The 72,089-nt window shown below is 41.4% G+C and overlaps 1 long non-coding RNA gene across 1 annotated transcript; it reads left to right on the top strand.

Annotated features, from left to right (window-relative positions):
- The first annotated feature begins 44,405 nt into the window (after positions 1-44,405).
- Positions 44,406-52,690, top strand: LOC117513265. Its single transcript, XR_004561524.1, has 3 exons — positions 44,406-44,646; positions 46,249-46,250; positions 52,677-52,690. It is a non-coding gene; the product is annotated as an uncharacterized LOC117513265 (long non-coding RNA).
- The last annotated feature ends 19,399 nt before the right edge of the window (positions 52,691-72,089 follow it).

Genomic DNA, 72,089 nt, shown 5'->3' on the forward strand with positions numbered 1-72,089 from the left:
ATCTTCTCCAACTCCAGCACACACGGACAGAAACTGACTCATTTGACTGCACAAATGGACAGAGCTTGAAAGCATGCTCCCACCTCCCCCCTACCCCCTCCTGTCCTAATCCACCACCCCATCCCGGCCCCGCTCACGCCCCCCCCAGGGTGCTGCGCAGTTTTAGCTGCTGTAGGTCCCTGTTCCCCCCAAGCTGGCGGCGGCACAACTAAATGTTGCTGCGGCTCCCCCACACTCACATCGCCTCAATTCAGAAAACGGACTGTTTCAAGTTTAGTGCACATAAACAATGTCAAATGTATATGTGTTGTCTTAATTCTGATGTGTGCCATTATTACGGTAAACAAGTAATAATTGTGGATTAATTGCTGTATCTTGTCTGTGGTAATTTGTGGACGTAATCTCATTGTTGTTGCACTCGTGTAATGACAATGACAATAAATCTCATCCATCCATAATGAGGATTTCTGGTCATTACTTCACCCCATCTCCCCATATAAAGTATTATGAAGCCTCTCCCACCTGAACAATTTATGCTACCAGTCAAAAGTTTGGACAAACTTTCCTATTCATTTGAATATATCCAAACATTTGACTATTTGTGTGCAATAACAATTGTTGTTGAATGAAATGAAGGCTACTATCCAATTAGTAATAATAGTAAGTCTCTTCACCTTCTACGCTTTTCCTCTTGGGATCACCACAGCAGATCAGATATGGATCTACATGTCGATTGGGCACAAGCTTCATGCAGGTTGCATTCCTGATGCAACTGCACATTACATGGAGAATGAGCAGTCTTGAATGTGGAACTTTCTACTCTGGAAGCAAGTGCACTAATTGCTTGGGCACCATGCTGCCAACTTTGCAAAAGTTCATATATATATATATATATATATATATATATATATATATATATATATATATATGTATACACTGACTGGTCCCCCCCCCCCCCCCCCCCCCCAATAAAACAAAACTGCACCTTTCAGAGTGGCCTTTTATTGTGGACAGTCTAAGGCACACCTGTGCACTAATCATAGTGTCTAATTAGCATCTTGGTATGGCACACCTGTGAGGTGGGATGGATTATCTCAGCAAAGGAGAAGTGCTCACTATCACAGATTTAGACTGGTTTGTGAACAATATTTGAGGGAAATGGTGATATTGTGTATGTGGAATAAGTTTTAGATTTTTGAGTTCATCTCATACAAAATGGGAGCAAAACCAAAAGTGTTGCGTTTATATTTTTGTTGAGTATATATATATATATATGTAAATATATATATATATATATATATATATATATATATATATATATATATATATATATATATATATATATATATATATATATATATATATATATGTATGGTGCAGGGCTTAAATCCCCTATTGCTCCCGGTGTGTAGTGAGCGCCTTGTATGGCAGCACCCTGACATCGGGGTGAAAGTGAGGCACTATTTGTAAAGTGCTTTGAGCGTCTGATGCAGATGGAAAAGCGCTATGTAAATGCAGTCCATTTACCATTTTATTTACCATATATATATATACAGTGAGGAAAATAAGTATTTGAACACCCTGCGATTTTGCAAGTTCTCCCACTTAGAAATCATGGAGGGGTCTGAAATTTTCATCTTAGGTGCATGTCCACTGTGAAAGACATAATCGAAAAAAGAAAAAAAATCCGGAAATCACAATGTATGATTTTTTACTAATTTATTTGCATGTTATTGCTTCAAATAAGTATTTCAACACCTGCCAATCAGCAAAAATTCTGGGCCTCAAAGACCTGTCCGTCTGCCTCTAAAAAGTCCACCTCCACTCCACTTATTATTCCAAGTTAGAAGCACCTATTTGAGGTCTTTAGCTGCATAAAGACACCTGTCCACCCCACACAATCAGTAAGACTCCAACTACTAACATGGCTAAGACTAAAGAGCTGTCCAGAGACACCAGAGACAAAATTGTAGACCTCCATAAGGCTGGAAAGGGCTACGGGGCAATTGCCAAGCAGCTTGGTGAAAAAAGATCAACTGTTGGAGCAATTATTAGAAAATGAAGAAGCTAAACTTGACTGTCACTCTCCCTCAGACTGGGGCTTCATGCAAGATCCCACCTCGTGGTGTATCAGCCCAGAACTGCACGGGAGGAGCTGGTCAATGACCTGAAGAGAGCTGACACCACTGTTTCCAAGGTTACTGTGGGTAATACACTAAGACGTCTGTCCCTGCTGTGAAGCATGGGGATGGAAGCATCATACTTTTGGGTGTTTTTCTGCACATGGGACAGGACGACTGCACTGTATTAAGGAGAGGATGACCGGGGCCATGTATTGTGAGATTTTGGGGAACAACCTCCTTCCCTCAGTTAGAGCATTGAGGATGGGTTGTGGATGGGTCTTCCAACATGACAAGGACCCGAAGCACACAGCCAGGATAACCAAGGAGTGGCTCCGTAAGAAGCACATCAAGGTTCTGGAGTGGCCTAGCCAGTCTCCATGTTGTGTGTTGGGGGGTTTGGCTGGACATTTGGGTGTTCTTTTCTTTTCTCTCCAGGTGGTATGCAAACTGATTTATTGTCTGTGGAGAAGGTGCTGGCAGAAGAGTCCTTCACCCTCATCAACGTGATATGCAGCACCTGTGGATGGTGCTCACGTGCAACCTTAAAGACTTTCAGCTGAAGCAGATAATGAGATGGCGTTCTGCATTTAAGCCATGTGTGATTCAAGCAGAATTGCCGGGAACTCGACCTTGTGATGTTCGTTTGTGAGACGCTGAGGACCGCGCCTGGGTTTGACACATCATGCCTGTGAAGGAGGACGGGTGAGGGACACATGCTGTTAGCACACATCAGAGGTGATTAATTGTCTGAATAAGTGTTAACAGTAATTTGGTATTTTGTTACGCAGTATATGTGAATATTGATGAGAGTTGTGCAGCTCGCTTCTCACTGCCGTGGCGTGCGGACTGATGATCCTCCACCTGTTGTGAGAAGCTGCACCTTTTTATTTTTTTAAAAAAACTATATGGATTTGAATCACGTGTGATTACATCAGACAAGCTTGAACCCTCGTGGGCATGCGAGAGTTTTTTCACGCCTGTCCGTTACGTCATTCGCTTGTGTGCAGGCTTTGAGTGAGGAGTGGTCCACCCCCCTTGTCAGAATTCCTTTGTCTGACTTCTTCCTGAGAGACTGGCGCTTTGCTTTATCAAAATTTTTTCAGAACCTGTGAGGCAGATCGAAGTGGACACCATTCGAGAAATTCAGCTGGTTTTCGGTGAAAATTTTAATGGCTGATGAGAGATTATGGAGTGTTACTGTCGCTTTTAGGACTTCCCACGGAGCGGGATGTTGCGCCGCGCTCTGAGGCGCCATTGTCAGCCTGTTTCGAGCTGAAACCCTCCAAATTTAAGCCTCTGTTGACCCAGGACATCGTGAGAGAACAGAGAAGTTTCAGAAGAGCTCAGGATCAGCATTTTATCCGGACATTCCACTGTTAAAGGAGATTTTGTAATGAAAGACGTGCGGACGGATTGGCGCGTCGGCAGGCAGCCGCTCATGGCCCGGTGCCACAGGAAAAACACCTCCGTTGGAAGCCTTAAGGACAAGTTGGAACATGTCCAGCTGTTAAACAATTTCTCAGATACTCACTCTACTGAAGCCATCAAAAGCCGCCTGGTTTTTACAAGTGGTTATCAACACGGAGGTGTTTTTCCTGTGGCGCCGGGCCATGAGCGGCTGCCTGCCGACGCGCCAATCTGTCCGCACGTCTTTCATTACAAAATCTCCTTTAACAGTGGAATTTCTGGATAAACTGCTGATCCCGAGCTCTTCTGAAACTTCTCTGTTCTCTCACGATGTCCTGGGTCAACAGAGGCTTAAATTTGGAGGTTTTCAGCTCGAAACAGGCTGACGACGGCGCTTCAGAGCGCAGTGCGACATCCTGCTCCGTGGGAAGTCCTAAAAGCGACAGTAAGACTCCATAATCTCTCATCAGCCGTTAAAATTTTCACCGAAAACCAGCTGAATTGCTCGAATGGTGTCCACTTCGATCTGCCTCACAGGTTCTGAAAAAATTTTGATAAAGCAAAGCACTGTTGTGAAAGTGTAGTGACACGGACCCACACAACAGGGGGTGGTAATGAACGGACAATGGATTAAGCCAAACAGTAACAATTTAATGTTGTGAATTGCATAACGGAATACAGACAATTGCAGTTGAGGAGTACAGTCAATCATACACAAGGTGACGTGTGGGCAGGCTCGAGGATAGAAGACGTCTGTCCAGAGAAGAGCCGGATCCCACACGGCTTCCACCGCCAACGGATTTGAAGAACACCGGAGCCGCCAAGTCCTGGGTCCCAGGTGGCCACTGTCTCCAGCTGTCAGACCTGGTACTGCTGGCAGAAACAGAAATAGTTAATGGTGGGTGTGTGGATACACACCCAGTAATCTCTCCGTACTCAGTTCCTCCGGGAGGGAGAACCTCCACCTCCAGAAACAATGTCACCCGTGCAGCTCCTGTTGGTCTCTTTCCTGGATGGAGTGAGAGGCAAAGAACGTTGCCCTCTCACTGTCCGCCAATCCAGCCTCCGACAGAGCCCGCAGGAACACGGCTGCACACAGAACAATATTTTAATCTCAATAATCGCAGAGAAGGTTACCTGAGTGGTAGCTGATTTCTCGGCGGGGAGGTGGAGTTGCAATCCGGCTTTTATGGTGATGATAGAATGAGTGACAGCTGGTGCTGTTGACGAGTGACAGCTGTCACTCTCTGTTGCTCCGACGCCCTCTTGTGCTTGAAGCCCGCACTTCAAGCAGGGCGCCCTCTGGTGGTAGTGGGCCAGCAGTACCTCCTCTTCAGCGGCCCACACAACAAGCACCAGTCTCTCAGGAAGAAGTCAGACAAAGGAATTCCAACGAGGGGGGGTGGACCACTCCTCACTCAAAGCCTGCCCACAGGCGAATGACATAACCGACAGGCGTGAAAAAACTCACGCATGCGCAAGGTTGGCTGATGTAATCGCACGTGATTCAAATCCATATAGTCTTTGAAAAAAATAAAAAGGTGTTATTTTTCTCGCAGACCTCGTGTGTGTGTATATATAAGTAAATTCACTGTGCTTTCAGTCTCAACAGTTCATATATAAATGTTAGTAATTTGGACTGACACTATGAAGGACTGGAGAAATTTCAACTGACACCCTCAGTGAACATAAACACAGCCTGAGCTTCATAAGTGTTGGTAATTATTAAATTCCATGACTGTAGTAAGGCAGCATTTGTTTTCAACAGTGAGGATATACGAGGTCTGTCCGTAAAGTATAGGTCCTTTTTATTTTTTTCAAAAACTATATGGATTTCATTCATATGTTCTTACGTCAGACATGCTTGAACCCTCGTGCGCATGCGTGAGTTTTTCCACGCCTGTCGGTGACGTCATTCGCCTGTGAGCACTCCTTGTGGGAGGAGTCGTCCAGCCCCTCGTCGGAATTCCTTTGTCTGAGAAGTTGCTGAGAGACTGGCGCTTTGTTTGATCAAAATTTTTTCTAAACCTGTGAGACACATCGAAGTGGACATGGTTCGAAAAATTAAGCTGGTTTTCAGTGAAAATTTTAACAGCTGATGAGAGATTTTGAGGTGATTCTGTCGCTTTAAGGACTTTTCACGGTGCGAGACGTCGCGCAGCGCTCTCAGGCAGTGTCATCAGCCTGTTTCAAGCTTAAAACCTCCACATTTCAGGCTCTGTTGATCCAGAACGTCGTGAGAGAACAGAGAAGTTTCAGAAGAAGTTGGTTTCAGCATTTTATCCGGATATTCCACTGTTAAAGGAGATTTTTTTAATGAAAGACGTGCGGGCGGATTGCAGCGTCGGCTTGCAGCCGCCGCGACGCTCCGTCACAGGAAAACACCTCTGCTGGAAGCCTTAAGGACAAGTTGGAACATCTCCAGCTGATAAACAATTTCTCATATACTCACTCCACTGAAAGCCATCAAAAGCCAACTGGATTTTAACAAATGGTTATCAACACAGAGGTGTTTTTCCTGTGCCGCCGCGCCGCGTCGGCTGCGTCCCGACGCGCGGACCCGTCCGCACGTCTTTCATTAAAAAAATCTCCTTTAACAGTGGAATATCCGGATAAAATGCTGAAACCGACTTCTTCTGAAACGTCTCTGTTCTCTCACGACGTCCTGGATCAATAGAGCCTGAAATGTGGAGGTTTTAAGCTTGAAACAGGCTGATGACGCTGCCTGAGAGCGCAGCGCGACGTCTCGCACCGTGAAAAGTCCTTAAAGCGACAGAATCACCTCAAAATCTCTCATCAGCTGTTAAAATTTTCACTGAAAACCAGCTTAATTTTTCAAACCATGTCCACTTCGATGTGTCTCACAGGTTTAGAAAAAAGTTTGATCAAACAATGCGCCAGTCTCTCAGCAACTTCTCAGACAAAGGAATTCCGACGAGGGGCTGGACGACTCCTCCCACAAGGAGTGCTCACAGGCGAATGACGTCACCGACAGGCATGGAAAAACTCACGCATGCGCACGAGGGTTCAAGCATGTCTGACGTAAAAACATATGAATGAAATCCATATAGTTTTTGAAAAAAATAAAAAGGACCTATACTTTACGGACAGCCCTCGTATATGGCAATGTTTAGACCTAACAAGTAAATTATGTGTAAAAATCCTCGACTGATGCTTTTGGCCACAAAGCTTCCCTTGAATGAGCTCTGAGCGGAAACACTTAACTGACCTTTTGTCTCACTACGCCTGCTCTGCAGCTCATATGTCGATTTCACTTATTGGAGGAAATATGATCTTGGAGTCTCTTTGGCCTCTGTGGAAGCTCTTGGTTTTCAAATTAACTGTTCCGTAAGAGCCGACAGAAATGTATATCTTCCAAATACTTTGACATCAAAGTTAAGATCCAGAGGGTATCCTGAAATACTGCTCGGAACAGTTCTCACAACTGAGTGTGGCTCGGGCTTTTCCACAGGGGCAACTCTGTATGTGCTTTGGGGGGCGGGGGCAGGGGGGCTTGGCATAAATAAGGAAAGGTCGGTTCAACATTTTTATAGCTTGGGAGATAAACTCCTGGCTGCCTCAGCTTGACTCATGCTTACCTCATGTGGTTCTGTGTAGGATCTGCACATCTCCAACTTTCTCAGTTTGACATAGTTAAGGGAAAATTTACTTTCCCGACTTGTGCCATGTAGTGTTCCTGTTTCAGCTAACTCAACACCAAACACGGCCATGTGAAAACCACTTGGGGAAATTAGCCGAGGTGCACCGAGTTGTGTCAAATTCAGACAAGTGTGAGTGCATCATAACATCCACGGAAGAATGAACAGGTGGTTGAACTATACTACTGTATATTCAATTGCGTTTTTATTTCAATGTTTCCTTATATGGAATTCTTGGTATGGGGGGACTAATTTCTGCAGATTTACATGCTGTATGTATTTCTATTATTTCACAAATGAAATACTCAAAATTAAACAAGATACTGCCATGTGTTTGCGGTGATTTCATCAGACAAATACCAGGCACTTTTCCACTTGCGATAAGTCTCTTTTGCCTCAGTCTGGATGGGTATGATTTTCTAAATTCATTGTGGTAGATGCAGATTTAAGTATGCAATTGGTTATAAAATTACCTCCTTTGGCAACAAATAGCACTGAGAGAAAGCCAAAGTAGGAAGCAAGCAGTTGGATCTCGGTGCTGTGTTCTGGAATTTATTTGTCAAAAGACAGTGATTTACTTTTTAATCGAATTTGCACAGTTTTGAACATGAGGGGAAATATTTATAAAAAAAAATATGATTTGTAAATTGATCCACAAGCATTTCAAGATACTCTAGTTGAACTTGGAATTGAAAGTTTGCCTGCTGCCTGTAAAACACAATACCTTTGTTTCAACTCTGAAATGAAAATTGAAATGGTCTTTTTTGCTTCCTGCATAATGTCTAGATTTTAGTTGGAAGTCCTACATATGACCTATCTGTGGTGCATAACTATTTGACTATGTCCATGATTCAACAATGGCTTAAAGAAGACTTACCAAATATTTAAACCAAAGGCAATAATTTTTTTTTCTTCATCTCCCCAGTACCTCCTTCTTTCTTTTTTCACTTGATAGCTTCCAAACCCATGCATGTACAATCAAGTATAAGTCTCAGTCAACAAAATGAAGTTTATCTTTCCAAAATGTATATATATATATATATATATATATATATATATATATATATATATATATATATATATATATGTGTGTGTGTATATACAGTGCTGTGAAAAAGTGTTTGCCCCCTTGACCCTTTACATGCTAGATTTCAAAAAACAAAACAAAAATTCAGGCCTTGTATATTAGAATTTCCAAAATCATGGTCTTTAAACTCACAGTGAAAGTAAATCTCTACAGTTTGATTTAAATTAATTAAAAATCTAAAAGCCAAAATGATGGTGTGAATAAACCATCACTTTTATATACAGTTTTCTTTGGACAAGTCGGGATGGATACATGAACATTCCTAAGACACTGACTATATCTTGGACATTATTTACATGAATTATGAAGAAATATAAACAGTATAGCACTCTATGGTAAATCTGTGTGGAGTAGATAGTTCTCAAAATCTGAGTGACTGTATAAGAAGGTGAAGAGTGAGGAAAGCCACCAAGACACCAGGACAACCCTGACGAAGTTATAGATTTCTGTGGCTGATTGAAGAAATTGTGCAAAGTGCAGGTTTTGAGTGTTGCATCACCAGTTAGTCAGTTTCATGATGAAGTGGTATACAGGAGGTTTGTATAAAAAAAGAAAGGAAAAAAAAATAAAACACTTGAAAGTTCAGCTACAATTTGCCAGAAGGCACATTGGAAATTCAAGCAAAGATCTGATGTTTTATTGAAAGACAATTATTCTCTGTGCGACTCCACTATGAAGGCAGGAGTGGTGATACAAAATGCAAAACTTGCACTATGCAAAATCTCTTCAATCACAGCCACAGAAGTCTATAACTTCTTCAGGGTTGTCCTGGTGTTTTGGTGGCTTTCCTCACTCTTCACCTTCTTATACAGTCACTCAGTTTTTGAGAACTATCTTCTCCACACAGATTTACCATAGAGTGCTATACTGTTTGTATTTCTTCATAATTCATGTAAATAAACATAGTCAGTGTCTTGGGAATTCCCAGCTGTCATAGAGCGAGAGGCGAGGTACACCCTGAACAGGACACCAGTCTGTCACAGGACCACAAACAAATGCATTCACACCCGCACACACACCTATGGCCAATTTAAAGTTTCAAATCCACATAACCTGTGTGTCTTTGGATGTGGGAGGAAGTCGGAGCACCCGGAGAAAACCCACACAAACACAGGGAGAACATGCAAACGTCACACAGAAATGCCACAGGCGGGAATCAAGCCCATGATCTTCTGGCTGTGAGGAGAGGATGTGGTTTATATTAAAATATAATTGTAAATACACTCAACAAAAATATAAACGCAACACTTTTAGTTTTGCTCCCATTTTGTATGAGATGAACTCAAAGATCTAAAACTTTTTCCACATACACAATATCACCATTTCCCTCAAATATTGTTCACAAACCAGTCTAAATCTGTGATAGTGAGCACTTCTCCTTTGCTGAGATAATCCATCCCACCTCACAGGTGTGCCATATCAAGATGCTGATTAGACACCATGATTAGTGCACAGGTGTGCCTTAGACTGCCCACAATAAAAGGCCACTCTGAAAGGTGCAGTTTTATCACACAGCACAATGCCACAGATGTTGCAAGATTTGAGGGAGCGTGCAATTGGCATGCTGACAGCAGGAATGTCAACCAGAGCTGTTGCTCGTGTATTGAATGTTCATTTCTCTACCATAAGCCGTCTCCAAAGGCGTTTCAGAGAATCTGGCAGTACATCCAACCAGCCTCACAACCGCAGACCACGTGTAACCACACCAGCCCAGGACCTCCACATCCAGCATGTTCACCTCCAAGAGCTGCTGAAACAATCGGTTTCCATAACCAAAGAATTTCTGCACAAACTGTCAGAAACCGTCTCAAGGAAGCTCATCTGCATGCTCGTCGTCCTCATCAGTGTCTCGACCTGACTCCAGTTCGTCGTCGTAACCGACTTGAGTGGGCAAATGCTCACATTCGCTGGCGTTTGGCACGTTGGAGAGGTATTCTCTTCACGGATGAATCCCGGTTCACACTGTCCAGGGCAGATGGCAGACAGCGTGTGTGGCGTCTTGTGGGTGAGCGGTTTTCTGATGTCAATGTTGTGGATCGAGTGGCCCATGGTGGCGGTGGGGTTATGGTATGGGCAGGCGTCTGTTATGGACGAAGAACACAGGTGCAGTTTATTGATGGCATTTTGAATGCACAGAGATACCGTGACGAGATCCTGAGGCCCATTGTTGTGCCATACATCCAAGAACATCACCTCATGTTGCAGCAGGATAATGCACGGCCCCATGTTGCAAGGATCTGTACACAATTCTTGGAAACTGAAAATGTCCCAGTTCTTGCATGGCCGGCATACTCCCCGGACATGTCACCCATTGAGCATGTTTGGGATGCTCTGGACCGGCGTATACGACAGCGTGTACCAGTTCCTGCCAATATCCAGCAACTTCGCACAGCCATTGAAGAGGAGTGGACCAACATTCCACAGGCCACAATTGACAACCTGATCAACTCTATGCAAAGGAGATGTGTTGCACTGCATGAGGCAAATGGTGGTCACACCAGATACTGACTGGTATCCCCCCCCCCCCCCCAATAAAACAAAACTGCACCTTTCAGAGTGGCCTTTTATTGTGGGCAGTCTAAGGCACACCTGTGCACTAATCATGGTGACTTAGACTGGTTTGTGAACAATATTTGAGGGAAATGGTGATATTGTGTACGTGGAAAAAGTTTTAGATCTTTGAGTTCATCTAGCACAAAATGGGAGCAAAACCAAAAGTGCGTTTATATTTTTGTTGAGTATATATATATATATATATATATATATATATATATATATATATATATATATATATATATATAGATATATGCAGTGCTTAATTTGTAAAGTGGGAGGTCCCGGAGCGCAGAGGATGGGTGGCTCCGGTGCAGAAAAAAAAGAAGGGGGGGGGGGGGCTTGCGAACAACGCTGTGTGCCACACCGAAAATAAACTAGGCATATATTGTAGGCCTAATAACACTAGTCACACCAAATCCGGATAGAGTACAAATTCCTGTTTAATGATGTACAGTAGTCCCTCGTTTATCGCAGGAGTAACGTTCTAAAAATAACCCGCGATAAATGACATCCGTGTAGTCAGCGCTATTTTTCACACTTATTATAGATGTTTTAAGGCTGTAAAACCCCTCACTACACACTTTTCTCAAACAGGCATTAACATTTTGTCACTTTTCTTTCTTGTGTAAACACTCTTTTTTCTTCTGTGCGAGAAGATTATAAACAGACACACGCAGAACACAATGCGCGGCTCTCCCTTCACTCACTGCCTCCGGGGGTACGGATGCGGGACCCGCAAAGAATCCAAGTCCTCTCTCGGTGGCCACGGAGCTCTGCGGCTACGGTCAACATCCGGATCAAAACAGCAAGCGTAGCCTCTGGACCTGTTGCCAGATTTGGCACAATTCCGCACAGCAGACAGGAGGGCGGCGGTCTGATTGGCAGTGAGAGCAATCGCGGTGATTTTTTTTTTTTTAATATATTTTGTTAGTCAAGAGAGGTGGCGGATTACGGATCCAGTATAAATAGCTGGTGGAGCCAACGTCAGAGGTTCCGGAGCGCGCGTCCGAGGTTCCGGAGCGCGCTCCGGCTTGCTCCCCCTCAAATTAAGCCCTGTATATATACGAGGGCTGTCAATAAAGTTACGGTCCTTTTATTTTTTTCAAAACTATATGGATTTCATTCATATGTTTTTACGTCAGACATGCTTGAACCCTCGTGCGCATGCGTGAGTTTTTCCACGCCTGTCGGTGACGTCATTCGCCTGTGAGCACTCCTTGTGGGAGGAGTCGTCCAGCCCCTCGTCGGAATTCCTTTGTCTGAGAGGTTGCTGAGAGACTGGCGCGTTGCTTGATCAAATTTTTTCTAAACCTGTGAGACACATCGAAGTGGACACGGTTCGAAAAATTAAGCTGGTTTTCAGTGAAAATTTTAACGGCTGATGAGAGATTCTGAGGTGATTCTGTCGCTTTAAGGACTTTTCACGGTGCGAGACATCGCTCAGCGCTCTCAGGCAGCGTCGTCAGCCTGTTCAAGCTGAAAACCTCCACATTTCAGGCTCTATTGATCCAGGACGTCGTGAGAGAACAGAGAAGTTTCAGAAGAAGTCGGTTTCAGCATTTTATCCGGATATTCCACTGTTAAAGGAGATTTTTTTAATGAAAGACGTGCGGACGGGTCCGCGCGTTGGGACGCAGCCGCCGCGACGCTCCGCCACAGGAAAAACACCTCTGTTGAAAGCCTTAAGGACAAGTTGGAACATGTCCTGCCTGGTAAACAATTTCTCATATACTCACTCCACTGAAAGCCATCAAAAGCCGCCTGGATTTTACAAATGGTTATCAACACGGAGGTGTTTTTCCTGTGCCGCCGCACCGCGTCGGCTGCGTCCCGACGCGCGGACCCGTCCGCACGTCTTCATTAAAAAAATCTCCTTTAACAGTGGAATATCCGGATAAAATGCTGAAACCGACTTCTTCTGAAACTTATCGATTCTCTCACGACGTCCTGGATCAATAGAGCCTGAAATGTGGAGGTTTTCAGCTTGAACAGTCTGATGACGCCGCCTGAGAGCGCTGAGCGACGTCTCGCACCGTGAAAAGTCCTTAAAGCGACAGAATCACCTCAAAATCTCTCATCAGCTGTTAAAATTTTCACTGAAAACCAGCTTAATTTTTCGAACCCTGTCCACTTCGATGTATCTCACAGGTTTAGAAAAAATTTTGATCAAACAATGCGCCAGTCTCTCAGCAACTTCTCAGACAAAGGAATTCCGACGAGGGGCTGGACGACTCCTCCCACAAGGAGTGCTCACAGGCGAATGACGTCACTGACAGGCGTGGAAAAACTCACGCATGCGCACGAGGGTTCAAGCATGTCTGACGTAAAAACATATGAATGAAATCCATATAGTTTTTGAAAAAAAATAAAAAGGACCGTTACTTTATTGACAGCCCTCGTATATATATATATATATATATATATATAATATATATATATATATATATATATATATATATATATATATATGTGTGTGTGTGTGTGTGTGTGTGTGTGTGTGTGTGTGTGTGTGTGTTTATTGCAAATGATAAAAGGGATGGGAGTTAATAAGGTTTTGCTTCTGCCTGCACCCGTTCAGCTGCACAAATTGTTTTGATTTTTTTTTTTTTTTTTTTGATTCACAAGGCTTTTTTATTAAGTATGTGTGTGTGTACCAAATAAATTCATTCATTCATTCATTCATTCAAGGTAAGGGCCCGTTCACACATAGTGCAATGTTGGTCAAATTGTGCATTAAGTGCGCATGAAGCAGGAGTCATATGCAAAATGTGTAAAATTGTAGCTGACCTTGTACACCTGTTGCTACAACTATTTGTGCACACCAGTGGCTAAAAGATAGAGTGTGCGCTGTGAGAGCCCATCGAACCTTCTTGCAGCAGATGTCAGCCAAATTCCAGCTGACACACATGAACATCTAACACCTGTCATTTGGCACTTAGAAAACGTGTGGCCATTCGCACTATTAACATGAGTTACTATTAACATTACTACCATTAACATGAGTGTGACTTTGCAAACAAACACAGTGACACGTTGGTGTGTGCACTGTACTGACAGGGGTGTGGCCACCCACAAAAGCGGCTGTGGAGATCTGTGGATCTGGACGTCATGGCTGGAGAACATGTACTGTGTTTGGATGGACATGGACTAACAGCTGGCCACTGTGAAGCATGTGTGTCTGCTTGCTGTCCTCACATGGACATAAATAAAAACATATATCGCTGTGGTGACGGGGTGCTGCAAGTGGGCGCACACCCGGTGTGCACATTGACAGGCTGCCCCCAGGTTGAAACAGACCGTCAGATCATAACATGCAGCGGGCGATCTGAATGTCATGTCACCCATGTGAACTCTGTTCCACATGACGTGGTGTCAGTCCTGCGGCCCGCCATCCACAAGACACCCGTGTCGGGCAGGACATGCACGCGGGGCTGGCTGGACACACTAGATGAGTAGATGTGGACATGATAAGAGCACCCTGCTTCTCATTCATGCCATTTCATGACTGTACGTCTGTGACCATGGGTCATCTACAGATGAACAGATGGACCATATTTGTATTGTCCGCTTGATAAGAGGGATTCAATACAATGCAGTGTTTTTATATGGTGTGTGGTTTTATTTATTTTTTGAAATTTGTCCATGTCCTTCCTGATATCAAGCAGTTCCCCGCACCTTTTGCAGGACAGCAGTGGTAGCTCAGTGGTAAAGTTTCTGACTAGTAATCAGTGCTTTTGGAAAGTGTGGGTTCAATTCCCGTTGGTGGCATGTAATTTTTTTTTTCACAGTATACACATTGCCCAGCTGCTGGCAGTGTGTTCCCGTGTGCATGAACCATCGCAGCGGCATCGTGCACGCCTGCCCATCGGCCCGATGTTTGCGTAGTTCGCTCATACGAGCTGTTCCAACGGGAGTCACCCTGGGTTCTACATATTCGGACTGTCTGTGATGGGGCCCTAATCCCTGCCTGTTTGTTGGTCGAATCCTGCCAGGTATTTTTGCAGATTTCTACCAAACATGGTATGTTTTTGAACGTTGGCCCCAAAATTGATGTTGGTCCCATAAAATAATGAATTTGAGCAAAGTTCATACAATTTTCAACCTGATTTGGACCAAACGTGTCACACACTTTGGTGGATATCAGAATTGTTCTGGCCATTCATTTATTTTTCTCTCGACCCATCAGCTTCTCTCATCTGTCTCTCTGTGCTCAATGCATCATCCTCACACTGTGATATCTGAACCAGGCCTCAGAAAGCTGACTGGCTGCCTGAATTGCCCGATTGCTGATTTGGTGACGAACTAGCCGGTTGACTGAGTGAGAGGAGGAATTTCAGCTGTCAGACCTCCTGTCCGGCTGAAGCTCAAGTAAAAAACTGAAGCAGGCTAGATGAGCCAGAGATAAGCTGACTGACTGGCTACATGGGCAGAAAACTCCTGGATGTCTGATTAAATGTCCGACTGCCTGGCTGACAGGAGTTAGAGAAAAGAGACTGATGGGGAGTGAAGCAGAGGACTGAACCAGAGTTCATTTCAGTAAACGTATAGAGGAAACAATGACTGGGTGATGCGGTGATGGGAAGAAATTGAGACTGACAGGAAAATTCCAAGTTTTCATTCAAATAGATACAGTTGCTGAGATGATTTGCTGCTTATACAGACACAATAAGCTAGAAACACATGCAGAATATGTGCATACGCACACAAACCATGGACAGTAGTAGATGGATGCAAATACAGAAGATGCACATATGCAAAATACAGATTTTAAACATTAGTTTTATTTTTCTCTGGACCCATCAGTGCAAGTTTTATGCTTGATGCCTTTCCTGAAACAACTCCAGTTCTACTTGGAAAAACTTACACACAGCCAGTGTTGCCACAGTTACTTTGAAAAAGTAATCCAATTACTGATTACTGATTACTCCTTGAAAAAGTAACTTAGTTACTTTACTGATTACTCCTTGAAAAAGTAACTTAGTTACTTTACTGATTACTCAATTGTATAAGTAACTAAGTTAGATTACTAGTTACTTTTTAGTTACTTCCCCAGCTGCCGACAACAACCCATGTCAACATGACAATGATACCTGTTTTGCCAAAACTCACTTTATAGTCACCCTTTCTTGACTTCAATGAAAACAAATACTTGTTTTATAAAAAGTAAAATAAAGACCTCTTTCTTGACCTCATAATTAACTGTTGACAGCACTGTAACAGTAAAACTTGCAATTTCAAACCTACATTGTTTATAAATGTAACTATTAAATTCTAACATTTTTCTAACATTTAAATTCTCTAAACATTTTACTTGTCGAAATTATTATTATTTTAAGCAGTATTAGTAGTTGTAGTACAAAACGGCTTCAAAACTGGACCTTTAATCTAGGGGTGTTGTGGGGGAGGGGGGCACATCCTTGCCCCACGCCCCCATTCCATCTGGATTCGCCCCTGCTTTGGCGTTTGAGCACAAAGAATGGATAACATTTATTTATGCAGAAAACATGACCAGATTTACAGGTAAGAAAGTTTTATTGCGTTTTCACATCATGTGGTCCTCAGAAAGAGAGTTTAGGTGCATTTGAGTGGAAAACAGTGTTAGTTGTTGACGCGTCGCGGAGGATCAGCTGTTTTTAACGAGACGATACGGAGCGGCTCAGCTCAGAATTCTAAATAAAGGAGGGGGAAAAGTATAAAAATGTCTTTGTAAAGCTCAGTGCAGGTGTGCTGATCACCGCGTTTTAAGAGGTGAGGACGAGTCGAGCAGCTGCAAAAAACCGTGGATGAAAAGCTCACAGCTCACTTAAAGTGGGCAGTTCAGTCGAACCCCGACCTCCTGCCCACGGACCAAGTTTAATGCTGCTATCGACCCACAATGCAAAATAATAGTAACGCACAGTGACATGGAGAAGTAACTTTAATCTGATTACTGATTTGGAAAGATTAACGCGTTAGATTACTCGTTACTAAAAAAAGTGGTCAGATTAGAGTAACGCATCACTGCACACAGCTCATGGTGTTTGCAAGTGTTCTCCCAGTCAAGTACTAACCAAGACCTACTCTGCTTCATTTCTACGATTATTCATGACCAGGTGGCCTTTTCCTTAATAATAGTAAAATATAACGCAATGCTAAAATATTCTCGGCCGTATGAACATTGTGTTCTTTATAATTTGCAGTTGTTTAATTAATTATTACAATCCTATTGTCTTACGTACAATTTGTACATGTTCAATAAAGCCCCTCTATCAATCAATCAATCGACAACATTACATTTTAATGGCGTCTGCAGGAGGCCTTCCTTACCGTGCACAGGAGCTTTTGACAAGAGCAGAAGTTGTGCAAATCAAGTAATATTTGTAGATCGCCCTCTGTGCATTTGCTGGTATTAATGAGACAAATTTAACTCCAAAGAAAGTTAGCTTTGCGTTAGCGGAAGTTAGCATGCACGCTGACGCTGCAAAATTGTAAATGACTCCAGAGGTGTTATCATTAGAAGAAGAAGAAGAATGTCTTTATTTGTCATTGTGTATGCAAACACAACAAAATTAAAAGTGCAGTCTCACCTCAGGATGCATGTACACATAATAAATAAAGACTAAAATGATACTAAAATAACTAAAATACTACTAATACTGAAAACACTCATGAATCATTCTCAGGTTACAAAAACACTGCTTTCAGTTTTCGAAGTGTTTATTTCTTGCTATCATTTACATAATATATGACAAAGAAGATATATTTACACACAAACAAAACAGAATTTTACAGCTAGCTACCAGCCTGTGACGTCACCATGCTAATGTTCACGAAATGTCTTGTTTTAGAAATGTATATTGCTTGCTCGCTTTTACATAATATATGAGAAACGTATATAAACACAAAAACAAAGTGATTTTAGAGACACCAGCCACTGATGTCATGGTGCAGCTCTACTCTGATTGGCTGTTACACCCGCCACTCAAAAACAAAACGGAACAGAATGAAACAGAATGTGACTTTTTAACCTCTTAAAATACCTCTTAAATAGGTCAGGGTTAGCCATCTTTGAACTTGTCCAAGGTCTGTATCCCAGCAATGTTCCCTGTGAATTTGGAGAGTCTGGCAGTAATAAGACTGGACTTATGCTGAGTAAAGACAGACAGACAGATGAAAGCAAAGCCTTCACAATACCCGATGACCATATTTGATGGCATTGGGTAAACACAGATTTATTTTAGATTTACTGTCTATGTCAGACTTTCAGTGGATCAATAGCTTATTGTTAGGTGTTTTGCTTGTAACCTTTGTTGAATTTATTTATTTATTTTTCGGGGTTGGGGTGGAGGGGGTAGAGAAATTATATATTTTTGAAAAGTTTATTGTGTAAGCATTCAGAAAACCATTTGCCTGGATACCTCTATGCTCACCATCTTGGATTTTCAAAATGGTGACCATAAAATTGGATTTGCCAAATATCTCAAGCAACCTAGAGCTTTGAATTAAACAGCTAAACATACATTTTCAGGGCCAAGGACTACTGTGGTACCAAACTGGTACTGGGGTAAACATTGTGGCCAGTATGAATATATATAACACCTTTTGCATCTTAGGCCAATCACAATGAAGAAAAATCCAGAACATCAGTGATGCAGCTGCTCATCCTGGCCTATGAGCTCTTGAACAGTCATACAAATAAATCCATTTACATTGCTGCCATATTAAAGAAATCACACTAGATGACAACCAAGTGTGGAAATGAGAACTGAGGGAGGAGATATAGTGTTGCTGAAAATAAACCAAGTTGTAAACAACTTTTTTTACAATGTGAAAATGAACAAGCAACAATGTTTTGATCCTAAAGGGGAGGTCTACCTAAAACTTTAATCAGAATTGAAATCAGGAGACAACTGAGGGAGGAAACAAAGTTCTCATGTCAGTTATCAAAAACCTGAAATCTGTTTAATTACAAGCTCTTTTGTGGATATTTCACAAAACACTGACCACATTTTGTGCACAGCGGTTAGTTCTTCCAAACAAAACAATCACATCTTAAATCCGTTGAAAATTGTGAGAGGAGATATAACCTTTCTGAATTGTGAGTGGACGAAGGGAAAAAAAGATGATGGATGATGGACACCTCATGACGGCAACAGCTCATTTGATCTTCAAGCCAGGATGAGCTGAAAACTGTTTTAATGCAAAAAGAAACATTGGTTTTCTGAAGGCACACACAATAAACTTTCCAAAAATGTATAGTTGTATGTACTATGGTCTTACAGTGGCTGAAATTACAAGTTTAATTTTTTTTTTATTTCCATTTTGACTTTTGCCATACTTTGGTCATCCCTTGGAGCCAGTAACTTTGTCATAATATTATCTGGATGTTTTCCAAAACACTGAGATTGTGCTGAAGTTATATTGTGTATGTGCCTCAGTGTCCACAGTTATCTGACAGTCAGGCTTGGGGAGTAACGGAATACATGTAACGGCGTTACGTAATTAGGATACAAAAAAAAGGTAACTGTATTCCGCTACAGTTACAGAAAAAAAAAGACGTCGTTAGATTACAGGTATATTTAGTAAAAATGGGGATTACTTCGCAGGATTACAATTTTAATGCATTTTATGATATTATCTGTATATAATTTTTTTTTTCTTTGAAATGAAAACGTCCCTTCATGAACAGCAACATGACGTCTCCTAACCGGGAAAAATATTGATGAAGTACCTGGATGTTAATGCATTTTCAATGGAGATCCGCGACTGGACACACTCAGAAAAATGCTCGCAAAATACGTGTTAAAAAACGCCATTTTGACCTGGATATTGAGCCAGTAAAATTAAATTACATTAAATTATGCCAGGAAAGTATTAAACTTACTCGGACACACACACATTCCCAAATATTAGTGTTGAAAGTTACACGGATCTGCGCTGTTCCAGCTGCTGAGCTGAGGCGTCGATGCAGCTGCTGTTCAGCGCAGCGCGGCTCCTCAAACCATTACAATACATTTATATACATATTATATTTTTACACAATTATCCTTTATTGACCGAGTTTCATTCATGAAGTCAGTGGTGTGGGTACACATCTCTATGTGTGGGTGTGACTGTGAGCGGCACAGCACGGGTCATTATAATCTCATTATTTTAAGGTGCAAATTTAAAAAAAAAACAGTCTTGTCGAACAATTTTAATCACTAACGACAAGTATTTAACTAGACATTGGTCTAGCAGTGGAAAATATCAACTAGACATAAGTAAAGAGTTAATGATCCGTGTCATCAGGCGACACAGGTACGGCAGGAAACATACAGCTGTTTATCATCCAAATATCATGGACAAAGTGACAAAAGAACCAAAACCACTTACTTATGGAAGGAAATATTGTCTCCCTTGTTCCTCCGTTTGTGGCTTTGCTAACATGCGCAGCTTTCCGGCATATTCCACCTGTTTGTTGAACTTCTATGCCCGCAAATCACTAACTTGCCTGGAATTAAAATGGTGACCACGCCTCCTTACTGACAGTATTTACTTAATGGTTTTCATTACGCTGTTGTTCTTATTTTGAAAGTTCAATAAGTGGACTGATATGTTAAACATGGTGCGAATTTACTGAACAAGTAGTAGACTTTTTTTTTGTTTTGTATATTGTTCTGCAAGCCACTTTTAATTACAAATTCATCCGCACACATTTTCATTATCCTTCATTTGTTTGGCATTTTTTGTTGAAAATTTAGCAGGTGAACACTGGGTGTGTTTAAAACAATATTGTGGTGCTCTTAATTCATAATGTGAAGTAAAACAGAGCATGCCATGTAAAAGAAACAGTTTTATTTTTGCTTAATAAACTGTACTATGTAGTCAAGACTATTTATATTTAGTTTATTTTGTCTGTATTAGCACATTTGATATTGGAGTAATCCAGAAGTAATTGAAAGTAATCAAATTACTTTAATATTTTGGTACTTGGATTACATTACTGATTACATTTTTCAACAGGTAACTAGTAACTGTATCGGAATACATTTTTAAAGTAACCCTCCCAACCCTGCCGACAGTACAGCACAGTACAAGCTCACCAGGTGACATCATCACACTATGCAGTAGACTGCACATTATATTGTGAAACTGGTCAGTTAACACCCAGAGATTAAACCTTTGTCTTTTGTCACAACAGAACCGCAGGATCACAACTAAGGAAGTGATGAAAAAGTTGAAGGGATAGAAATGTGTCATCTTCTACCTTGGCAATTATTCCAGAGTACTATTGCCTATGGAAGCCATGAATCCAAAATTACATTAAACAAGCAATGTAAAAGTCATAACATAAAGTCATACATGACAGAAAAAAGAAAATGAGTAAATGAAGAAAAAACTTTACTTGACTTTGTGTGGTCCATTGAAGCGCACTGTAGCTAAGTATTCATAATACAGTACAAACTTAAATCTTTGTTTGCAGACCACTAAGATATGCATGAGCTCTCTGATGCCTTTCATTATGTCAATTTTAGTTTGGTTAACTTTGTCACACCAAATGAACAGAAAGAGAGTTTGTTTTGCTTATTCTGCTCCCACTGGCCACAATGCCAGTCTGTGACCGTCTGTGTGTGCGTCACTCCATCTGTGCACGCGTACGTGAGTCACACTTTCTTTTGCGCATGATAACCTGAACAGAATTCAGCATTTTCATCAAATATGAACCGAATATCATAAATAAGTGTCTTTGAAAACTTCAAATTTGAGTATGATCAGGTTTCACAAAGAGCTTTTTCATTTTACTGAGCAGAGTATTGTTTGTTACTATAAATTATTATATGGCAGTTGTAGTTGTATTTATTTATTTATTTAGATTTTTAAAAATTATTACATACATTTGTAGCGCACATGCACGCGCACACAAAAGAACGTATCACCCCCAGGCCAATGGACTGTGTGAGTGCTTCCATTGCGTCATGAAAGCTGCTCTACATGATGGATTAACCGACAGCGGTTGGTTAGACAGGCTCCCATGGGTCATGCTGGGCCTGTGGACTGTCCCCAAGGAGGACCTCCAGTCTTCATCAGCAGAGCTAGTTTATGGTCAACCACTACGGGTCCCTGAGCATTTCATCCCTGACATCACAGCCCTTGGTCAACGATCCGTCAAAAGGGTGACCTTCAGGACAAACTTCGACTTTTTGCACCGGTGCTGACTACACAACACGGCACTCCATTTTCCTACATGCCCCCACACCTGTAGTAAGCGGATTACATTTTTATTTGTCATGACGCGCACAGAGGACCACTACAGCCCCCTTACGGCAGCCCCTTTCGTGTCCTTAAAACAGGTAACAAAACCTTTATAGTGGATGTCGGTGGCAAAGGCAAATGTGTTTCAGTGGACTGCCTCAAACCATCCCACCTGGATCTGGACAGACCCACGGAGCTGGCACACCCACCTACACGAGGCCGTCCACCAAGCCGGCCGAGCCGACCTACACGCATGTCTAAAGCTCATACACACAGCGCCACTGACACCCCGCTGCAATGGAGCCACTGTGGCCAGATTATATGCCCCTGTGTCGTTGACTTTTCTTTTAAATTTTTCCATTTTTGGTTCTTCCCTATGGTGAATTCTGGGAGGGCCTGTGTAGTGCACATGCACATGCACGTTCACACAAAGGAACTGTCACAAAAGGACTGTCCCATACAGAATTCACAGACTCAAACGTTGTTCAGAAGGAAATGCAATAACTTTCAATAACGCTGGTTTTCCTGTTTTACTCAAGGACATAGTCACACCTCTGTGGATCATCATGCTCAAAGTCACATGCTTCTGTAGGCACCCTGATACTTGCACAGCTTTGATTCGCGCACTTACACACTTTGTTGTGACAATCCCACCCGCTCTTTTCCCAGCTGGACGTCGTGCTTTGTTCCGCTGGATGCCCCGCGTTGTGGACGCTGTGTCTATAAAATAATTATTTCACAGCAGATTAATCATTTTGTCTCCGAGGTGGCTGTTGAAAATGCCTCTAATCGCTTTCAGAATCACAGAAGACTGTTCCAGCTACCACTTTTCTCTCTCTTACTCTTGCACACTTAATGAGGTGGAGAACATATTTGGAACAGTCTAAAAAGGTAATTATTTGTAATTATATTGTAATAGCTTGGTAAAACAGTTGCATGTTAATTCCTTCTTGTGAGCACCTGCAAAAGTACATTTATAATAGATTTAAGACATTGTAATCTTTCAGACGAGCTGCGCTTTGATGCAATCACTCAGACTCACATCCAGTGTTTGTGACTTGTTTGCGCAATGTTCAATTGAAGTTCACGTTATCAATGCGTGATGGACATTCTCAACATTTCAATATTTTCTTTGCACATGTGCACGAAGCCACCCACAGTTTACAGTGGTTTAGAATGAGTTTGAGAACAGTTCACTCTCCTGCACGGCAGAATGCATGCAAGTGCACAGATCAAAGTCGTGCAGTGTTAGGGCACCTTGTAAATAAGCAAAGTGTGCATCTCAGGCCATGTGGTGCATTATGGGCAGGCTAAAGTTTTCAGCTACCAACCCACAAGCTATGGCAGCGGAAAGCAGCGAGGAGTACTGTGATTTGGATCATTTCAACCGCTGGAAAGTTGATGATTTAAAGCGTTTTTGTAAGCTCCACGGATTGCCTGTTACAACCAGGACTACGTACTGCAGTGAACAGAAATGGAAAGAAGAGCTGGTTGTGCTTGCGTGTGCTGCATCTGTACAGAAAGTACCGTTAGTGCCGACGGAGGAGGAAGAGGGCGCTGCTGTCGAAAATGACCCGTGCTTGTTGATAGTTGGAGAAAAACAAATTTCTGAACCCTTGATAGCAAATCACAGATGGTTAGACGAAGTCCAGAGACTGAAACTGTGGATATTGCAGAATATTTGCTAAGCAGAGATGAGAAATCGCTACTCCGTCGGCTTCATAATGACGACAGTGACGGTTAGTCTCACATATAACCTCTTTGGTGTCACATTTGTTTTGATAAGTTGACAGACATACAATGATATGTGCATGCATGCAGTTTGTTTATAGAACATGTCAATTTTACAATATTACGCGTGCGCCACGTCATTCATGGCGTGACATTACAGTCATAAGCCGATGCACAAAAACGGTGGCACAGTTTCAGGATATTGACAAAATAAATGTGTGCAAGAAACTTACAATTTTAGTCCGTCTTTTACGTCCGTCTGGATCTTTCTTTTCTGTGAGGAAATTGTGTAGAATAAACGGAGGTTTACGACCACATTTTTTCTTCTTTCCGTCTTTGTGTGGACTCGGCAGAGCTTTGCAATCGTGTGTTTTCAGCCAACCTTCAAGCCTATAAATTCCGTTCGAGCATTTGAAAACAGCACAATGCGCCCCTGTCATTATTGTATGTGTCGCTTAAGGCTTAAAGCCTTTGAAACAATCCCTGTAAGCCTTAACTTTTACAGTCTGCTAATGCTACTGTATACAAAATTCAATGGGAGCAGTGTGAGTGTGGTAGCTGAGATTTTTGCCCCCGTTTGACCCATGAATGCGCAGATGCGATGCGCACTTCACTTATTGCCATACAAAGGGTTTTCAAGTGCCACTTGGAAAGCTTTGACTTTCTTTGCTTTGTTCCAGCTGCAGGTAAGAATGTGTATTTGATATGTCCGGCCTTTTGTCATCCACTGACACACTCCCACAAAGTTCATAGCCAGGCCAGGAGTATTTAAGATGGTGCCTGAAAGTGATGCTTCAATATTTTACTTTTCTGTGCACATGTGCTGCCTATTTGAATGTAGTACTCATCTCCTTTTATTGTTTCCGACTCAGTTTCTACACATTATTATTCTTATATACAAATTCCTGGCTGAACTAATGTGGTTCTAAAATGAATAGTGTGTACCATCTGTTATGTGTATTTATCAAGTTATGAGGTAGCATATGTCATAGAAGCCAAAGAGCATTGACCTTTTTTGACTTTATTTTGGAGACCAGGCTTTCAACATGGTCAAAGCTACTCCATTTATTAACCTTGTTACCTCTAGTAACTCTTCATTGTCCTCTACCTGACTATAGCTGTCAATCTCAGATGACCTCCATACATGTTTGTCTCAGCCATGGTATACCTCGGCAGGATTGTAAGCATTATTTAGTCTGCTTAAGTGGTACCAATTAGGTCAAAATTGGCTTGAGGTGCAAGGACTCATGTTTCAGTGAATATCTCCTAATTGATCTACCAAAGTGCTCATGCCAACACCAACCCAGGAGAGGCAAGGCAGCTCAGAGAGCAAAAGAAAAAGAAAAAAAAGATTAGACAGGAGCAAGAAGCGAAGGGTCAGTAGTATATCACCCAGTTCTTTCATAGGGAAGGTGGGTCTGTGATGGAAAGTTCCAGAATGTTAGCCTGTTGTCTATTCCTAACTTTGTCCATAAGTTATCTCACTTTTCTCCCCATGTTACCTCATATTATTGGATAAAACTCTGGATTTATACATTTTACTGTTGTTTTGGTTAAAAAATCAATGCAGGCAAATGTTTAGCAAGCTGCCCAGCTCCAAAATGACTCATGTTCTGCACAGACACATCGGGAGCAGCAGCAGATTTGTCAGTCCCCCCAGCCCCACCTGAACAAGCCCAGGAACCCTTGAGGTGTGTGTTGAATTAAACGATTATTATGGAGAAAAAACATTAAAGAATAAAAAAATTGTTCTGAAATCAAAAGCTTATAGTCTGTATTTATTTCAGAATGTACAGAATTGTCAGTAGTGTGGCACTGTCAACCCCCTGCTTTGCAGTAGGAACAGAGAACATTTCTGTTGCATGCAGACTGGGTGACTACTCTCAATCCAATCAGAGAAATGTTCACATTTTCTGGAAATCAGAAGATTAAACCACAACAACCAGCCTCATATATGTATTTTAGTCAGTCTAGAGTATCAGTCTTCCAGCAAATCACTGAATCTAAATGAATTTCATTGTATTTTCAGTGCTTTCCCTACCAAGTAACTGTCAAATCATGTTTTCTTTTCACAAATATGGGAATGATAGTCAAAAATGTCATTGAAATTCATTGTTTATCCCAGTAAGATTTCTTTTCATGGGGCTCAAAATCTCTGACAGCGCCCCTGGCAGCCACACAGACAAACTTTGTGATACACAACTGCAGACACCCTTAACAACAGCATAACAAAAACTTTTCTTGGCGTGAAGGTTACCAAGAGCCCAAAGGACAAAACGGACACGGTCAGTGGAAACACTAGAAGAAAAAGAAGACGATAACTATAGGACGGCGGCATGGGCAGAGAGAGAAATGGGACTGTGTGTCCTTCACTGCTGGGCTGTGAGGGGCTGAAGTCTGTGCAAAGTCACTCTCTGCACAAACCTAAAGTAGGCGGGGTCAAGCATGACACCCAGTGCCAGCCTGCAGCAAACAGACACTGTAGATGAGATATAATACCACCAAAAATCAGGAAGTTATCACTGTGTTTGGAACAACAAGTCTCACTTTAGTGGCCAGAGACCGCAAGGGAGGTGGAAGACAAAAACTAAATGAGAAAAGGAATGTAAGAGCGGGAGTAAAGTGAGAGAGAGAGAGAAACGGAGCACAAGAGAGGTGTCGCCTCTCCTCACTGATCCCTTATGCTAAGAGGGATTTGCATACATTTTTAATCAAAGCAAATTAGATCATAACCAAATTAAATCAAGCTTTCCAGCCGCCCCTGTCTCTCTGTCTGCCTCCTGTTCCATCCACCCACCTATTCCTCATCATTTAATTATGCTCACTAATAGGTATGGTTAAAAAAAAAGTCCTCTGCACACATATGAAGGTAATTGAGAATAAAGATATATGTGGAATGTTACTATGTGGCTGTTAGGTGGAATACATCACCCGTCAGTCTGTCCGCACACAGCCGGCGAAACCGGCAAACTGGATTGAACAAAACTATTTTTACAACGGCAGCAGTCGGCGGCATCACTATTGTAACTGCCAGACATGTACAGACACATGCACAGGAATAAATCAAATTAAAACACGTGTTGTGCACATACACACCCACACACACACACGTATGTATAAACACGCACTTTGGCGAACAGGCAAGTCACCCACCACAGAAACTAGACACCTCCTCCTACATTCCTCTCCACACCCTATGCTGCTAAACAGATTGGTATCAGCCCCCACTGGTGCTATTGGCCATTGCACAAAGACACCCCGCTGTCATCCATTAGCTCAATCATAGCTGATTATAAGCAGTTATCATGAGGTCCACCTCCTCTTTGGCCCAAACCCGCATTGTCCCAAATATAACGTGTCACCATGTCAATCCCGACAGAAAATGAATCTTGCTTGCCACAGCACACAAACATGCACACGCACACACATGCAAGAGTATGTTTACGTATTTTTCTCTCATGCACACACACACACACACACACACACACACACACACACACACACACACACACACACACACACACACACACACACACACACACACACATAGGTGCCTGCAGGCCTATTTGAGATGCAGACTTCTATGTCCCAGTAAATGATATTAAAAGTCATATCATGAATAAATCAGCAAGCGGGGCCCTCATGTCCCCTGTATGACACATTCATATACACAGCGAGAGAGAGAGAGAGTGAGAGAGTGAGAGAGAGAGAGAGAGAGAATGCCACTACATAAACAAATACACATGCACCTATAGATGTGCTTTTGACATGCAGCATGCAAAGTGTTCATAGTGTTTGCATGAAGTTACAATCAACTCTTCCTGTTGACGTTACTCCATAGCATCTTTTGCCATTTTGGAAGACAAACAAAGCCAATCTTCTGCTGTTATCATGGCATAGAGCACCTATTCTGAGAATGTATCCACCACAAACAGCATGCCATATGAACATAAATTAACTGGACTGAGTCACAGCCTGTATGTTCCACTATTATTACCATGTATCACATAGCTACAGAAAACTGATGGCTACTTTCAGAAAGTGTGAATGGACTGGTTGTATTCCTGGGTGGTTGCCTTTCAGCACCCAGCCCATTTTGTGGTGTGGTGGATGTGGTGGCAGACCTGACCTAAACTAAAGTAAGACTATATTACTTGAGCTAAGCACACAACATTTTGACACAACCTGCATCTGACTCTAACACACTTGCTAGGTTTTAATTTAATTTAATTTTAATTAGCTTATAATGTGCCAAATCACAGCAAAAGCCGTCTCAAGGCGCCTTACATAAAACAAGTCAACATAAAATTGAATAAATAATTAAAAATTAATAAAAATGTTGTGTGGGCCGCTGAAGAGGAGGTACTGCTGGCCCACCACCACCAGAGGGCGCCCTGCTTGGAGTGCGGGCTCCAAGCACGAAAGGGCGCCAGACCCAGAAGAAGTGACAGCTGTCACTCATCCTCTGCACCAGCTGTCACTCGTTCATCATCACCACCATAAAAGCTGGACTGCAACTCCACCTCCCCGCCGAGAAATCGACTACCATTACCAAGGTAATTTCTCTGTGAACTTAAGACTGTGTATCTGTCTAAACTCTTCTTTGCAGCCGTTTTCCTGTCGGTGAGACTCGTCTGTGGAGGTGGCGTTTGAGGTGTTCAGCGACGGCTTCGCAACACCTCCCACCCAGATAAGTGCTCAAACAGGAGCTGCACGAGTGTGTGCTTGGAGGTGGAGGCGCTTCCTCCCTCGTTAACTGTGGATTTACTGAGTGTGCGGACTCACGCTCACTCATCATATTTCTGCTTTCTGCCAGCAGTACCAGGGTCGACAGCCGAAGACAGAGGCCACCTGGGGACTCGGGACTTGGCGGCTCCGGTGTTCTTCAGACCGTTGGTGGTGGAAGCCGTGTGGGACGCGGCTTCTCTCTCGTCGGGGGTCTTCTATCTTCGAGCCTGCCCACACGTCACCTGGTGTTAAATTGACTGTGCAGATTACAGTACGTTTCATTGTGTATTATCGCAACATTAAATTGTTACCTTTTTGGCTTATTCATTGTCCGTTCATTTGCGCCCCCTGTTGTGGGTCCGTGCTACGACACCTTCCCAACAAAAAAATTCAAATACATAAATAAAACAGAAGTAAAAGAATAAACAAATAAAAATAAAAGCTATCCATAAGAAAAGAGAATAAAAATAGGTTTTGAGTCTTGACTTAAAAATGTCCACAGACTCAGACTGTCTCACGGTCGCAGGAAGACTGTTCCACAGGGTGGGTGCACAATACGAAAAGGCTCTTTGACCTGCTGACTTCTTCTTCACCCTGGGAACACAGCAGAGAAGTCCTGCATCCTGCGACCACAAAGCCCGGGCCGGCACGTAGAGTTCCACCAGATCACCCAGATAAGACGGCGCCAGTCCATGAACAACCTTATAAGTCAATAACAAAACCTTAAAATCTGCTCTCACAGAGACAGGGAGCCAGTGCAAAGACGCCAAAATGGGTGTGATATGTTCAGACCTTCTGTTACGTGTCAGAAGTCTGGCGGCAGCGTTCTGAACCAGCTGAAGACCCCCTAATGCTGGACTGTGGTAACGCTGAAAATAGAACATTACAATAATCTAGTCTAGAAGAAACAAAAGCATGAATCAGGGTCTCAGCATCAGCCATGGACAGGATGGGGAGGATCCTCGCTATATTTCTCAGATGGAAAAAAGCAGTCCTAGTAACATCCCTGATGTGGAGGTCAAAAGACAACGTGGGATAAAAAATTACCCCAAGGTTCCTCATTTTGTCTGTATGATGTATGACACAGGAACCCAGGCTGAGCGCCAGCTGGTCAAACTGATGCCGATGTCTTGCTGGACCAAGAACCATCATTTCAGTCTTATCAAAGTTTAAAAGTAGGAAGTTACTAGACATCCAACTTCTCACTGATAGAAGACAGTCCTCTAGGGATTTTATGGGAGTGAGATTTCCCGCAGTTATCGGCATGTACAAATGAGTATCATCAGCATAACAATGAAAGGCAATCCCAAAACTCCGCAGTATACGCCCAAGGGGTGCCACATACAGGGAGAAAAGCAAGGGGCCTAAAACAGATCCCTGTGTAACCCCAAAAGGTTTCAGATGAACATGTACAACCAGGTGACCATTTCACATGGATCATGTCAAATGGATCATGACGTCTTTGTGGCCATGACTACAGTGAGGTATGAACACCAGATCGCTTGTATGGGAGACGAGAGCTCTATCAGGTCAGCCAAAGTGAAATCCCAGACTAACCAAGCTGGAAGGAACATCTGTTTTTTACCTCATCCCAAGGTCACTGGTGTATTTAAGTATATTCTGTCACTACCAAGTCAACTGCCACATCCTGCAAACAACAGCAGTTTGTAACCACATGACATGTCTTTGTGGCCACAGCCCTAGTGGGGTTTGCAAACCAGATTGCTTGTACCTGAGACCAAGACCCTACCAGGTCAGCCATTTTATTTGGTTTATTTGATATTTGTTATTGTTAATATGGCCAAAGCATTTCGTCTCTCCTCTCAGTCTGTTGTGTGTTGGGGGTTTGGCTGGATGTTTTTGTGTTTTCTTTTCTTTGCTCTCCAGGTGGTATGCAAACTGTTTTTTGTCTGTGGAGAAGGTGCTGGCAGAAGAGTCCTTCACCCTCATCAGCATTATTAGCTGCACCTGTGGAGGATGTTCACGTGCAGGCCTACTGACTCGCAGCACCTGTGGATGATGCTCACGTGCAAACTTAAAGACTTTCAGCTGAAGCAGATAATGAGATGGCGTTCTGCATTTAAGCCATGAGTGGTTCAAGCAGAATTGCCGGGAACTCGACCTTGTGACGTTCGTTTGTGAGACGCTGAGGACCGCGCCAGGGTTTGACACATCGTGCCTGTGAAGGAGGACGGGTGAGGGACACATGCTGTCAGCACACATCAGAGGTGATTATTGTCTGAATGATCGTTAATAGTAATTTGGCATTCTGTTACGCAGTATATTTGAACATTGATGAGAATTGTGCAGTTTGCTTCTCACTGCAGTGGCGTACGGACTGATGATCCTCCACCTGTTGTGAGAAGCTGCTCATTACATAAAGCTTAAATTCAGACCTGAATGTGTTGCTGATAGTGTGTGCCTATGAAGGATATTTGCTGTAGCTCTGTTGACTTACCTCACCTTTTCCATCCTTCACAGAGTCAGGTTGTCGTGTCCACCTGGGGGGTGTTTGGCAGTGAATGTGAGTCCAGAAGCGCCGAGGCTTCGATCCTTTTGGGCGCCGGAGAGCGCGCCGTCCTTCACTCCGCCAGACAAACCAATTATTTATGTTGTACACTAATTATTGCACTGGAGGGGAAATAAAATCCTTTTGTTTGTGGAACCGCTTTCTGGTTATTTAGTGCTGGGTTTGGTCAGACGTTGGTCCGCTCCTCTACCTGCGTCTGCACATAACACAGTCTGGTCTGCTTGAGGTTTCTTCCTCAAGAAACAACTGAGGATGTTTTTCCTTCCCACACTTACTGAAGTGTTTCTTCTGGGGGTACGTTTAGATTTGTACCTTGTGAAGCAAGTCACCTTAGGCTGACTTATGTTGTGATTTGGCACTATATAAATAATTCGAATTGAATAGAAGAGCAGTGATTATGCAAGAAACAGCAGGGGCACACACCTAATATGTGTGACAGAGAAATAATGCCGAGAAAAGTTCACTTTATAAGTGATAATCAAACCCACAACTTCCCGCAACTGCACGAAAGGCTAAAATGCTGTTTTAGTTCAGGAAAAGTTTTGACTGTCCAGATGACAGTCACTCTGCTATAGCAACCAGTATAGTTTTATTTTTCCTGCAGTTATCATTTGAATCCAGCAAAAAGGTGACTTTTCCCCTTCAAAACTGGAATGATTGTGTCCAAACTCAGCTGAGCTCACTCAGTCTGTACAATGTTTCCAAAGATCCTCTGTCATTCCTCCTTGATTTATAACATCTGCCAGAGAGCACAAGGATTATTTCCACAACTCAAAGCTGTATGAAAATTGGTCATGTTGAACAGTGTGAAATTGCACAAACATGGAACGAAACTAAAGCTTCTGGTGTATGATAGCCATTTATCATACAATATAGATGTGGTATTTGATTGTGACATCATAGACGAGGGGTCTATGGCAGAATCTGTATGTACAGTATATTAGCTAATCTCCAACACTATTAACTATAAATACTGTTATTTGTTAGATTAAACGAGCTGATTATTGATTTAGAGACAGAAATGAAAACCATCTTCACCAGCAAAACTATTACTTCTCACCTATCATGGATTCTATTGAACTAGAAGGGTGCAAGTAGCTGCCTCAAGAAGAGACAGCTGCTATTACTAGTACTACCACTACGACTACTACTATGTTGCTGCTACTGTTACTTCTCTTCTTTTCAGCTGTCGGTGGTTTTTCCATCGAGTGATTATCCGAGAAATTGTGGATGTGCCTGGACATGCCAGAACATGTCTCGTGAGGCTTCATCACAGTGTTGCTTTGCGCCATGCAACACCGCCGCGACGCGCGAAGCCTCCGCTCCTCTTTCCATGACAAAAACTCCTGTAACAGTGGAATGTGCCGTTCATTTCCAAACTGGATGCTGTGTTTTATCCGGGACGTCGTCTGACTAGCACAGGAATTGTGAAAAGACATGGACATCAGCACTTTTTCGGCACATTGAGACAGACGTGCGGAGGAATTTCGTGCATTGCGGCGGTGCCACATGGCGCACAGCAACGCCGTGATGAAGCGTCACGGGACATGTTCTGGCATGTCCAGGCACATCCACAATTTCTTGGATAATCACTCGATGGAAAAACTACCGACAGCTGTCTGAACGCCATCTCAAAGCCGTCCTGTGAGACCAGAACGGAGGTGGTTTTGTCTCGCTCCAGTAGCGAATCCATCATGACACGCGAAGCCTCCGCTCGGCTTTCCATGACAAAATCTCTTGTTAAAAGTGAATTCTGCCGGAAAATGGTTGATGTCCAGCTCTTGTGATAAACAGAGAAATGGCACACGATGGTCACGGATCCAGACAGCCATCCGTTTAGAAATGAAATGGTCGTTCAGCCTGTCGATGGCGGCTTCGGAGCACGGCACGCCCCACAGCCGCTGGGGGCCGTCCTTAAAGCGACAGTAACACTCCTTATTCTCTACCAAGCCCGTAACATTTTCACCGAAAGCCAGATAATTTTTCTAATGGTTTCCAGCTGCCAGTCTCTAACAGTTTCTGAAAAAATTCTGATGGAAAAAAAGCCCAAATCATTCCGCCATTTCCTGGCAATGAAACAACGACGAGGGGGCTGGACCACTCCTCACTCAAAGCCTGCTCACAGGCGAATCACGCAACCGACAGGCGTGGAAAAACTCACGCATGCGCACGAGGGTTCAAGCTTGTCTGATGCAATCACACGATTCAAATCCATATGGTTTTTGAAAAAATTATAAGGTCGGATACTTTCCTAATAGACCTCGTATATCCCTACGTCAATAAAACAGTCAGATTCTGTGGAGGCTTTCCAGACTTAAGACGCACTTATTTTCCCTTTCCTATGGCTAACATACTGGCATAGTATAGTTCTACACTTTTCACTCTTTTAATTCATTTTATTAGGAAACGGAGCGTGCCACAGCCGTGATCACCTTAGGATTTCCTGTTATTCTTGTTGTTTAATGCTGACAAATTATACGGTATTTCTGATGCTTGTAACATTTACAAGGTTTTCACAAAATCTACAAGAATTTCTTAAACAGAAGAAATGGAAAAACCCAAAAAGAAAAAAACAGAAAAGCAAGCAAACAGAGTCCTTAATTGAAACTAAAAAAACAGTCCAGCATTTTCTCAGTAAATATAGTTCTAAATGTGCTATTGACATGAAATTTTCACCAGATGTCATTAACAACCCATGTAATGCACACATACAAAGAAACCAAAACAAATAAGTACTGAAATTAAGTTATGTGCAGGGGCGTCGGCCTGGGGGAGTAAAGGGTACTATGTACCTGGGGCCCAGAGCATGGGGGGCCCACAAAAACTGGCATTAAATACATTTTTGTGTTTCATGTCATTAATGTCCATACAATTCATGTTGTAAAAGAATATAATTAGAATGAATGTATAAATGTTGTGAAACATAATTCTGCTCTAATAATAATACTGAAAGATCTCTGAGGGCCCTTCCCACCCCTGCACAGGTGTACAATGGTTTAGCCCAGTCCCACAGGCAGCACGCTGACACACACACACACACACACACACACACACACACACACACACACACACACACACACACACACACACACACACACACACACACACACACACACACACACACACATCCCAAACGGGATCTGACAGAAAGAGGAGGTGTTTCTTAGAGCTGAAACAACTAAGGATTTAATCGATTATTAAAATAGTTGTCAACTATTTTAGTCATCGATTCGTTGCTAAATAACTTTGTTTTACTGCAAATGTTTCGTTTCTTCCATATAAATCACCCATTTCTACAGTGCGGCTTTGCTTTGAACCTTGAACCAATCGAAGCAATGATTCGCAGATTGAAGCAGTGATTTTTTATTCATTCATTTTTTATTCCACTTTATCTTAATTTTTCCCCACTAAATCCCAAAGAGCATATCTCTGTGAGTAATATTTACCTTTTTATGTTAATCTGACCTGTTATGGTCTTCTGAAACAGTTGATAGATGTATTTTATAACTTAAAAACGGGACCGATGCTAACGCGTTAGCATGTCTATGGTGTTGTCATTGTTAAAGTTAGCATTAAGCTGTTGCAGCTGTCAGCACATTTGTGTGCTAAAAGACTCAAATGTATTACAAATTGTAATATTTTAAATTTATTTTTTATTTATATATTAGTAATAATAGCAACAACAATAATAGTAATAATAACCAGTAATGCTACAATACAGTTTTAGAGAAAGAAACAAAAGAACCTGATTAAACACAACAGAAAAGATAAATCCAACTAACAATGAACATAAATAAATAAATAAATAAATATAGAAATAAATAACTGTTTCCTGTGAACACCTAGAGACTCTTAAACCTCCACTTCACCCCCGTTTTATTTAAGTTTAATGACAATTTGTTTCAGTCAAACCACATCTAAGCTGTGTTTTTACACAAGAAAAAATAAAATGCAGTTAACTGCACATTTGTGTCTTTTTTCATGAAAATATGTTTTTAAAGATCACATATTATACTTTAGTCAGGCCTTTAGAATGCTTTTGTGGACTCTTGGTGTAATATGTTGTCAGTGGTTGAGATAGTTGCTGTAGGCATCTAAAAATGCTCATAATCAGGTGAAACCTGATGGAAATCTCTTTGTGGTGTATCGGTGATGTACGAGGTCTGTTAGAAAAGTATCCGACCTTATTATTTTTTTCAAAAACCATATGGATTTGAATCACGTGTGATTGTGTCAGACAAGCTTGAACCCTTGTGTGCATGCGTCAGTTTTTCCACACCTGTCGGTTGCGTCATTCGCCTGTGAGCAGGCTTTGAGTGAGGAGTGGTCCAGTCCCTCTGTGGCTTTTCATTGTCAGGAAATGGCGGAATGATTTGGGCTTTTTTTCCATCAGAATTTTTTCAGAAACTGTTAGAGACTGGCAGCTGGAAACCATTAGAAAAATTTATCTGGCTTTCGGTGAAAATGTTACGGGCTTGGTAGAGAATAAGGAGTGTTACTGTTGCTTTAAGGACGGCCCCCAGCAGCTGTGGGGCGCGCTGCGCTCCGAAGCCGCCATCGACAGGCTGAACGACCATTTCATTTCTAAACGGATGGCTGTATGGATCCGTGACCATCGTGTGCAATTTCTCTGGTTATCACAAGAGCTGGACATCAACCATTTTCCGGCAGATTTCACTTTTAACAAGAGATTTTGTCATGGAAAGCTGAGCGGAGTGCTTACCAGTCGAGTGAGTATAAGAGAACTTGTGGAGAGCTGGACATGTCCAAACTTGTCCTCTAACACTCCGAAACGGAGGTGTTCCTTTGTCTCGCTTCATCAGCGAATCGGTCGTGACGTGCGAAGCCTCCGCTCGGATTTCCATGACAAAATCTCTTGTTAAAAGTGAAATCTGACGGAAAATGGCTGATGTCCAGCTCTTGTGATAACCAGAGAAAGAGCACACGACGGTCTCGTATCCACAGAGCCATCAGCTTAGAAATGATCCAGTGGTTTGTGCCACGACGTCGCAGCTTGGAGCGCGGTGCACCGACCGTCCTTAAAGGGGTCCTTAAAGCTGTAGTTAAAGTCCTTATTCTCTGTGAAGCCCGTAAAATTTTCACCAAAAGCCAGCTAACTTTTTCGAATGGTTTCCAGGTGCCAGTCTCTAACAGCTTCTGAAAAAATTCTGATGGAAAAAAGTCCTTTTCATTCCGCCATTTCCAGACAATGAAAATCCGACAAGGGGGCGGGACCACTCCTTCCACAAGGCGTGCTCACAGGTGAATGACATCACCGACAGGCGTGGAAAAACTCACGCATGCGCACGAGGGTTCAAGCATGTCTGACGTAAAAACATATGAATGAAATCCATATAGTTTTTAAAAAAAATAAAAAGGACCGTTACTTTATGGACACACCACGTTTATTATTTTAAATCTGAGCATGAAATATGAAGAGAAATTCATTCAAAATGGATAACATGGCCTACAAATGAAAAATAAGTTTTACAAATGGGTACAGCAATTTGTGTGCAATTTTGGGTTCTGTTCCCAAATGCACACCTTGATTAAAATGTAAAATTTAGTATTCGTACGCTGGCCTGTAAATAATGGAGTCTGTTCTCAATTATGTCAGCCATATCATAGGGGGACACATAGACAAACTCATTCACCCCTATGGTCAATTTAGAGTCACCAGTTCATGTAACCTGAAGTCGAAGCACTTGGTGGGAACCCACGTAAACAAGGGGAGGAGGACAAACAAGGAGAGCATGCAAGGTAGGAAGCAATTCCATGATCTTCTTGCTGTGAGGCAATAGTGCTAAGCACAAAGCCACAGTCCTCTTGTGTTTAGTTTTATTGGTTTTAGGTGTGAAATTCATAGTCATGCACTGTGTGTGAGTAGATCACTCTGTTATTTTTCCACATATTTCTCAGAAGCTTTTCATAGTATGTTACTGATTCCAGAGCTGAGACATCAAAATTAAGCATATTTCTAACTCTGACTGTCAATATCCACTGTGCTTTTTTGCAGCCTGTACTGATTTTCACAGTGTTTGATTAGGTTAATCACACTGCTCTCTAAGATATCCTGACAATTTTTTAGATCCCAAAGAATTTGCGGGACATCATAGCCGGCCTACACACAGATGCTGGTAGCACTGTCCTTATCAGCAGCAGAACCTCTGAATTTTTTCCTGTACATTATGGTGTTTGTCAGGGATGTGCTGTGGCTCCAACACTGTTCAATGTTTGCATGGATTCAGTGTTGTGTGGAGTTGTGGACATCATCAGCTTGGACGTCTTTGTTGGCAAGGAAAGGTTTACTGATCTTGATTTCAAGGATGATGCTGTGGTCTTTACAGAATCAATGGATACCCCGATTGCAACACTTGAGAAGCCGAGTGAGGCATTTCAATGTCTTTGTTTACAATTGTCCTGGATCAAGATTGAGATCCAGGCGTTTAATTACTTCATGGTCTCAGCCATTAGAAATATAGCTGTATGTGGTGTCAGTGTTGAACTTCTAAAGACTTTCACTTATCTTGGCAGTGACATTCATGTCTCTGTGTCTTCAGCCGGTGAGACTGGGAGATGCCTAAGAACATCTTACATAATCCTGAGGTGTCTGGACAGAGGTTCTTCACAATGCTAATACCTTTGCAGGAGGAAAAGGTCCCAATCTTTCAGTATAAGATTTCACATATTCCAGATGATTTGCTGTTGCAGGCTGATAATGTAGTCTGCTCAACCAGTCAGTGCGGTAAATAAATAAATGATCCATACCTGATGACAAATTTAAAAACTACAGTATATACTGTTTAGACCAGGGGTGGCCAAGTTCGGTCCTTGGGAGCCACCTTCCTGACACTCTTAGTTGTCTCCCTGCTCCAACACACCTGAATCCAATGAAAGACTCGTTAGCAGACTTTTAATGAGCCTTACATTGGATTCAGGTGTGTTGGAGCAGGGAGACAACTAAGAGTGTCAGGAAGGTGGCTCTCGAGGACTGAACTTGGCCACCCCTGGTTTAGACCATTACTGTTTAGGCCTATGCTCAGGCTATCTTCCAAGTCCTGATGTGGCCCCACAGTTGTAGCATCTGTGGCACATGGCAACTGACGGCTATGTGAGCTTTGCTGCTGGTTGCCTTTACTTATCTAACACACTCTCCATTACCTCTGCCATTCTCATTCACACACCTGCACTCATTCTTGCTCCAACTCACCTTCATTCCCTTTCTCTCCAGAGCATATCTCCTGCTCTGTAACTTCTTCTCAACCTGCTCATTACTCTCATTACAGAGTCTGATCTCATTTGCAAACATTATAGTCCCTGGAGACTCTTGTGTGATCTCGTCCGCCAACATGTCCATCATCACTGCAAAGAACAAAGGGAGTCTGTCCTTGATATAATCCTACTTCCACCTTGAATCCATTTGTCATTCCAATTGTACATTCAACTTAGTTGTACGCCCAAGTCATCACATTTATGCAACGGGTTAATTTTCACTGAATGTCAGTCTGCGACGAGTCAAGTAGCCCCATTGCATCAATGTGTGACACTCAGGGAAACTAACTCTATAGCCCTAACTTTAATCATAACCTTAACCATAACAATAATCAAAACATAGATGAATGTTTCTTGATAATGTGGAAATGAAGCAGGTAATTCTCTGCACTAACAGAGAGAAAGGATGCAGCTGTCAAATAATGCTTCAACCCATCTGTCACTAGCTGGTACAATGGGGATCCCTAACTCAGCAAATCCTGATGAAAGGGGCACTGATCAAAAATGTAACAAGTAGGGAGTGAGAACATGTTAGCACATCTTACAGCTGTCATACTCTTCTTGTACATTTTCTGCACCACCCTCACATATTTCTCTGCCACTCCAGACTTCCTTATACACTACGGCAACTTTGCTGTTGACACCATATTGAATCCTATAAATGATTCTATCCTATCCATTTACTTCTGGTGATGTTGTTGAGGCACAGTGAACATAAAGCCACCAGTCTCCCTGTTACAGGCTTTCTCTAAAGCCACAAACACACAATGCAACTCATTCTGGCCTTTTCTGTACTTCTCATCAGCACTCTCAGGGCAAACGTTGCAGTTGTATTGCTCTTTCTTGGCAGGAAACCATATTACTGCTACCAAATCGTCACCTCATTCCAAAGCTTAGTGTCTACTACTCTTTCCCACAACTTCCTGTTGTGGCTGATCAACTTTATGCCTCTGGAGTGACTGCAGATCTGCACATTACTTTTATTATTACAAATCAGTACCAGTACTACCGCACTCCTCATGCATCCTCTCACTTTCTGGTTAAAAGTTTCACTCTTCATAGCTGCTCCCCGCTTCATCATTACTCATATGTTGCCCTTCCTGGTTCACTCTCTCCACATCATCCAGTATTCTCCTTCACATTTTCTTTATTCATCAGCACCTCAAAGTACTCCCTCCACCTTCTGCACTCCCCTTGCAACACATTTTCATCTGCATCCTTTATTACCCCAACCTGATGCACATATTTTCCAGCTTGATTCTCATGTCTGACCAATAGGTACAAGTCTTTTCTCTTTCCTTCATATTCATCTTCATGTACAGCATTTCACCTCCTTTCCTACACCTCTTTTCGCATTTCTTTTGTTATTCAATAACTGGAAATTTTATTCAACATTTTGATTATACAAACTTCCTCTTTACCCCTGTTCCCTTCACCAACATGCTCACTGATTTCTGCTCTGATCACCACTCTTTCTTGTTTGACTTTACTTTCTACTACCTCTTCTATCACATTCCTGAAATCCTTTTTCCTCCATCTCACGGTGGAATTGCAGGGCATGTGTCCTGATGACATTCATCATTGCTTCTTCAGTTTCCAGCATCACACTCATCATTCTGTCAAACACGTTCTTCTTTCAGTGTTACCCCAACACCATTTCTCTGTTTGAATCCACCACCCGTGCTCCTGGCTGTACTCCCATTCTACTTATTCTCCTGTGCACACACAGTATGTCTGCCTTACCCTTCTCCATCATATCAGCCAACTCTCTCCCTTTACCAGTCAGAGTGCCAACATTCACAGTTCTTACTCTTACCACTACATTTCACACCGTTCCCACCTCCCACAGCCTTCTGACCTGCCTGTCCTCTTCTTCTCCTCCTGCATTGCCCAACAGTAGTTCCCACCTTTGCCCAGTTAACAAACAGTATCAGTTGTAGTCACTGATAATAATAATGTAATGTACCTCAACCAATGCAGTATGGAAACTCAATTTGTATTCCACATATTTGATTGGGCAGAGAGTTTATGTCAGATGTCCTTCCTGGTGCCTCATAGCCCTTCCATTCAGGTTTGGGCTGAGCACTCAGAGTGCACTGTGTGTGCAATGCCAGTGCCTGGATAGTAAAATTATGGGCATTAAATGACAGCATTGCAGGAAGTGGAACAGGAGTTGAACTACTAATGTGTACACAGTAAATTTTGCAGAGTAAAATATACTCTACCAGGATAACATTTGGTCCCAGTCCAAATAGAGTTAAATACACTCTATTATAGAGTGAAATCAGGTCTACTGTCTTGTCAAAGCATGTTTTCAACTCCAATAAGAGTCATTCACAGCTTGATAGATTTGATTTTACACTGTGATAGAATTGATTTAGTACTATGATAGAGTATATTAAACTCCATTTGGACTGGGACCAAATGTTTCCTGGCAGAGTATATTTTACTCTGCAAAATTTACTGTGTAGACCTGGGTTTGATTCCCAGTCAGGCTACCTGTCTTCATTTCAGACCATTTAGCTGGGAGGTCAACCTTGGCTAGCGTACCTTTTGACAGGGAGTTGTAGACTCTCATTTGCTTCACATTACAATATACCAGCACAAGCACAGACGAGCCTTAGGGCATATATAGGACTTGCATTCTACTTCTCTCTCTATGATAGCAAGTAGGTTTTTTTTTTTTTTTTTGGTTCAATTGTGCAAAATTGACAGTTTTCATGTCCCAGAAGTTAACTGTGTTGCTTCATTCCATCAGCTCCAATCTGGTTGGACAACTATCAGTAAAAGTACAACACATCCTGGGTCATTTTCAATGTGCAACAGTTACCAAATCTTGCAGCAAATATGAGAGGTTTTACAGTGAGTTTGAGGAAAGGAGTGGGGGAGTCCACTGGGAGATGTGTGTACTGTATGCCAGAGAGAGAGATGAGAGCTGAGTGGAGGAGGCTGATGGGCAAATACTTGCTGCCTGCAGGTTCAATCTGCCTGCAAGTCAGGCATCAAACTTTCACATCCACACATCAATTATTCAGCACACTGCATTGTCAGTGTTAGCATGCCACAGAGGCAGACGACAAACCCGGGTGAAGAGGGAGAAGGAAATCGGAGGACAGTCGAAGGAGGGAGAAAGAGAGGCAGGAGGATGGTGAAGACAAACAAAGGTTTGGGAGAAGGAAAGGGAAGTTTTGGCTACAATAGAAGAAGTAAGTTGAGAACTAAGAAATACATTCAGAATTTACGGGAGAAGTTGGGAAAATGGAGAAAAGTGGAGAGAAGTGGCTTTTGTAAGACTATATCACATTTGAGTCTGTCCTACTTAGTTTAACAAATGCTTGAAATTCAACCTGCATTTATTATTATACACATAGGTTTTTTTTTATTTATAATGAAATTTCTGCCTTTTATTTCACTGGCTTGACATGGTTGAAAAGGGTCATATTGTACAAAAAAGACTTTCTTGGCCATTTGTGGATACATGTGGCTGAATATTCATGTTAAACACACACTGTGAATAACCATTAGTTTAACCTTAGTCTTGAAGCAAACCATGAGTTTGCTTCAAGACTAAGACTTCATATTTGCTGCATGAATGGAGGGCAACCCTCATATTTCATTTTATGTAATGGCTGAGTGGATCCTTGTCATTTAGTTGGTGCTTTGTATGTCATATGACATGGATTATTCATCTCATTTGTGTTTTGATGCATTTAATGTGCAAATTTGGTTCCATATGTTTTGTACCATTGCACGATGCGACCATCACCCACTAGTGGGGGCAGCATTTAGCTAAACATGGCAGAGGTTGTTTTGCTGAGGGACAATGATTTGAAGGAGATAATTGACAGTGCTAATTCTTCTAACACAAACAAAAACAAATCCACTAGGCTATAAGCCTCCTGAAGGCATGAAGAGCTGTTAGGATGAAGAGGATGAATTTAAGATGAAAAGCTGGACTTATTTCTGATGTGAATTTTCACTGGACTGAAGAAGTACACAAAAGGTTTTCTTTGGAAGTACAAGAAGTCAATGCATGGCACACTGCATCGTCAGAATTATTTTTGAACTATATAACTGTTTTTCCAATTTGACTGAGAACAGTTTTGGACTCCTATTTAAAGTTTGTGTTGGACTGTTGGCGTCAAAGCACCAGGGGAACACCAAAATGTAAGTCCCTTTTCTGTTGTTTCTACATTAATAAAATATCAGATGACAAGGATCTAGTTTAGGCATTATATAAAACAAATAATGAATTATTTTCATTCTTTCAATGAAACAAATATTTCCATATATACCATTCAACGAGGCATGTTCCAGCTTTCACTCAGTTAAATATTTGTACCATTGAACTCATAAACATTCATTATTTGTATAGTATTTAGCCCATTAAAATTGGAACTGCCCACATTTTATAATTGTCATTACTCAACAAAATGGCACCATATGCAACATATGTTCATGAAGTATTTCATATGAAGTCATACTAAAAGCATAGTTTGCCAAACTCAGATTAACTGAGACCCAGCTGTGCACAGGTCGCATAGGGCCAAAATACTGAGTCACCATGGCACAAATTCTAGCTTAGTTCCCAGGAGCAGTGCCTCTGGCTGGTCTGTGTGTTCCAATGAAGTGTTTGTCAGTAACAATCCAGTTGGGGGATATCATAACGCTCGGTACATGTTAACCTCTGTCACTGAGGCTCTTCACTGGCTAACAGCTAAAAAGTCCACTGGAGTATGTATATTTTTGTCTCCATCCCCAGTAACAAGAAAACCCAGGAAAGAAAGCAGACCTTGTTGGTTTTACACCATTATAAAAATAATACATTTATTAACGGTTTATTACAGTGGTTTTTAATCTTTTTATAATAAGTACCACCTTAGAAAATATTTGGCTTACCAAGTATCACCATTACAGTAGAGTTAAAATAATTAAATTCAAATTAATTGCCAAAGGCAACTCACAAGGCTCAGGTCTAAACGTACCCACTCCCTGACCAAGTACATTTGTTGTGTGGGCCGCCAGAAGAGGAGGTACTGCTGGCCCACCACCAGAGGGCGCCCTGCCTGAAGTGCGGGCTTCAGGCACGAGAGGGCGCAGCCGCCTCACAGGAGCAGCCAGGGTGACAGCTGTCACGCATCACCTGCAACAGCTGTTACCCATCATTTGATCAACAGGGGAATATCAGCAGGACGACGCCTCCACCTCTTTGCCGAGATATCGTTTCTACCGAGAAGGTAACGTGCTCAGCTGACTGTTTAACAGTGATCTTTGTGACTTTTGTGCATTGCTCTGAGAGTATTTTCCAACGAGAGGTGGAGGTAACTTACCTGCCGTTCGGATTCCTGGGTGCGAACGCGCCCTCCTTTAATTGTCCTTTGTTCCTCGCCAGCAGTACCAGGTCCGACACGCGGAGGCAGTGGCCACCTGGGAGTTCGGAACTTGGCGGCTCCAGTATTCCCGGGGTCTGGTGGCGGAGGAAACCGTGTGGTTCCGGTTCTACTTTGGAGAGGCGTCTCCTATCTTCGAGCCTGCCCACACGACACCTGTGTGAATTTGACTTTGTCCATTATTGTAATCTGTTGTACTTGTTGTGCATATTCACAACAGTAAAGTGTGTTATTTGACCTATTCCATTGTCCGTTCATTTGCGCCCCCTGTTGTGGGTCCGTGTACTTACACTTTCCCAACAACATTGGCAACAGCAATGAAGAAAAACTCCCTTGAAGAATTAAAGTGTACTAAGAAACTAGGCTACTGTAGAGCGATTTGCCCATCTTGACCTGCCTGCTGCCTTGTGGGATCTTGGTGAGAACACAACAGTTGAAAATAGCAGAAAGCATGTGGATTATGATGATTTAGATCAGTTTAAAATGAAGTTGACAGCTTAAAGTGTTTTTGCATTTGTCGTGGACCGCTTGTGACATCCAGGACTGTGTCTGGCAGTAAAGAAGAATTGATTTCTCTCACATACACAGCATCAGGTTTATCTGCAGTGCATTTTGACAGAGTATCAGGACAGAGAAGTTGTCAAAATGACCGAATGTCCTTGCACATTAGAGCGTTGATACCCGGTCCGGGCCGGACAGACTGGGCTGTGTTCAGACAAATATTTTGAAATGATACTCAGATTGTGTCGGGTTCGGTCACGTCAGCACAAAGACACTGAACATACAGAACTTTTGAGAAACAATGTCATAGCCCTGCCTCTCTAACCTCAGCCACTCATAATGAGTGACATATTATTGTTGTTAACAGCGTAATTTAACATACTTTTTTGTTTTGGTGGATCATTAATAAGATTTATTTTTGTCGTGAGCAGAATGCTGAAGTGTGGCAGTTGGCATTACATTTGCAGATGGATTCATCAACACATCCTGACAGAAACTGTTGCCCACATAAGACGCCCTCGTTTTGGAAAATGATGTCTGGAAATAATTTAAATCCTTATCATGAAAAATGAATAAGCAAAAAAGCACACGTTAAAAGCTTAAGAATAATTAGTTGACACGCAGCTACATGTATTGACAATGGCAGACTTTGTACATGTAACATAAGAGGCTTACACGCATGTGGGAGATACTGGTAGTTTGTAAAGGAAGTCTGGTGTAACAGTATAGCTTCCCCCCTGGATAGCTTCCACCCCACCCTGGAAATCCCCCACCCCACCCCTGACAGGCAACATTCCAACATCACACTCTTGGAATTCCAAAATGAGTTTAGACTGAAAGAGCTAGTGCCACTTAACACTTTTAAATCACTCTTGATGGCTCTGACCTGTAGATGTTTTACCTGATTGTATTATCTCATTCAAGTGTCTGTTTTCTAAGTAAATGTAACTGTGTATGTAACTCGCTGTCCTGCCTCTTGGCCAGGACACTCTTGAAGATAACATAGTATACTTCTAGGCATCTTATATATGCTACTCTGGAACCACCCCTAAAAACCCAAACAGTTTAACTGTCAACCCCACTGAGGTCCTTAGACTGGGTCTCATTAACATGAGATCACTGTCCTCAAATCATTGTTGATCAATGATCTAATTATTGATCATCACTTAGATATGATTGGGCTATGTGAAGCCTGGCTTAAACCTACAGCTGTCCTCCCCTTAAATGAGGCCTGCCCACCAGCATATACCTTTAGCCACGTCCCTCGTGATGCGAAGCAAAGCGGGGGTGTTGCTCTTATTTATAAATCTAGGTTTAGCTTATTAGCTGTTGGGGGTTACAAATATCACTCGTTTGAGCATCTGATTCTCTGCTCTGCTCAGGATATTACACGTTGCCAAGGTCAGAAGAATAAAAATCAGTCGTATTACGTTGTCACTGTATATAGGCCTCCTGGGCCATATTCTGAATTTGGTGCGTTCATCTCTAACTTGTCAACTAGTGTAGATAACATTGCGATAATTGGTGACTTTAACATTCATATAAATAAGCCTTCTGATCCCCTCTGCAAATCATTTATGGAAATTGTGGAAGCATTAGGATTTCGGAAATGCATTCGGGATTCGACACACATTAATGGAAATACCCTGGATCTGGTTCTCACACGTGATATTGCTGTCACGAATATTGACATCATGCCTCTTACATCAGTGGTGTCTGATCACTCACTTATTATGTTTACAGTTTTGCTGACGTGTTTAGTGGAACAACAACCTTATAAATCACTACAGCGATGCATCACCTCCTTAACTAAGACTGAACTCGAAGCTCAACTGCCTGATGTCTTAGCTTCACATCTGACAAATACCCAGTCAGTAGACAGACTTGTGGATAGTTTAAACTCAGTTCTCAAAACTACACTCGACATGAATGCACCACCTGTGTTAAAACCGCACTCCCCCAAATCAGTCACCTTGGTTCAATGATTATCTGCGTGACCTCAAGCATAAAGCAAGAGGTCTAGAATGGAAATGGCGTCGTTCAAAATTAGAAGTATTTCACCTTGCGTGGCGTGATGCTATCTTAGACTATAAGCATGCATTACTGGCTACAAAGCGCTGTCGATGTCGTTGCTGATCTGAGCACACAGATCTGTATCTCACATTCATTGCAGCTTACTTTCGGATGTTGAAACCAGGACGTGTATAAAATCAATTTCAATGCGGGATCGGACTGAAGGCGGGAGCGCGTCGTCTTGTCCCTGACGTCATGGAAATGATACGGATGTACAAACTGTTTTCACAGAGGGCTAAATTTTAGCTGCAAATTTGTCATTTTTAAACGAAGATTTCTCCGCTGAATTACAAATTTGGGCTTACAGATTTACTTTACTGCATTCACAAGGGTCTTATAAATACATATCAGCTATTTCTTTCTGAAATCTGACCACATTTATTTCAATGCAGGGCTACTTTAAAGACGTCCCCACAATGGTGGAGAGCGAGCCACGCTCCGGTCGGCCATCAACAAGCTGAAATGACCAGATCATTTCCAAAGTGAACACTGTGGTGATGCGGGACTGTCGTGTGACTGTCCGAGAAATTGTGGAAGAGGTGGACATCAGCACTTTTTCGGCACATTCCACTGTGACAGAAGATTTGGCCATGAAAAGAGTGGCGGTGAAATTCGTGCTGAAGCTGCTGATGGCGGAGCAAAGCACCTTTGTGTTGAAGTCTCACAGGGCATGCTGGACTCCAAAAAATGATGCCCACCTCTTCCACAATTTCTCGGATAGTCACACGACTGAAAAGCCACCGAAAGCCGTCAGAATCTTCCAAATGGTTTCCACCTGGCTGTCGCCCAGTTTCTGGCAAAATTTGATGCGGCACTGCTCCAGTCGTTCCGCCATCTTCCTTGCAATGAAAATCCGCCGAAAGCACAACACACGACCTCACACAAAGGCTGCTTGGCAGCAACTGACGCAATCGACAGGCGTGAAAAAGTTCACGCATGCGCACGAAGGTTCAAAGTTGGCTCATGCAAGCACACATGATTCAAATCCATCAGGTTTTTGCAAAAATAAAGAGGTCCAATACCTTTCTAACAGACCTCGTACATATACCCATGATAATTAATACAAAATATAAATTAATCACTGAACTAAAATTTCAAAACATAAACATGCAAACAGCAGTGCATCAAAAACAAAACAAAATCGATAAACCTAATTCATCACGCCATAACAAGTCATTAAATGATTTTTTGTAGAGGCTTTTAAAGCCAACCAAGTTACCAAGTGATTTTATGTTATCACAAATTCCAAATATTAACACCTTTAACAGAAACACAATGACTTTTTACTGTAGTTCAAATCTTTGATTTTTGAAACAAAGTGATTTTTGAATCAAAAGCGAAATGATCGTGGAAATGTACGGTGCGTCAAAAATACTGGCTGATGTACACACGTTTCTATAGCTACTGTTCCACTGGCGACACATAGAGGTGATGCTGGGAACCGTTTATAGTGTGAAAACAAGACGTCATTAGAGTGATGTGCATATCAGCAACACACTGATGAGCAATTAACACACCCACGTGATTGAAATTATATGGGTGGATATTAAAGCATGCGCAAAGTGATGTGTAAAATGGCACTAACAGTGGCTGCATTAGATGACCTTGCAAATGGTGCAATCTGACATGGGCGTGTATTCAAGGAAGGCGAAGATTTATTTGCAAATGATGATAATTGGCTCATAAACCTATTTTGATTAACAAGGCCACTGTTACTGGAGTTGAGCGCAGAACTGCGGCCAGCCCAGAGTGCAATACAGCGATGAGACAGGAGTTGTCTGTGCACACACAGGTGCTGACCATGCTGGGGTTCCTGGGAACAGGGGCATTCCAGCAGGAGCTGGCCAACCGGTTACGGGTGTGCCAATCAAACTTGCACCGAGCCATACCAGTTGTGTGGAATGCAATCATCCAAATGTCATCCAGGTGCATCATATTCCAACATTATAGCACGATTTGCAGCAAGAGCCGGTTTCCCTAATGTGATCGAATTTGTTTTTTGGCAATGGGGAACAGGTTCATTCCATAAATGTTCAAACCACATGTGATGCCCAAATGCATCTAACTAAACCATGGCTGGGTGTCCTGGTTCAACGCATGACTCTTTCATCCTGACTAACAGAGAGGAGTGAAATTGGGCTGCCCCAACCATGCTGTCATGCTCCTGTAACAAAGTGAGTGACATGTCCTGGAGGCAAACTTTTATTTTACAACTCTAACCCTAACTCCCATATTTCATGGCACATGCACGATGAGTAAATAGTTAATTCACATAAATTATCCCGAATGAAACCAGTGCGGGCATATGGGCATGTGCTCATTCAATTTTTTTCTTTTGTTATTGTTATAATTTTCTTTTTGTTTCTTGATCATGAAACTAGAGCTTCTTAACAGGCCTCCGATTGTTTCCCTGCATTTGTCAATAAACACACAGTGGCCCTCATTATAAAGTCTGTGAGTGCGCTACCCTGAGCCCACAGTGTTGTTGTGGCCTCACACACACTCCCATTAAGTCTTTTACAGTTTATTCCATGTGACAGGGTAAATAAACTATCCCTTGGCGTCTCCACCTAATTCCCAGTCATCTGTAGTTCACAGTCCGTATGATTTATTTTCTGTGTTCATGTTGACTGATGTGACAGCATGGGGAATCCCAGCTCAAAGGGCCTATTTACATGGTTTTTGTTGTGTATGTTGTTTTACATATTTAAACAGGGGTGTGGCCAGGGCGGAGTTTGGTGCATGTGCATGTGCGCTCAATTCCACGTTCAGTGGGATGTGCAAATGGAATATGTGTGGATCCATGCCTACAAACACTTTGATACATCTGGATATTTTTGTGCTTTCGCCAGTTTCTGGGTTTTGGCGTACTCCATGTTTTAGTAGGAAATCCATGCACGTCTTTGTACATGAGGCCCCTGGTGACCCAAATCAGCCTCTTGAAAAGGCAAATTAAACAGCCCCTTTAATGTAACCTTTCCTTTTAAAATTAAGTGAAACTTTCAGATTTGATATAACAGAGGGAAAGACAACATTGGTTGGAATACAAACACAAGGCTGGCTATAAGGTTTACATTTCACAATTATATGTATATCATCCATAAAGTGTTTAATTTTAAAACAAATCCAAGTACAATATTAACACAGTGTAAGTCTGAAGGAGATTAGATGTAAGAAGGAGAGCATAAGAAAAGGATTTGAGTGTAAATTGACAGCAGTAGTCTCGTACTCACTGCAATTTGAAGACTCTATTGATTTTTTATTTTTATTTTTTATGCTCTCCTGGAAAGAAAACTATAACTGAATTGGACTCCCAAATTATAACGTGACATTTGACAGAAAAGATACAAGATGCCGATGATACAGATAATGAAATATAAAGTGATATAACACTGCTGGAGTGAGCCAGAATGACTTCCCACATCTCTGAAATTGACTGCATGTTTGACGTCAACGTCAGCTGGCGTCATTTATCATCTTGAAAAGGGTAAAACTGAACACGTGCATATGCTTGAGAGGAAGATCCCTTCTTTCCACATACCCTGAGTTCCTTTTCTTGACTAAGCCAGTGTCCTTACAGAGAACAGTTTGAGAGCTGCGACTTGCTTTTCAGCTGATTGCGCACAAATGTATCCTAACACCCATGCATCTGCACTGAAGAGCGTGCACATGCACAATGTGCGCTCACACAGTCACACAGAGACACAATTTTCCATTTGAGTGTGAGCCAACAATGGGAGAGAACCCAGAGACGACTGACAGCCAAGGCAGAGTGCTGATGGTAGGCAACATTACGCTGGAATCCTCCAAAGTGTGTGTGTGTGTGTGTGTGTGTGTGTGTGTGTGTGTGTGTGTGTGTGTGTGTGTGTGTGTGTGTGTGTGTGTGTGTTTAAGAGACAGAGTCAGACACACACTGTGGTAGATTTTCAAAAATGTAAAAGCTAAACTTTTGGTGAAAATAAATATATTCAGATGTTTCTTTGATGCTGCGATAGCCTGGCGTCCTGTCCAGGATGTACACCAGGATGTATACCCTATGACTGCTGGGATAGGCTCCAGCATCCCCCTGTCACCCTTAATTGGTCCCAGTCTCACGCCGATTCATGGTGGCATTAGGAAAAGTATATTTTGGCCGGCGATCACCTTAGTATTTCTCTGTTTTTCTTGTTGTTTAATGCTGGCAAATTATACAGTATTTCTTGTCTTTCTGATGCCTGATTCTGTTTTTTCTTTCTGTTTAAGGTGCAGCTCCATCCAGAGATGGGAGTTGTATTTGTGCTGGTGACCCTCCTGTCCTGTGCACCAACAGCATTTCCTGTATATTCGTTTTGTGAATTGCTCAGTAAAGTATGTCTGCAGCACGGCCCAAGCAGAGGGTCACCCCTTTGAGTCTGGTCTGCTTGAGGTTTCTTCCTCAGAGGGAGTTTTTCCTTACCACTGTTGCTCTGGGGGTTAGTAAGGTTAGACCTTACTTGTGTGAAGCGCATTGAGGCCACTCTGTTGTGATTTGGCGCTATATAAATGAAAATAAATTTAAATTGAAAAATTCATCTATGGGTTTGTGAAGGGGCATGAAAATAGGGTGTTTTTTGTAGCGGGGGCACAATGCTGCTGACAGCAGCAGCATTGAGGAGGACGACAGAATGGTTTGTTCACCCACCACTTTCTTATAAGTGATCATTTATTCCTGGCACGGTGTGTTTGCGTATGAAAAAAAAAATTATTTGAGCAGCACAGCGTGCTTAAATTCAGGAGTTTGTTCTAAAATCACTGAAAATAAAGTTTCTGTACATTCTGTATATATTTAATCATTTATAAGTCAGTTTCTTGTGATTGCTAATTCTTCACTTTTTATTCAAAGCAAATGATTGCAAATCTTTATCTGAAAAGCTGTAGACCCACATGGGATGGGGAGAAAATATTTCTAAATAAAATAAAATTCAACTTCTATATCTGTTGTCAAATTTTATCAGGCATAATATTGTAGAAAAATGTTTATGCTAAATGGAGACTTTCCTGTCTAAAATACACATACAGAACATCTGTAATCATAAATTGTATCACATCTAATCTACTTTGAATGAACAGAAGTCTGAACAAAAAACAGGCTGTTAAGTTTACATACATATGTATATTTAGATATAGTGTGGCAGGGACCTTTTAACTTCTAAGCTTTCCTACAATCACTATACAACCCGATCTTACACCAAGTTCATGATGGAATCACAAAAACTGATTTAATGTCCTGGCATCCGTCCATCTGCGGGAGACAATGGTGTAGTGTCCAGTTTGTTTTTTGCCGTTTTTGTTTGTTTGTTTTTAATTTCTAGTGCTGTGCCAGCATCTTGCGATGATGCTGGAGTATCCTCTCCAGTGGAGCTACAAAGCCTGGGCAGACTAATGTGGAAAATCCGCTGTTGCCCATGCAGCAGATCCCCTCTCCACGCTGTCACTGTGGTCCAAAGGAAAGGCAGAAGCCAGTGCAGTTTGGCAGTGGCAGTATCGCAGGAGTTGCTGAGAAAGTGCTCAAGTTCAGCAGCAGACCACCTTAGGGACTCCAACTCCGGATTGTTCCTCAAGGTTTACTCCTGAAAGCCTTTTCCAAGATTGGATATAGGCGCAAGGCAGCGGAGATTTGAGATCAGAGTTTCATTCTCCTAGATGAATTGCCTTCCTTGGCTAATGAGTTCCATCTACCCAAAGCAACTGGTTTTGAGGTGCCAAAGGTACCTTCGCCCCTTCTCCTGTCAGTAGAAGCAGTTCCGCCAGGCTTAGAAGCTAAGCCATGTGAGCAGGCAAGGAGCTGGACTTAGTTGCCAGAGGCGATTTGAGACGCACACCATATGGGAGCACTTTTTAGGTAGTGGGAGCTTGTCCCCACTACCACCCCCGGCTGTAACAACCTTGGATTTAATGTATTAGTTTGTGATATCGTGATATCGTATCACGAAATTTGACATAACATGGGGGGCGTTGGGGTTATGGCTTGGATTAGGATTAGGGTAAGGGTTAAAGTGATTGAAACTTAACCACGTCACATGACGGTATCGTGAAAAAAAACTAAACAAAACATGAGACTGGGCTGCCACGATATGCCTGAGATTAAGGCAGAGCGTCCACTTGACAAATTATTACCCGATGGCCATAATTGATGGCCTCGGGTAATAATTTGTGATAAGATGGGTAATAAGGGTAATAAGTTGCGTTGCTCAGCATAAGTCCAGTCCTATTACTCCCAGCATCTTCAAATTGACACGGAACATTCTTGAGACACAGACCTTGGATAAGTTTCAACATTGGTAACCTTAATCAATCTATTTTAAGAGGTATTTTAAGAGGTTAAAAAGTCACATTCTGTTTCAATCTGTTCAATTTTGTTTTTGAGTGGCAGGCATGACAGCTAAGAGCAGACCTGCAGTGTAACATCAGTGACTGGTCTCTCCAAAATCACTTCTTTTTGTGTGTTTATATACGTTTCTCATATATTATTAGGGCTCCACCGATCCCGATACAAGTATCGGGTGCTATTCAATGTCATATTCATTTACTTGTAATCATAACACTTCTCTGACACTATGACATCCCTTACCAAAAAGTAGTACATACAAGTATGTTTCAAGTATACTTCCAGTTTACTTTTTATATACTTATCAGTACTATTTTTTGGTAAGGGATCCGATACCCCTTTACATCAGCGTGATGTCAGCCTCTCAGTGGGGGGATTTTCACGCACACACTCCATAATTTCCAGAGTATAAGCTGCTACTTTTTCATACGTTTTTAACACTGCAGCTTAAACAATGAGCTGGCTAATTTATGGATTTGGATGGAGTAAATATAAAGTCTTATGTGTTTGTTTCAGTGGAATTCATTATCACATCCTAAAAAAATATCCACATAAAGCCTCCTGATTTTGGAAAACAGCATCTGAAAATACTTTAATTCCTTGTCGTGGCTTTTCAAAAAAGGCTTCACCCTCATGGTACATCCTTATACATTATGTAAAATGGTGACATCACAGGCTGGTGGCCAGCTGCAAAAGTCTGTTTCATTTGTGTGTAAATATATCCTCTTTGTCATACATTATGTAAAAGCTAACAACAAATAATCACTTATATAACTGAAAATGCTGTTTTTGCAAAATGATAATACAAGACATTTTGCAGATGTTAGCGTGTATGCTGACTTCCATTAACTCAAAGCTAACTTCCAATGGAGTTACATTTGTGTCATTAATACATGCAAATGTACAGAGGGTGATCTACAAACAGGGTTGGGAGGGTTACTTTAAAAATGTATTCCGATACAGTTACTAGTTACCTGTTGAAAAATGTAGTCAGTAACGTAATCCAAGTACCATAATATTAAAGTAATGTAATTTGATTACTTTCAATTACTTCTGGATTACTCCAATATCAAATGTGCTAATGCAGACAAAAGAAACTAAATATAAATAGTCTTGACCACATAGTACAGTTTATTAAGCAAAAACAAAACTGTTTCTTTTATATGGCATGCTCTGTTTTACTTCACATTATGAATTAAGAGCACCACAATATTGTTTTAAACACACCCAGTGTTCACCTGCTAAATTTTCAACAAAAAATGCCAAACAAATGAAGGATAATGAAAAATCAGGCAGTGTGCGGATGAATTTGTAATTAAAAGTGGCTTGCAGAACAATATACAAAACAAAAAAGTCTGCTACTTGTTCAGTAAACATAAAATTATCGTACTTTAGTCTTTCACATAGCATTCGCACCATGTTTAACATATCAGTCCACTTATTGAACTTTCAAAATAAGAACAAAAGCATAATGAAAACCATTAAGTAAATACTGTCAGTAAGGAGGCGTGATCGCCATTTTAATTCCGGGCAAGTTAGTGATTTGCGTGCATAGAAGTTCAACAAACAGGTGGAATATGCCAGAAAGCTGCGCATGTTGGCAAAGCCACAAACGGAGGCACAAGGGAGACAATATTTCCTTCCATAAGTAAGTGGTTTTGGTTCTTTTTGTCACTTTGTCCATGATATTTGGATGATAAACAGCTGTATGTTTCCTGCCATACCTGTGTCACCCGATGACACGGGTCATTAACTCTTTACTTATGTCTGGTTAATATTTTCCACTGCTAGACCAATGTCTAGTTAAAATACTTGTTGTTAGTGATTAAAATTGTTTGACAAGACTGGGGATTTTTTTTTTTAAATTTGCACCTTAAAATAATGACATTATAATGACCTGCGCTGTGCCGCTCACAGTCACACCCACACATAGAGATGTGTACCCACACCACTGACTTCATGAATGAAACTCAGTCAATAAAGGATAATTGTGTAAAAATATAATATGTATATAAATGTATTGTAATGGTTTTAGGAGCTGCGTTGAACACAGCAGCTGCAGCAGGACGAATCAACTCAGCAGCTGGAACAGCGCAGATCCGTGTAACTTTCAACACTAATATTTGAGAATGTGTGTGTGTCAGAGTAAGTTTAATACTTTCCTGACATAATTTAATGTCATTTAATTTTACTGTCTTGATATCCAGGTCAAAATGGCATTTAACACATATTTTGCGAGTGTGTTCAGTCGCGAATCTCCAATGAAAATGCATTAACATCCGGGTACTTCATCAATATTTTGCCCGGTTAGGAGACGTCGTGTCACTGTTCATGAAGGGACCTTTTCGTTTCAAAGAAAAAAAATATTATATACACATAATATCATAAAATGCATTAAAATTGTATTCCTGCGAACTAATCTCCATTTTTACTAAATATACCTGTAATCTGAATACGTCTTTTTTTCTGTAACTGTAGCAGAATACAGTTACCTTTTTTTTTTTGGATCCTAATTATGTAACGCCATTACATGTATTCCGTTACTCCCCAAGCCTGTCTACAAATATTACTTGATTTGCACAACTGCCACTCTTGAAAGGTAAATATTGTTTATGATTGCTATATTGATAGACGGGCTTTATTGAACACGTACAAATTGTACATAAGACAATAGGATCTTAATAATTAATTAAACAACTGTAAATTATAAAGAACACAATGCTCATACGGCCGAGGGTATTTTAGCAATGTGTTATATTTTTAAATTCACATATCGTTCAGCAGTGTGATGGAGATTTCCTGCTCACAGTTCTATGAGTTGGCTTCATTTAATGACTATCTCACATTTCTGACCTGAAGAGCCCCACGTTTTATTAAAAGTGTCATCAGCCACTACTTGGCAAAGGGTAGATACTCCTGTGTAATAATGGTCAAATGACAAAACGAGTCTGAGGAGCAATGTAAGCAGATGCAGTGAGTTGAGGATGGTGGAGGTATCACTTGAGCTGGAGGTGAAGGTAATCCGCCATCCCCAATGAACCTCAGCCGACAATGTGTTTTTACAAAAATGAAATGTTAAACAAGATTATTAGTTTTCGAAAAGCCGGAGGCAAAGGTGATCCATCCGTGTCCGTCCGCATCTGTCCGCCATCCCCAATGAAGTAGATCCGGTCATATTGCGTGTTTTGTTTTTTTATACCTCAGAAATTATATGTAAAACAAGATTAGAAATCATCATTTTCAGGAAGTTGACAAGGCTGACATTTTGTTTGTTTTAGTGTGAGCAGATGACAAATTCATATTATGCGCCGACCAAAAAACAACGATGGCCGAAAGAAAATAGTTCCACACAACCTGGATCCACTGCACCTGATGGGGGGGGGGGGGGGGGGGGGGGGTCTGGATCCACTCGTAAACCTGAGGATCCACATCTGGCTGAGGTATAAATTATTATCACTCACTCCAGTCGATGCAGACAGGTAGCTCAGAGCAGAGCAGTGGGAAAGGAGTTGGGCTACCAACTTGGAGACATGGGGCCTCATGTATCAATGTTGCGCACTTGTGGCGTAAATTTACGGCGTAAACTTGAAATACACCAAAGTCGCCGTGACGTATCAAGCAGTGCGCACCTGCCCATTTCTGGTGTACGCCTGACGTGATCTTGATAAATGCGGCGGGTGGAAACGATCATAATTATAATAAACACGCCCATAAATATTCAGACTCCGCTTCAGACACACCCTCATTTTACGACATAGAAGCCGGAAAGACGGCAATGAAAAAGAACTCCACCAATCACAACGCGTGCCAATAGAGCGTCAAAAGCGGATGTCATATCAGTTGTTTTGTAGTATATAATCAGTAAAGTGTTACAGTGGTCCCTCATTAATCGCTGGAGTTCCGTTCTAAAAAATAGCCCGTAATACGTGAAACCGCGATGTAGTCAGCGTTATTTTTTACAATTATTATAGACGTTTTAAGACTGTAAAACCCATCACTACACACTTTATACACTTTTCTCAATCAGGCATGAACATTTTCTCACTTTTCTCTCGTGTGTAAACACTCTCAAAGTTCAAACCTTAGTAGGAAAATAAGACCAAACTGTTTTCAGGCCCAAACATTTGTTTGAGAAATAAAAATAGAACGTTTTCCTATAAATAATTATGATGGCATTTAGAACTAACAAATTAATTTTAACGATCAATGAACGAGGTCGGACACATAAGAAATTATTAATAGTGACTGACCAGTATGTCACAGATCGGGCCTCGGCGTCCTGACGCTGCGCCTTTTTCCACTCACATCTCGCTACAGCAGGTGTCTGTGTCCGTGTGACAAACATAGTTATGAGTAGTTGTTGGCGCTCTTTTTTCTTCTGGGCAACAAGATTCTTATAAACAGATACGCAGAACACAGAACACTGTAAAAAAAAAGGCATGCAAAATTGGACTAAAAACTCCGCGAGACTCCGAGGCCACGACAGGTGAACGGTGTTATAGCGAGGGACCACTGTATTCTCTTTTCACATGTCAATAACTCTTGACATGTGGATATTTGCTCGCTCAATTAATAAGACACGCCTAATCTGTCAGATTTCTTTATTTGTTAAATGTATTTCTGTATTTATTTTATTGTGACAACCAAATGGAGACAACAAAACCTGGTTGCAGCACGGGCAAATTAAGGGAATGACGAAACTACAGTTGTTATTATCAATTTCATTGTCTACAACGATCACACCACATAAAGTTAAGCTCAGCGCTGCTCTGGCTCCAGGCTCGAAGTCTGGAGAAAAAGGCGAGCAGCGCTTTCTTTGCAGTAACGCTGTAGTCACAGATCGTGCTCCATAACAATCCCGCAACAGTGGGATTTGTATTGATTATTATGTAGTATAATCAGGAAAGTGTTATTTATGTAACATATGCATTGATTTGTATAATGGCACTGTTTATCATGTTGATCATTTTCATTTTTATGTGGATTCCAGCGCTGGTTTATTTTGGTGTATAATTTATGCCACCTCTCGACCTGGTGTATATTTTCAGCGCAGTGTACGCCAACGACCACATTGATAAATGCCAAGTAGTGCAGCCGTTTTGGTGTACACCCCGTATACGCTCAAATATCGCCGTACGCAACGTTGATACATGAGGCCCATGGACTCCATTCTCGGTCACAATATGTCTGTGGTCCTGGACGAGTCACTTCATCTGCACTGTCTCAATCATCGGCTGGGTAAGTAACCTACATTTGACTGGTGTCATGATATAGAATATGATGTTCAACACAGGCCTCAGGGCTTACATAGGGTGTACGTCTTCAAACACCACAGGAGCAACTTTGGATTTTTCTTTCAGTTATAAGGGAAAGGTTAAAATGCAGCATTTTTAACCAACTGCAAACCTGTGTGCCCACACAGCAAATTAAATTTTATCAATCAATGTTGTTGAGAGCAACAGCACCATTATCGTGTTTTGGAGTCAAGAAGTAAACACAGCAAGAGCAACAATGCTCGATAATGAAAGCTCCAAAGTTTAACTTCTTCCAAATTGACAGAACTATTGATCTAAATGTATTTTAGAAGATAACATTTATAGAGAAAATATATTAGACAGTTTTTCATCATCTGCCACTGCAGTCATTCATCAATGCCATTTTTAAAAAGGTTTTGTGATCATATCAGATTTTGTTTTTTCTTTCTTCAGGCTTTGCAAAATTAAGCTTGGTCATTTCTCAAACAATTTGAACTGGTGCCAGAATGATACAAATACTTGTCGGCTGATGCTCGGCCAAACAAAGTGAAGAAAGCTAGTAGGTCTTGTAATTTTCCATTGAACACATGAAAAAATTGTGTGTTTCTTGTGTGTCAGGGTTTCAGAAGTTACAATCTTGAGCATGCAGGTGTGCGTATTGCCTGTTTCATAGTCAACCATATCCATGTCCTTGTGTAACCAAGTCAACAAGTTGACTTCTCCTTTTCTCCCAGAATCCTTCCAGGGTACTTTTGCTGTTTCAAGTATTAAAACACATTTTTGTGCTAAACCAGAGAAATGTAGATGGAACGATTGAAAAGATATAATTAGCAAGTTTTTAGGGTACTGGTGCTTCCTCAACAGTGATGCCGGTGACACATTAATTAGTAACCCGTTACTCTAATCTGACCACTTTTTTCAGTAACAATTAATCTAATGCATTAATCTTTCCAAATCAGTAACCAGATTAAAGTTACTTCTCTTAGTCACTGTGCATCACTATTATTTTTGCATTGCGTGTCGATCGCAGCTTTAAAACAAGTGTCCCGACGAGATGCAGGAGGAGGTTTGAACTGCCCCCTCCTCCCTCTTTCAGTGAGCTGTTGCACTGAGCGGCATCCACTGTGCAGCTCAGCTCTGAGTTGAAAAACAGTTGTCTCAAAAAGTGCGGTGATGCTCAGACTAACAGTTTTACAAAGACATTTTTATGCTTTTTTTCTTTAAAATTCTGTGCTGCTCTGTGCATGTCCTCGTTAAAAACTGCTGATCCACGATGCACAAATACTAATACTTTTTTCCCCACCCAAATGCACCCAAGTGTCTTTCTGAGGATGACATGACGTAAAAAATGCTGATAAAACTTTCTTACCTGTCAATCTGGTCGTGTTTTCTGCATAAATAAACAGACAGTTCTTCTGCTCAAACAGCAAGCCAGGGGCGAATCCATGCGGGAAGGGAGCGTTGGGGGCTTGGCTCCCTACAACAGCCCCAGATTAAAGGTCCAGTTTTGCAGACATTTTTTTATACTATTACTGCTAATAATACTCCTTATAATAATAATAATAATAATTTCAACAACTCAAATGTTTAGAAACAATTTAAATGTTAGAAAGAATTTAATAGTTGCATTTATAAACAATGTAAGGGCCCTGTCCCACTGGCGTTTAGAAGGATTTGCGTATGGATTGCGTACAAAGTTGGCCCATATTCGCCAAACATCCGCAATATCCGTGTAACATGCCTGTACCTATGAGTCGGCCGTCATCAGAACACGCCTGTGATCATCCGCAGAGGCACGCATGTCCGCAGCCAGGATTTTTGAGCTGTTCAAAAATGTGAATGCGGATGACATCCGCCTTACATACTCCATATATACTCAATTCATACACAATACATACTCACTCTGTGCGCTGTATATCTGCCGTTAACCGCTGATATCCACAACTGACAGGGATTTGCAGCTTGGCAGCGGACCGGGACAGTGTGTAAAACAGATATATATCGTGCCCATCATGTCCACATCACAAACTAAAATATGTTGTAGCGAATGCATACAAATTGGCCACGAATAAAGCATTTGTATTACATCTGCTTTGCAGCTGATTTGCAGACAATCTGTGAATACATAACAAACACGTCATGTAAACCCAAAGTGTGGCAGAAAGCGACATACCTGCCAGTCAGTGCAGGTCCGGTTGTGTAGATCCACAAAGACGTAGCTGCTGCAATCCAGGACTTTTATTTAACACCAACAAAAGGAAGAGTTGCTGTTTAGCCACAACTCACTCAAAAAAAAAAAAGTCTCACACCTCGAGCGGCTCCTCCCCCCCCCCCCCCCCCCCAAACTCATGAACAGTTAACCCTCGCATGACAACACTCTGTGATCAACTTGTCCGAGTCCAGCAAATGCTCCAGAGGCTGTATTGTTGGTGTGAATAGTGATGCCGACGGCCCAAGTGCTCTTCTTTTATGACCGCAATGCAGATGCCGTGCACGCACAACACGTGCGTGATGTATTCATAATACACCTGTAATACTGCCGTGATAATCTCAATGTGTTGGATCAGTTTCCTCACTACATGCGTTATATAACCGTGATTGTTCATCATATGTTCGCTATATATTATTAATATATCCGTAACTTATACTGGGACATTTGTCATTTTTGGCCATTTTTGTTGCGGATGATAATGAACGCCCGCGATTTGTATACTCAATTCATGCGCAATTAATCCTCTCCCCAGTGGGACAGGGCCCTAAGTTAGAAATGGTAAGTTTTACTGTTACAGTGCTGTCAACAGTTAAATATGAGGTCAAGAAAGATGTCTTTATTTTATTTATTATTTTTTTATAAAACAAGTATTTACAGATATGTTCATTGAAGTCAAGAAAGAGTGACTTTAAAGTGAGTATTGGCAAAAAGGGTTATCATTTTCATGTTGAGGTGGCAGGGGGTGTTGTCTGCAACTGCTGAAAGTTATAAAGTAACCAGTAATCTAACTTTTAAAATTGAGTAATCAGTAAAGTAACTAAGTTACATTTTTCAAGGAGTAATCAGTAATAAGTAATTGGATTACTTTTTCAAAGTAACTGTGGCAACATTGTTCCTCACTTACTGCATAGTTGTGAGACTTGGATACTAACCAGTAATATAAGATGGCATCTGGATGTCTTTGGTGCTAGGTCTATTTGAAGGATTCTTGAGACCGGTTGGAATGGAATTGGTCACACAAATAATTACTCAGGGAGACACAAGCAGGTGCATTAGTGTTGAAGGCCCAAACAACTGAAAAACGCCAAGGGAATACATACATACATATGACTTGGCTGTGAGAGATTCATGACTACTTTTGGAAGATGAAGACTGGCCATCTCAAAGGTCCAACTCCAGGGTGGTAGTGGGCACCCGATATCTGTCCCTATCCTTGAGGAATGTGTGCTCATACATAGGCAACTCTATTTTGTTTAGGTGGTGATTCTTAGATTCGGAGTGAGTTTCTGCCTCAATAATGACAGATAATCTTGCACAGAGTCAGTGGTAATGTAAACATTGCTCCAAGATACTGACATAGGGCACTATATTGAAAGGTAAAATTTAAACCCCCTTTATCACAGGTACGGGGTCTGTACAATGGACCTAGTTCGGTTATGAAATTGCATTGAAAGGTGCTTGATGCCAAAGAGATGCTCAGTTGCTACCAGGACCTTACAAGATCCTCTCGGAATCCTCCAACAACCCACCATGATTGCAATTGTTCACAATGAAGTATGACACTGCACCTGATTTTGCAGAAGAATCACCAAACCCAGAAGACGCACAGATACCACACAGGCCCTGCAAAAGCACCTCACAGAGCACCCATGGCCACCCAATGGGTGCGCAAAGACCATAGCATTCTTTGCCGCAACACCAGCAGATCCTCCACTGTAACATGACCAGAGTGACCTGAATTTGGATATGAACTCAGAAAATAAAGAGCAGTATCATTTCAATATCACAGCCAAGAGTCGCAATGATGGGGGCTGTGTGCCGTGAAATAAAGTTGAATTTATAAAGTGCAAAATGAGTTACTTGTCAGTTGATGTCAATGGAGTTCATCAGAAACATTTGCACGTGTTTAAATCTGAACAGATCAGGCGGAGACTTTTGTCTTCTACTTTTTCTATGGCTGATGGTTCATTCTGAGCTTCTAAAAGCTCCGGTGTCAATTCGGCACAAACAGACATGCAGCTCGACTGTCACTGAAAGCGCGCGTCACGTCAGACATGTCAGTCAAGTAATCTGCACCCTGATTACTGTTATGTCAAAACAAGCTAAATATTCAATAAATCCTTTTTCCGAGTTTCTATACGTGCACATTCATTTTGGATTATGCAAGCGTGTGTAGGTTTTTTTTTCCGCTGCTGTGCGCTTGATGTCACCTGCCTGAAACACCTCGTGTGGAATGTTTTAATATGTAAGTCGGTACATTAAGTTCATTGTGGACTCAGCACAGTTTTGTCTTTTTTTCCATGAATTGTACAATCCAGAGTTTGACTCACAGAACAGCATGTGAAGAAGACAAAAAAAAAGTGAATTTTCTGAAGAGGACAACAGTCATGTGACTTTTTTCAGTTCCTGCAATTTTTTTTTTTTTTTTTATCTTTTTTGTTTTGTTTTGTTTTTCATGGCTGTCAGTTGCTTTCCAGTGATATAAAGTCCAGCGAAAGGTGCTATTTGTTCAGTGATGTCATTTTCTCTGCAGATTTAGCTGATACTGACTGTGAATGATGGGGAAACGTACACACGCATGCACCCACACAAGATAAATTCAAAATGATGAGCGTGAAAAATTAGCCATTTAATATTTATCTCATTTTGCTCTTTTTCACTGTCTGTCTCTCTCTCACAGTCAGAGTGCATGAACAACGAGGAAATGTGACGTCATCTGTAGCACACAAAGCGACGTGAGACATGAACACACACAAGAGCTGCTGAAGTGGTTACACAGAAAGTTGTTTACGCATCAACTCTGTGGATCCGGCACATTTTAAGCCACACGACAGGCTCGCAACTGCTGCCCTCCTCTGTAAAGGGAGTCATGAACGTTTGGTGGTAACCTACAAAAGGAGATCATGGATACAACAATCCAGAAAGAGTGTCTTTCTCACGGTGATGCTCTGACATCCAAAAGGATCTCAGAGTAGAACTGCTCCTTCATATTAACGTGGCTTGGTTAACTGTTAGCAACATCTACTCCTTCAAACAATATTAGTGGCACGAGTTGAAAGAAACACATTATACAGCATTTCATCCATACAAATACAGTAGTAATGACAGGTTTCTGCCCCAGTCATGTTTTGTCCCCTATTGTTTTTATCTGGTCATTAGATTTTAGTTATTAATCTAGTCTCATTATACTTTGGTTCTGATTGTCTCATTATACTTTGGTTCTGATTGTCTTGCTCCTGTGTGTAATACTTTTGTTGGGTTTTATTTTCAGTTTCAGTTATTTCCTGTTTATCTTACTTTAGTCATGTGTCTAGTTTCAGTCCTACTTTTATATATTCATTAGTTTTATTTCCTGTTTGCTTTTCTTTTATCTTATGTTGAATTATCTGTTTATTGTTACACATAGTTCCATTCTGGTTTGGTCCTAGTCTTTATTTTCTTGTTTAGCTCTTTTCAGTTCTTACTTTTTTGGTTTAATTCTTTGCTCCTTCATGTCAGGTTTTCTTTATTTTATTTCTTGTTTATTGGCACTTGGGTTTTGTTCATCGTTTGTGTTGGTGTTTTATTTTGATCACTGTGGTTAGGTTCACCATCTTGTCAGGTCCTGTTCACTTTGCATTTGTCTTACTGCATTATCTTGCACCAGTTTCTCTCACTCATTGTAATTCTGTCTGCTCTGTCTTCCTGCACTCTCTTGACTCCTGTCTCACCTCTGTCTCATCTGACCACGCCCCTTCCAGAACCTTCCCCGACACCTGTGCCTTGTTTCCGTAATTACTGTACCTGTTATTTAAGCTCCTCACTTTCTCCACTCCCTGCCAGTTCTTTGTGATTTCTGGTCCACATTCCAGCCTTTGTTTTTTGCTCTGTATTTACCTTGCTGTTTTTGACCGTGCTTCATTTTTTGACCTTGCTCCTGCCCCAGCCCATGTATTGTGTCTCCTGGTATTTTGGAACTGTGCTTGTTGTTGACTACACCTCTGCCTGACCCCTGCTTGTACCACTACTTCTCAGACTGCCTTCCTGTGTACCGAACCCCTGCCTGATTTCTGAGAGCCTTTAACTTAACTTTAAGCCTTTAACTTATACCTCAGTATTTTGAGTCTGCATTTATGTTCAACCTCCTTCTTTGCTACACCTACCTAGCTCATGACAAGTAACCCATCCACAGACGGCAGTAACATGGTATTGTGTGCACAATTTATTAAATTAGACACAAAAAAGACAGAAGTGCTGAAAAAGTACAGTAAAAACTATTGTTGATGCTCAGAGCAGCCGTCTTAGATTGCAAACTCATGGTATGTGAAGTTTGAAGGCATAAATTACTGAATTCTGAGTTCAAGTGGTGTAAATGGGAAATTCTGACCTTTGAGAACACAACATAAGGTTTGTAAGAACCATAATCTTTTTGAAAACACTCAGGAAATTGATCTACAAGGCCTGGAATTAATGGCCACCAGGACCCTGCAATGAGCAACAAGTCCTCACAAAATGCATGAAAACAAAAGGCCTAGTTTATATGTGCCTACCTGAACAGTCCCAGACATGTCCCACTGCAACACCATTCTTATTTTATGTAATATGTAAACAAATATCTGCAAAATATGTTAAAAGAAAACATCACACAAAATAAAAGGTACTCAGCTATATGTATTAAAATCCAAGACTTCAAAGCTGAATATGTAGTACTTTTTACAGAGATATTGACAGATATTTTGCAGGCCCACACATGTACTGACAGAGTCCATTATGCTTACGCTTGTCCGGCTAATCACACAGAAAATTAATACAATATTCAGATCAGGTGGCTCTGTAGCATAGGAATTTGACTCCCAACCTACAGACCACAGCTTCATTCCAAGTATGTGCTTGTGTGTGCATGTGTCCTTGGGTACAATACTTCATCTGCATTGTCCACCCAGCCGTAAATGGGTTCCAGCTTTGGCTGTAGCAATAAACTGTGATGGATTGGCATCCCATCCAGGAGGAGTCAGACTCTTGTCTATTTAACATTACAGTATCCAGGGATAAGCACTGGCCCAGTGTGCCTTAGGGACTTACTTCTAATACATTATTCTCTTGAATGACATTACAATAAAATTAAACCGTGCTAATTTTGTACCATCACAGCTGTGCACATTCACTTATACTATCTGCTCTGTCCGTCTCACATGCACAGGCTGGGCGGACCAACCAAGGGGCTGTTTATGGCATACACACTGTACTCTGGTACAATATGGGGATGCCAACAGTGCCTTTGCGTGCAGTCATGATTTTGAGTTACTCAAGGAGGACGAGGACATGAAGAACAGCAGAGGTGGGAAAAGAGTGAGAGGGGGCACTCTGCAGAGATCATCTATATTTCATAGAACTCTCAATTAGTGTCAGTATTGAGGGTGGGAGGTTGTGGACCAGGCCATCTACTTGGCCTCCTTGTCTGCTCGTGCTTGGCCTGTGCCATTGGCTCCCTTTACTTTCCACATCCCCCACCTCCGCTGGCAGAGCACACAATAGGGGTCTGATTTAGGTTCATGTTGGGGCTTTTCAACTCAAAATGAACAAGATTATGGGATCTCGCCAGCCATGTCAAGTGATGTAATTCCGTAAAGTGGATAATGGTGTCATGCTAAATTTGAGAATATGGAGAACAACTAAGAATCCCATGGGATGCAGCATTGAATTTTGATTGTATATTTATCACGGGCTTCTTGATAAACACACACAGGATGAATGCTTGTCATAACACATAAGTGTTAGGAAAAATGTGTAAAATTACATTAGAATAAGAAGACAAGATTAGGCCCTCTGCAGGTTTGAAATCACATTACTCACGTCATATATCATTCCTTTAATATTTTGATTGTGAGTGGCGTATGCATTTATTTTTAAAGATACAAGGAGTCACATATAAATAGACATAAAATGCCAATTATGTGTAATCACACCAGTGTCAGTATTCCATAGGAAGGATTACAGTCTTTGTGGGTTGCTCATTTGTGGGTTCAGTTCTGATCATTTTAGGCCCTATGAATAAAATATTTCTATCTTTTCATTCATGATACAAGTTACACTGACTGACAAATGTTGATGTTTTGTACAAATACACCTTGAGGCTACAGTAGCAGGCGTTTAAGCACTGCTTGCAAAAGTTAATAGCTTTTTGTGATTCCAAATCCAACTGTGTCTCCATGTCTCATAAATTAATGAAAAGTATTTAAATCAAACAAAGTTTGTTTCTTTCAGATTACAAGGCACAAATAATAATGAAACTCACTATACACACTGGGACAAAGGCAGCCAAAAGCTGCCTTATGGGTTACAGAAAGGCATTCGTTTGTTCTGACAGTGTGATGATTTGTACACTTAAGATGATCCAAAACTGAGACCCATTACAGGTAGTAATTTTGCTTCCATGAGATGATTAAACAAGGTGTGGAATTTGGCAAGAGATTAGGAAAGATACAGACTATAGCTCTGTGTTGTTCTTCAACCAAAAGTCAATAGGATCAAATCCAGGGAACCCCTGTGTGTGTGTGTGTGTGTGTGTGTGTGTGTGTGTGTGTGTGTGTGTGTGTGTGTGTGTGTGTGTGTGTGTGTGTGTGTGTGTGTGTGTGTGTGTGTGTGTGTGTGTGTGTGTGTGTGTAAGTAAGCGTTGCTGAGAACTGGGCTAAAGCCAGAAGTGATCCTTCCTGGGTAACCTGAGAGGGTTGCTGGCTGAATTAGCACTTCAGCGGCTGAAGAATATTCAACTAATTTGAAACCAAATGAAGGTGTCAACTGGTGTGGTGTTAAGGCAGGCATGAGAAAGCCTGAAAAATCCTTAAAGACGGCCAGGGGTCTGGAGCCCTCCATAAGGCCCTAGCCAGGTCCAGGGCAGAGCCCCAGTAAGGGGCCCAGAAGGGGAAGCATCTGGGTTTTAGGCAAAATTAGACCCATTAGCCTTTTTTTGTCAGCTTAGCAGCTCAGCAGCACTATTTTCTAGAGCTGTGGACTTTCAGCCAGCTCGGCTGTGCATGCTCAATTCAGTGGACTCAGATAAAATCATTCAAAACCAATCTTGGTTTTAAACTAAACGTGGTTCAAACTGCATTATGATGTTCTTCTTCAGTATTACAAATAGTAAGTCAATAATAATAATAGTAAGAAGAAGTGTTAGCACAAACATAATTTAGATGAACAGCTATTGCCAGGTTTGTTGCTATGTTAGTTTTATTCTCACCTTACACAGCAAATTAATCAGTGTTAAATTTCCAATGCTAAGATATGTCACTGTACAGTGTTAAAGTTATGGTGTTACTTTCAAGCAAATTAATACCACTCGAATGTTTGTGTTAAATTCCATAGTGTTAATTCAGCTCTCTACAAGTGTTAGTTTAACTCCACCCATGAATGATAGAGAAATTATAAAAATTCATCCCTGAGGCAATGTGGTCAGCAACTAGGTAATGTTTTCCCCATAGTAGTTGGAAGATTCTAGGTTCAAACCCAGCTTTTCATCTTTGTGATGGTCTGTGTAGTCTCACGTGACATAGGTCTGAATAAAGCTCAATATTGTTAGAGTTAGTGAGTTGACACTTTCAGGATGTAAAAAATGATAACTGTTTTAAACAAATATAAGGACTTTTCTTGTGTTAAATTTAACACGGGTGATTTTGTTGTATGTTTTTACATCCATACAGTGAGACTTACACTCTGATAAACACTGAATTTTAAAATTGTTTTTAGTCTTTAAATATTTTTAATTGGTTGGCTCATGCTCAGAATGATTGAAGGACTTGAGAGGTGACAGCTTAATACATATACAGTATAGCCAGCTTCACAGTCCACATCTATGTTTCAATCTTCAGGAAAAGGACTGGAACCCCCAAATTTCTCAAAGTGATTAACTCACATTCACCAGTCAAAATTAACTTCATCAGTGATGTGACCCTTTGTACTGCAGCAGACATGAGGAGAATCCACAGTTGGTGGGATGAGGGGAATATAAATTAGAGACACATACAGTCCAACAGCAGGAAATATGCCAGGGATCAGGCAGCATGTGAGCAGGTGTTGCCATCAACAGGATCTATGGGTGTAGGCAGGTTTGGCAATGGGCTACAAGGAAAGGAGTAAAATTCACCATCAATTCATTTCATATACACAATGCAAAAGTGGAGTATTATAATCTCAAATATGTCGCAGTTGATTTTAACGCTTAAAGCATTACATTAACACTCTTGGTGTTAACCCTTTGCAGTGTTTGATTTATGCCTGAGTTGATCACATCACTGTTGATTTAAGTTTCTGACAGTGTCCTTTTAACTCTGCTCATGAGTTAAGTACAGTCCAGTCTCACGTTTTTTTTTTTTTTTTTCATCCTCCCGTCATGAAATTATTCAAATTTTCGTGACAGGGGTTTTTCTTAACTCACTATTACTAACCCTACTCCTACCCCCAACCCTAACCTTAACCATAACCTAAGGGCCCTGTCGAACCGGCACTGACTGGCAGGTATGTTGCTTTCTGCCACATATACAACCCCTGGCAAAAATTATGGAATCACCGGCCTCGGAGGATGTTCATTCTGTTGTTTAATTTTGTAGAAAAAAAGCAGATCACAGACATGACACAAAACTACAGTCATTTCAAATGGCAACTTTCTGGCTTTAAGAAACACTATAAGAATCCTGAAAAATCCTTAAAGATGGCCAGGGGTCTGGAGCCCTCCATAAGGCCCTAGCCAAGTCCAGGGCAGAGCCCCAGTGGGGGGCCCAGAAGGGGAAGCATCTGGGTTTTAGGCAAAATTAGACCCATTAGCCTTTTTTTGTCAGCTTAGCAGCTCAGCAGCACTATTTTCTAGAGCTGTGGACTTTCAGCCAGCTCGGCTGTGCATGCTCAATTCAGTGGACTCAGATAAAATCATTCAAAACCAATCTTGGTTTTAAACTAAACGTGGTTCAAACTGCATTATGTTCTTCTTTTTCAGTATTACAAACAGTAAGTCAATAATAATAATAATAAGTGTTAGCACAAACATAATTTAGATGAACAGCTATTGCCAGGTTTGTTGCTATGTTAGTTTTTATTCTCACCTTACACAGCAAATTAATCAGTGTTAAATTTCCAATGCTAAGATATGTCACTGTACAGTGTTAAAGTTATGGTGTTACTTTCAAGCAAATTAATACCACTCGAATGTTTGTGTTAAATTCCATAGTGTTAATTCAGCTCTCTACAAGTGTTAGTTTAACTCCACCCATGAATGATAGAGAAATTATAAAAATTCATCCCAGAGGCAATGTGGTCAGCAACTAGTAATGTTTTCCCCATAGTAGTTGGAAGATTCTAGGTTCAAACCCAGCTTTTCATCTTTGTGATGGTCTGTGTAGTCTCACATGACATAGGTCTGAATAAAGCTCAATACTGTTAGAGTTAGTGAGTTGACACTTTCAGGATGTAAAAAATGATAACTGTTTTAAACAAATATAAGGACTTTTCTTGTGTTAAATTTAACATGGGTGATTTTGTTGTATGTTTTTACATCCATACAGTGAGACTTACACTCTGATAAACACTGAATTTTAAAATTGTTTTTAGTCTTTAAATATTTTTAATTGGTTGGCTCATGCTCAGAATGATTGAAGGATTTCTGTTGTTTAATTTTGTAGAAAAAAAGCAGATCACAGACATGACACAAAACTAAAGTCATTTCAAATGGCAACTTTCTGGCTTTAAGAAACACTATAAAAAATCAAGAAAAAAGATTGTGGCAGTCAGTAACGGTTACTTTTTTAGACCAAGCAGAGGAAAAAAATATGGACTCACTCAATTCTGAGGAATAAATTATGGAATCACCCTGTAAATTTCCATCCCCAAAACTAACACCTGCATCAAATCACATCTTCTCGTTGACATTGACCCTATGCCATGACATTGACCCTATGTGTCTTTTTGCAAGGAATGTTTTCACAGTTTTTGCTCTATGGCAAGATGCATTATCATCTTGAAAAATGATTTAATCATCCCCAAACATCAGAAAAGTGTCCAAAATATCAACATAAACTTGTGCATTTATTGATGATGTAATGACAGCCATCTCCCCAGTGCCTTTACCTGACATGCAGCCCCATATCATCAATGACTGTGGAAATTTACATGTTCTCTTCAGGCAGTCATCTTTATGAATCTCATTGGAACGGCACCAAACAAAAGTTCCAGCATCATCACCTTGCCCAATGCAGATTCGAGATTCATCACTGAATATGACTTTAATCCAGTCATCCACAGTCCACGATTGCTTTTCCTTAGCCCATTGTAACCTTGTTTTTTTCTGTTTAGGTGTTAATGATGGCTTTCGTTTAGCTTTTCTGTATGTAAATCCCATTTCCTTTAGGCAGTTTCTTACAGTTCGGTCACAGACGTTGACTCCAGTTTCCTCCCATTCGTTCCTCATTTGTTGTGCATTTTCGATTTTTGAGACATATTGCTTTAAGTTTTCTGTCTTGACGCTTTGATGTCTTCCTTGGTCTACCAGTATGTTTGCCTTTAACAACCTTCCCATGTTGTTTGTATTTGGTCCAGAGTTTAGACACAGCTGACTGTGAACAACCAACATCTTTTGCAACATTGCATGATGATTTACCCTCTTTTAAGAGTTTGATAATCCTCTCCTTTGTTTCAATTGACATCTCTCGTGTTGGAGCCATGATTCATGTCAGTCCACTTGGTGCAACAGCTCTCCAATGTGTGATCACTCCTTTTTAGATGCAGACTAACGAGCAGATCTGATTTGATGCAGGTGTTAGTTTTGGGGATGAAAATTTACAGGGTGATTCCATAATTTATTCCTCAGAATTGAGTGAGTCCATAATTTTTTCCCTCTGCTTGGTCTAAAAAAGTAACCGTTACTGACTGCCACAATCTTTTTTTCTTGATTTCTTATAGTGTTTCTTAAAGCCAGAAAGTTGCCATTTGAAATGACTTTAGTTTTGTGTCATGTCTGTGATCTGCTTTTTTTTCTACAAAATTAAACAACTGAATGAACATCCTCCGAGGCCGGTGATTCCATAATTATTGCCAGGGGTTGTAGTACTTTGGGTTTACGTGATGTGTTTGTTATGCATTCACAGATTGTCTGCAAAGCAGATGTAAGAAAAATGCTTTATTCGTGGCCAATTTGTATGCATTTGTTGTGTGTTGGGGGGTTTGGCTGGACATTTTGGTGTTGTTTTTCTTTTCTTTGCTCTCCAGGTGGTATGCAAACTGGTTTTTTGTCTGTGGAGAAGGTGCTGGCAGAAGAGTCCTTCACCCTCATCAGCATGATTTTCAGCACCTGTGGATGATGCTCACGTGCAAACTTAAAGACTTTCAGCTGAAGCAGATAATGAGATGGCGTTCTGCATTTAAGCCATGAGTGATTCAAGCAGAATTGCCGGGAACTCGACCTTATGACGTTCGTTTGTGAGACGCTGAGGACCGCGCCTGGGTTTGACACATCGTGCCTGTGAAGGAGGACGGGTGAGGGACACATGCTGTCAGCACACATCAGAGGTGATTGATTGTCTGAATAAGTGTTAATAGTAATTTGGTATTTTGTTACGCAGTATATTTGAACATTGATGAGAATTGTGTAGCTCGCTTCTCACGGCCGTGGCATGCGGACTGATGATCCTCCACCTGTTGTGAGAAGCTGCTCATTTACATAAAGCTTAAATTCAGACCTGAATGTGTTGCTGATACTGTGTGCCTTTGAAGGATATTAGTTGTAGCTGTTGACTTACCTCTCCTCTTCTATCCTTCACAGAGTCAGTTTGTCGTGTCCACCTGGGGGGTGTTTGGCAGTGAATGTGAGTCCAGAAGCGCCGGGCTTCGATCCCTTTGGGCACTGGAGAGCGCGCCGTCCTTCACTCCGCCAGACAAACGCACTTTTATGTTGTACACTGATTATTGCACAAGAGGGGGAAAATAAAGTTGTTTTGTTTTTTGGAACCGCTTTCTGGTTATTTAGCGCTGGGTTCAGTCAG

Source organism: Thalassophryne amazonica, chromosome 7, assembly GCF_902500255.1.
Source record: "Thalassophryne amazonica chromosome 7, fThaAma1.1, whole genome shotgun sequence".
Taxonomy (NCBI): Eukaryota; Metazoa; Chordata; class Actinopteri; order Batrachoidiformes; family Batrachoididae; genus Thalassophryne; species Thalassophryne amazonica.